General features: G+C 43.9%; 1 long non-coding RNA gene across 1 annotated transcript; it reads right to left on the bottom strand.

The window, feature by feature from the left end:
• Positions 1–39,329: 39,329 nt before the first annotated feature.
• Positions 39,330–64,505, bottom strand: LOC116984397. The gene is made up of 3 exons (XR_004415007.1): positions 64,387–64,505; positions 56,855–56,858; positions 39,330–39,364 (listed from the first exon to the last, which is right to left on the bottom strand). It is a non-coding gene; the product is annotated as an uncharacterized LOC116984397 (long non-coding RNA).
• Positions 64,506–72,089: the final 7,584 nt, after the last annotated feature.

The following is a 72,089-nucleotide window of genomic DNA, read 5'->3' as shown; positions in this document are numbered from 1 at the left end:
CATCTGCAACTTTAGTTTCATTTAGAGATTCAGCGCGGAAACACCCTATGATCCACCGAGTCCACATCGATCAGCGATCCCTGCACACTAACACTATCCTGCACACACTAGGGACAATTTACAATTATACAAGGCCAGTTAACCTACAAACGTGTATGTCTTTGGAAAGAGGATGGAAACCAGAGACCCCGGAGAAAACCAATGCAGATCACTGGTAGAATGTACAAACTCTGTTCAGACAAGCATCCATAGTCAGAATCGAAACCAGGTCTGTGGCGCTGTAAGGCAGCAACTCTAGTGCTGAGCCACCATTTATTCTTTATTGGCTTATTTTGTGGGGGGGGGGGGGGAGTGGCGAGGTTAGAATTGGAACATTAGAGACATCTTTGAGGGTTAAAAGGTATGTGGCTGTCACATTGAGGGAGAGGGTTAAACCACGGAGTGATTTGAAAATACAGATGAGAATTTAACTTCAATCATTGTGTAATTAGAGGTCAACCCCAACTTCTCCATTCTCTGCGTTTCCACTTTTCTGGTACTGTTCTGAATTGCTATTAGCTTCAATATACTGAGGCTGTGAGAATCTTATGCAATTAGGCCTATATTGATTCTGCTCATTCTTCCAACTATGATATCTCACTTATCCATTGTCTGCCTTATCTTTTAACACAAGTAGAGAGAGTAGAAAATAAGGCTTATGGGATGCTAGTATTCATTGGTCAGGGCATTAGGTATTATGTACCAGAAAAGTGAAAATGCAGAGCTTGCAATTGACCTATAATTACACAACGACTGAATTTAAGTTCTCGTTTGTATTTTAAGAACACTCTGTGGTTTAACCCTCTCTCTCAATGTGACATCCACAAACCTTTTAACCCTTTATCTCTTTCCTCGCTGGGGAGATACTTTTTCAGTGTCTCTGTCTCTGAACTGCAACAACCAGGAGTTGGTCTCTTTGTTAACTACACCAGGGATCAACTGCTGGAGCTCCAACCATCCCAACCGGCTGGCTTCGCCAGGGTTACATCAGAAATCCCCAAGGAACTGAGGAGTAAATACAGGGGATGTCGGTCAGGAGTAAAACGACGTGCGGAGAAAAGGAGGTACAAGCCATACTTGTCTTCCATCACAATGGGGAATGTGAGATCGCTGTCTAACAAGATGGGCGAGCCAGCTGCACTAGTGAGGACCCAGAGGGAGTACCGCGAGAGCAGTGTGATGCGTTTCATGGAGACATGGATCCACGAGGACATCCCTGAGTTCCACGCGAGTGTGGATGGCTTTCAGACTGTTTTGGCGGACAAGGACTGCAAATGGCAAGTGTAAAGGTGGGGTACTTGCTATTCTTGTTAACAACAAATGGTGCAACCCTGGTCACATCGCGATTAAGGAGCATGTGTGTAGCCCGGACATTGAACCTATGGCTGTGGGTCTCCATCTATACTATATGCCCAGGGAATTCTCACACACCATTGTGATGGCTGTTTACATTCCTCCGTTCACCAACCCTCTACGCGCCTGTGACGTCATCCACACAGTCACCGCGAGACTCCAGACAAAGCACCCGAGTGCTTTCATTGTAATTTCGGGGGATTTCAACCACGTGACTTTGGACACTATTCTAACCACTTTCACTCAGTTTGTTGACTGTCCCACCAGGGATAGGAAAACATTGGACCTACTGTATGCCAATGTTAAAGAGGCGTGCAGCTCCATAGGGCGTCCACCACTGCGAAGATCCGACCACAACCTGCTTCACCTCCTACCCAGGTATTAGCCAATGATCCAGAGGCTGCCTGTGACCACAAGGTCAGTGAGGAAGTGGTCGCATGAGGCCTATGGCGCTCTACAGAGCTGTTTTGAGGTTATAAACTGGTCTGCACTCTGTAGTGTCCATGAAGAGGACATTGATGGACGTACGGACGTACGGACTGTGTTAGCACACTGCACACTGTTTCCCCAACAACAAGCCCTGGGTCACCAGTGACATGAAGGCCCTTCTCAACCAGAAGAAGAGGGCCTTCAAGAATGGCGACTGGGAGGAGGTGAAATGGGTTCAGAAAGAACTGAAGGCGAGACTGAGCCAGGGCAAAGACGACTACAGGAGGAAGCTGGAGCTGAAACTTTAGCAGAACAACATGAGGGATGTGTGAAGCAGTATGATGAGCATTACAGGCTACAAGAAGACCAGTGGCCTGGGAAGGGAAAGCAATCAGGACTGGGCCAACGAGCTAAACCTGTTTTCTAATAGATTTAATGGTGGGGCCTCCGCCCACCCTCTCCCCTGCTCCCCGAGAGACTCTCCCCCTCAACCCCCCTGGTCCACTTCCTCTGCTCTTTCTTTATCGTGCATGATCATCAAGGCTGAGCAGGTGAGGAAGGAGCCGAGCAGACTCCACCCAGGCAAAGCCATGGGTCCCAATGGTGTCAGCCCTAGGGTACTCAAGGTGTGTGCCAGCCAGTTGTGCGGAGTACTCCAGCATATCTTCAACCTGATCCTGAGCCTGGAGAGGGTTCCTGTGATGTGGAAGACATCCTGCCTGGTTCCTGTACCAAAGAGGACGTGCCCCAGCTTCCCCCAATGATTACAGACCGGTGGCACTGCCTTCACACATCATGAAGTCTCTGGAGAGGCTGGTGCTCACTCACCTGCGATCCCTGGTTAAACCCTACAGTTCGCATACCAAACAAAGATGGGGGTTGAGGACGCCATCAACCACCTGCGCCGTCGTTCCTATGCTCACCTGGATAAGCCGGGAAGCATTATGAGAGCCATGTTTTTTTACTTCTCCAGTGCATTTAATACGATCCGGCCTGCACTGCTAGGGAGCAAACTGACGAAGATGTGGGTGGATGCTCTATTGGAGTCCTGGATCAAGAACTACGTGACTGAACGATCACAATATGTCAGTCTACAGAACTGTGTCTCGGACATGGTGGTGAGCAACACAGAGTCCCCTCAGGGGATGGTTCTCTCTCCCTTCCTGTTTACCATCTACATCTTGGACCAGATATATCTCTGCCTCCTGCAGCTTTGAAATGACTCTGCAATTAGGGGCTGCATCAGAGGGGAGGGAAGCTGAATACAGAGGTGAAGTCAACGACTTTTTTGAGTGGTGTGGGCTGAATCACCTGCAGCTCAACACCGACAAAACTAAGGAGTTGATGGTGGGCTTTAGGAGGGGAGGAACACCCCTGTCCCCTGACTCCATCAATGGCGTGGTTGTGCAGTTTACTAGGGAGTACAAATACCATGGAGTGTACCTGGACAGTAAACTGGACTGGTCCAGGAACGCTGAGGCCCTGTACAAGAAGGGTCAGAGCCGACTGTACTTATTGTGAAGGCTCTGCTCCTTCAACATCTGCAGTAAGATGCTGCAGATGTTCTACCAATCAGTGGTACCCAGTGCCATCTTATAACCATATAACCATATAACAATTACAGCACGGAAACAGGCCATCTCGGCCCTACAAGTCCGTGCCGAACAATTTTTTTCCCTTAGTCCCACCTGCCTGCACTCATACCATAACCCTCCATTCCCTTATCATCCATATGCCTATCCAATTTATTCTTAAATTATACCAACGAACCTGCCGCCACCACTTCCACTGGAAGCTCATTCCACACCGCTACCACTCTCTGAGTAAAGAAGTTCCCCCTCATGTTACCCCTAAACTTCTGTCCCTTAATTCTGAAGTCATGTCCTCTTGTTTGAATCTTCCCTATTCTCAAAGGGAAAAGCTTGATCACATCAACTCTGTCTATCCCTCTCATCATTTTAAAGACCTCTATCAAGTAAGTCCCCCCTTAACCTTCTGCGCTCCAGAGAATAAAGACCTAACTTATTCAACCTATCTCTGTAACTTAGTTGTTGAAACCCAGGCAACATTCTAGTAAATCTCCTCTGTACTCTCTCTATTTTGTTGACATCCTTCCTATAATTGGGCGACCAAAATTGTACACCATACTCCAGACCCGACAAACAGCCATCCACCATTACCCTCTGGCTTCTCCCATTCAGCCACTGCTGAATCCATCTTGCTATTCCTGCATTTATACCCAACAGTTTAACCTTCTTAACCAACCTTCCATGAGGAACCTTGTCAAAGGCCTTACTAAAGTCCATAAAGACAACATCCACTGCTTTACCCTCGTCAATTTCCCTAGTAACCTCTTCAAAAAATTCAAGAAGATTAGTCAAACATGACCTTCCAGGCACAAATCCATGTTGACTGTTCCTAATCAGTCCCTGTTTATCCAGATGCTTATATATATTATCTCTAAGTATCTTTTCCATTAATTTGCCCACCACGGAAGTCGAACTAACAGGTCTATAATTGCTAGGTTTACTCTTAGAACCCTTTTTAAACAATGGAACAACATGCGCAGTACGCCAATCCTCGGGGACTATTCCCGTTTCTAATGACATTTGAAATATTTCTGTCATAGCCCCGGCTATTTCTACACTAACTTCCCTCAATGTCCTAGGGAATATCCTGTCAGGACCTGGAGACTTATCCACTTTTATATTTTTCAAAAGCGTCAGTACTTCTTTTACTTTGAAACTCATAGTATCCATAACTACTCTACTCGTTTCCCTTACCTCACATAATTCAATATCCTTCTTCGTTGCCATGTGCTGGGGCAGCAGGGCGAAGGCTGTGGACACCAAAAGGATCAACAAACTCATCAAGAAGGCTGGCTCCGTCCTGGGGGCGGAGTTAGATTCATGGGAGGTGGTCTTGGAGGAGAGGATACACCTCAAACTGCAGAGCATCCTGGATAATACAGCTCACCCCCTCCATGACACACTGGTCAACCTGGGGAGTACCTTCAGCAACAGACTGGTTCCACTAAGATGCAGGACAGAACACCACAGGGGATCCTTCTTCCCTGTGGCTATCAAACTTTACAACTCCACTCCCTTCTGTCGTGGCCTAGATTAAGACCACCCTCCCCCCCCCCCCCCACCCCCTCAATCTTTGTATATCCCCCAAGCCTTTTCACCCGTCACTTTAATTTCATGTTTCATGTATTTTGTGATTTTTATGACTGTTGGCAGATCAATTTCCCTCCTGGGATAAATAAAGTTCTATCGTATCGGATAAGAGTCAGGAAGTCATGATGCAGAACTTTTTAAGGTCGCATTTGAAGTATTGTGTGCAGTTCTGGTTGCCACAGGAACAGGAAGGATGTGAATGCTTTGGAGAGGTTTACCAGGATGCTGCCTGGACAGGTGGGTATTACCTACAGGGTGAGATTGGGCAGACTTGGATTGTTTTCTCTGGATTGCCGGAGGTTGAGGTGAGATCTCGTAGAAGTATATATAATTATGAGAGGCATAAATAGGGTAGTTAGTCAGAATGTTTTTCCCATGTTTAAATATTAAAGACTATTGTGTCGGCATGGACAGGTTTGTTTGATGTGTAGATGATATAATAATAATAATAATACATTTTATTTATGGGCGCCTTTCAAGAGTCTCAAGGACACCTTACAAAATTGAGCATGTATAGGAAAAACATGTAAGGGGAATGAAATAAATAGTAGAGACATGACTAGTACACAAAGTAAAGACAGAATTCAATACAAAACACAGCATGAGGCAATTAATGCACAGATGAAAAGGGACGGGGACGTGGGGCTAAGGATAGGCAGAGGTGAAGAGATGGGTCTTGAGGCGGGACTGGAAGATGGGGAGGGACACGGAATTGCGGATCAGTTGGGGGAGGGAGTTCCAGAGCCTGGGAGCTGCCCTGGAGAAGGCTCTGTCCCCAAAACTGCGGAGGTTGGACTTGTGGATGGAGAGGAGACCGGCTGATGTGGATCTGAGGGACCGTGAGGGTTGGTAGGGGGAGAGGAGGTCAATGAGATATGTGGGGGCCAGATGGTGGAGGGCTTTGTAGGTGAGGACCAGGATTTTGTAGGTGATCCGGTGGGAGATGGGAAGCCAGTGAAGTTTTTTGAGGACTGGAGTGATGTGATGCCAGGATTTGGTGTGGGTGATGAGTCGGGCGGCTGCGTTCTGGACCAGTTGGAGTCGGTTGATGTAGGTGGAGCTGATGCCAAGGAGAAGTGAGTTGCAATAGTCCAGTCGGGAGGAGATGAAGGCATGGATGAGTCTTTCAGCAGCAGGCGGAGTGAGAGAGGGTCTGAGTTTGGCGATGTTGCGGAGATGAAAGAAGGAGGTTTTAATGACATGGCGGATGTGAGGCTCAAGGGAGAGGGTGGAATCAAAGATCACGCCAAGGTTGCGGGCCTGGGGAGATGGGGAGACAGTGGTGCCGTCGATGGTGAGAGTGGGGTTATTGATTTTGCTGAGTGTGGCTTTGGAGCCTATGAGGAGGAATTCTGTCTTATCGCTGTTGAGTTTGAGGAAATTATGTTGCATCCAGGTTTTTATAGCTGACAAACAGGAGTTGATATGGGAGAGGGGGGGGTTGTGGGGGGATTTGGTGCCAAGGTAAATCTGGGTGTCATCAGCGTAACAGTGGAAGTCCAGATTGAAGTGGCGGAGTATCTGACCAAGGGGGAGGATGTAGATGATGAAGAGGAGGGGGCCGAGTACGGAGCCTTGGGGAACGCCTTGAGTGACTGCGGCTGTAGCAGAGGTGTGGTTGTGGAGAGAGATGATATGTGCATGTACCTTTAACATAGTGACCTCACCACTACTAACCACTCCCCATATCACAAGTATAATTACAACCTCCCCACCCACTGATCTCTCTCTAGTTCCCGTGACAGACCACGTACAGCTTGTGCAGTAATGTATGTTACAGTATGAATAAAGTGAAGTAAAGACACAGTGTGTTGATGACGGCTCTTTACATGGTGTCATAAATCTTACGCTTGCGCCTCCTGTTTATCGGTTGTTTATTTACTTTTGACCCAGTTCCCCTTTCTCTATTTCCTCGTTATGGCCACTTCTTGCCGCAAACCCGATGTGCTTGTCTTCGATTCAGACATTGCCCATCGGTGGGATGTCTTTAGACGTGACTTCGACCACTACGTCACAATCGCTCATCCTGCCGCCACCCCTGAGGTCACAGCTTCCCCGCTTCTCAACCTGGAACGGTCGGACTCATTCGTCTACGCTGCGGGTGAAACTGCTCGGGACCCGGTATGTTTAATAGCTAAGTTTACCGCGATGTGCGACATCCCCTCTAACTGCATCTTAGAGCGTTTTAAAATGTTCGGGCGGCGTCAGAACCCAGGTGAATCCATTGATAATTATGTCGCTGCGCTGCGACACCTGGCCAGGCGGTGCCGCCTTGACACGCTGACCCCCGATGAACTGACCAGGGACATTCTGGTTTATGGTCTGCGCGATGAAAAGCTGAGGGCTGAACTTCTGCGCAAGCCCGACCTGTCTTTTAACGAGGCTATGCACGCCTGCCGTATGGCCGAAGCTGTCACCTCGGCGGTGTCACCGGCTGATCATGATATTAACTTTGCCAGTGTTGTTGACCGTCGGCGGAACACGGGCCCGCCACGACAACGGGGGCCCACTGCTCCCAGGGGATGCAACCCGCAGCGGTGCCCCAATTGTAACTTTGCCTCTCATCAATTCAATGTGTGCCCTGCCTTGGGTAAAACGTGTAACTTCTGCAGGAAATTGAACCATTTCTCTGCTGCCTGTCGTTCCCGTGGGAACCCGGTTGCTGCTCCACAACGTATGTTAAACAATTTGGAGCAAGCTGATAGCGCGCTTGGTTACCAGTACCAGCCTGATGAACTCCCTATGTCTGACTCGAGTTCCTCCCAGGGGGAGACCAGCATATTTTCACTGTTGGATGCACCTGCTCTGATAACGGACCCTTCAGTTCGTGTAACTGTGAACAACTCGACCTTCACTGCGAAAATCGACACGGGGGCGGTCGCAAATGTAATGTCAACAGGCCTTTTCAGGAAGATAAGAACTAATGAGCAAGTCACTTCTGATCGCTCCCTTTTGCATGCCTATGGGGGAGGAGTGCTTGTTCCTGTGGGGAAGGCAACTCTGCACTGCAAGATACTGGAGACCTCTCGGCCCCTCACTTTTTATCTGCTCGATTCAAACTGCATCACCCTGTTGGGCATCCGAGCTTGCCAAGACTGGGGCTGGTCTCCTTCCACCATGACATCCACCAGGTGCAGACCCTTATGAACCCCCTGATCGAATATCCGGACCGCTTTGACAACGAGCTGGGCAAGCTGCCCTGCAACTACAAGATTGTTGTCGACCGCGATGTCGAGCCTGCGATCCGTCCGCCACACCGCGTTTCCTTCGCCATGAAGGATAAAGTTGAGTCGACGCTACACAACATGGTTACCATGGGCATCCTGAAAGAGGTGAGCGAACCCACCAGGTGGGTCTCCACTATGGTTGTTGCCGCGAAAAAGGACAAAAGCGAAATACGCATTTGCATCAACCCCAAGGACCTGAACCTTGCCATCAAACGCCCGCACTACCCCATGCGAACAGTAGAGGACGTCGCTGCACAGGTTGGCCCGGCCACAATCTTTTCCGTTCTCGATGCCAAGAGTTCCTTCTGGCAGATACCGCTTGACGAGCAGTCCTCCTACCTGACAACTTTCAGCACCCCTTTTGGCAGGTTCCGGTTCCTCCGAATGCCATTCGGGATCAACTCTGCCAGCGAGGTGTTCCAGCGGACAATGGAGCAACTGTTTGCCGGTCTACCGTGTGCCATCATCGTTGACAACATCCTGGTCTACGGTAAGGATGTTGCTGAGCACGACTTCAACCTCCGCCAAGTCCTGGACCGGGCCCGGAAGATTAACCTCAAATTAAACCCCAAGAAGTGCCGATTCCGCGTCCCGGAGGTCACTTATGTGGGCCATGTTTTTACAGCCTCGGGGCTGAAGCCCGACCCGCATAAAACGTCTGCCATCTCCGGAATGTCTTCACCTACTGACGTGCCCAGCCTGCAGCGTTTCCTGGGCATGGTTAATTACCTGGGGAAGTTCATCCCCGACCTCAGCGAGCTGAGCGCGCCCCTGAGGGAGTTGATTAAGAAGGACACTGCCTGGGCCTGGTTCCCTCAACACCAGAGAGCTTTTGACGTCCTGAAGTCCAGGCTGGTCAGCACCCCCACGCTCAAATTTTCCGACCTACAGCGTCCCATTGTCATCACCTGCGACGCCTCCCAGTTCGGTCTTGGTGCCGCTTGTCTACAGCTCCACAATGGCCTGCAGCTGCCTGTTTCCTACGCATCCCGCACCATGACCCCTGCCGAGCAGCGCTATGCTCAAATAGAGAAGGAGTTGCTGGCTGTGGTATTTGCCTGCTCCAAGTTCAAGGACTACATCCTGTGCAACACTTTCACCATCGAGACCGACCACCAGCCGCTTGTCACCATCCTCAACAAGCCGATCCATGTTGCCTCATCCTGGTTGCAGCGCATGATGCTGCAGCTCCAGCGTTTTATGTTCAAAATTGTCTATCGCAAAGGCAAGGACATGTTCGTGGCCGACACGCTGTCCCGCGCACCGCTAACGTCCACCGATCGCCACCCATATGAAATGTCTGACTTGATGGTGCTCAATGTCAATATTGTACCTTCACAGCAAATGCAATCCCTGGTCCAGCACACTGCCAAGGATCCTGCCCTGCAACAGCTTGCAGCCGTCATCCAGCAGGGCTGGCCAGACCGTCGCTCCGCTTTGCCGGCAGGTGCCGTGCCCTACTTCCTGGTCCGTGATGAGCTCGTGCTGCATGACGGCGTGGTTGTGAAGGGACACAAGGTAGTTGTGCCTGTTGCGCTGCATGACCACTATTTCAGGCCGCCCACCGCGGTCATCCTGGGGCCGAGGCCACTTTGTCTCACGCTCAGAGCCAGTTCTACTGGCCCGGTATGGCTCAGTACATCCGGGAGAGGGTCTCCGCCTGTTCTACCTGTAACAGTCTCGCTCCCCACCAGCAACGACAGCCGCTTCTGCAGCAGCCTGCTCCCGAACTGCCCTGGATGGCGGTTGCCACTGACATTTTCGAGTGGCGTGGCAAGTACTTCCTGGTCCTTGTCGACTCTTACTCCAGCTGGTTCGAAGTTGACCAGCTGCGCTCCCTCACGTCTTTGGCCGTTATCGGGAAGCTGCGCCGCCACTTCGCTACCTTCGGCTCCCCGGCTAGCCTGCAGTCGGACACTGGCTGCCAGTTCACGAGCGCCGAGTTTTGGGATTTCGCGGCGAGCTGGAATTTCCGCCACTACACCAGCAGCCCGGAGTACCCGCAGAGCAACGGCCTGGAAGAGCGCGCAGTCCACAGTGCTAAAGACTTGCTGGAACATTGTCGATTGTCTCACTCTGACTTTTGCCTTGCCCTCCTTAACCTTCGCAACATCTCCCGCGATCCTGCCATGGGCTCCCCTGCGCAGTGACTCATGTCTCGCACCACAAGGCCCCCGATCCCGGTGGCCCAGCGCTCCCTCGTGCCCTCCGTCCTCAAGCCCGCTGCTGTCCAGGAGCGCATTGCCCTTAAGCATGGGATCCAGCAGCGCTCCCACGATAAATCCTGCCGTCCCCTACCGAGCCTCTTCCCCGGTCAAGTTGTCGAATGCAGTCCCCCTCCGGTCACTCCAGGCTCACCACCGTCGTCGGCTCCGCAGGTTCGCCTCGGTCCTATCTGGTCGACCATGACGGCACCGTTTACCGCCGGTCCCGCCAGCACCTGCGGCTTGTCAACGAGCCTCCACCACCGCCTGCGGACCCTTTTGCTCCGCCGCTGCAGTCTCCCACTCCGCCCGCCGCTCCTCGCATGCCTCGGTCCCTGCCTTCTCAGCTCTATCAGCCGACTTCTCCCCCAGCTCATCCTCCTTCGCCTGCCCGTCTGCCCGCTGCTGCGCCTGCGTCCCCTCCTTCTTCTCCGTCTTCTCCATCCCATCCCGGATCCCCCGTTCCGGTTCGGTCACCTGCACCTGCACCTGCTCCTCTTCTTCCTGCAGGGAGGGGAGATGGTGAGATGCGAACCCGGTCGGGACGTGTTGTCAAGCCGCCTGTCCGTTATGGCGACTTTGTGTAACTGTTCATAGCGCATGAGACGTGGTCGCCCCGTCACTACCTTGTTGCCTTCTGTTTCTAAGGGGAAGGATGTAGATGATATGTGCATGCACCTTTAACATAGTGACCTCACCACTACTAACCACTCCCCATATCACAAGTATAATTACAACCTCCCCACCCACTGATCTCTCTCTAGTTCCCGTGACAGACCACGTACAGCTAGTGCAGTAATGTATGTTACAGTATGAATAAAGTGAAGTAAAGACATAGTGTGTTGATGACGCTTCTTTACAGATGGGCCTATTTCTGTGCTGTATTACTCTATGACTAGAGGGCATAGTTTTAAGATGACAGGAGCAAAGTTTAAAGGAGATGTGTGTGGCAAGTTATTTTACACATATGGTGGTGGGTTGAACACATCATGGCCCAAAGGACCTATTCCTGTGCTGTATTTTGCTATGTTCTATGTTATATCTGCCACAAATCTACAAATTTCATTAGTCTAAGTCTACTTGAAGCCCTATTAATCTCCTTAATGTTCTATACGTTTTACATTTTTGTGTCTGAAGTATATGTTGGTTATTTTTTTAAATCATTTTTTGGCAAGGCAATAGACAAAGACAGATCATCCAATCAAAAGTCTGTGAAAGAGAATAACTCAACCAAAAGCAGTGAATGAAACAATACTGTATCAAAAGTCATACCATGTGACACACAGAGTTCTAAAAAGGTACACATTCAATATATGGTACATTATTTTCACTTTAAAAAGTAACAAATCCATAACAACTGTAACTATTCTACATAGAACATATGCTTTACTGTAAAATACAAAAATAGGACCTTCAGCCATAACGTCTGTGGTGAACATGATGCCAAGACCAAATCTAATCTGTCTGTAAATAAAATTGATGACAGGCATAGATAGGGTAAGAGAGCCAAATGTAACGGAGATGTATGAGGCAAGTTTTTTTTACACAGAAGCTGCTGAATGCCTAGAATGTGCTGCCAGTGGCGGTAGTTGAGGCAGATACGATCGTTACGTTTAAGACACTTTTGGATAGGCACATGGATATCCATTCCATCTTCCATTGATTTATATCTCGCTGTATACGTTGACAGTGGTCTTCACAGTCTGCAACCCCAACAATCTTGGAGTAATCTGCAAACTTACTAACTAACCCGTCCATCTTTACGTCCAAGTCATTAATAGATATCACAAACAGCAGAGGTCCCAATACAGATTTTCACACAGAGAGTGGTGAATCTCTGGAACTCTGCCACAGAAGGTAGTTGAGGCCAGTGGCTAAAGGGATGTGGCCCTTGTGGCTAAAGGGATCAGCGGGTATGGAGAGAAGGCAGGTACAGGATACTGAGTTGGATGATCAGCCATGATCATATTGAATGGCAGTGCAGGCTCGTAGGGCCGAATGGCCTACTCCTGCACCTATTTTTTATGTTTCTATGTTTCTAGATCCCTATGGAACTCCACTGGTCACAGACCTCCAGACTGAATAGTGTCCTTGTACCACAACTCTGCCTTCCATCAGTAAGCCATATGTTGAATTATTTACAAAAACACATATGCAGTCAACAACTATAAATTTAATTAACCATTTTCTGGTCCTCTCAACTGCAGTGCTATGTTATACACTAAATAGTATCACAGTATGTATTTTCAAAGCTGATTAATCCAATGAATGACCACGTATAGTTAGGTGGATTGTTAATTTGACTATGTGACTATGTATATTATACACTTCTAAATATCAATTCTAATCCTAAATCTAACAAAGACTGATGAACCCATCAACAACTACAATGATTACAACTGTACTTTGGTTCCAAAATATTGCTAACTCAGAAATAAAACAGCAATAATTTCCAACTATCTACAAATTAAAACTGCATCTTATCTTCTTGCCATTGTGCACACTTTATTTCACAACTCTCACCTCAGCTTTCTGTGTAATACCGGACCTTTCCTTTTCTCTGAAGATAGACACAAAAAGCTGGAGTAACACAGCGGGCAGGCAGCATTTTTGGTGAGAAGGAATGGGAGAGATGCTGCCGGGCCCGCTGAGTTACTCTAGCTTTTTGTGTTTTATCTTCAGAGAAAAGTAAATGTCCAGTATCCACAGAAAGCATCTGCAGTTCCTTCTTACACTTTACTTTTCTCTGATGACTTGTTCAAAGGAAGGATATGGTGACAGCCAATCATCTATATCTGTAAGTTTTCCGTTTCCGCATCTCTGCTTCATGCTTCTCAGCCTCGCTTGCTGCACTTTGTACTGAATCAGCACGTTCAACATCACATGTGGGATCTTCAGACTTTTAAAAATAGTCTTCACATTGTAACAGCTCTCCCTCCAGACTTTAATCAGGCCTTTAGATTACTCTAGAGACAACAGGAGCCCCATGCACGGTGCCCCTTTCCATTGACTCTTCTGCCATCAGCACATGTCACACTTCTTCCATCTTTTAAGTATGTTCCTGAGAAGATATAGCTATTGTCTGAATATTTTGATCAACTGACTGTCTCATATCATTTAAGCAAATAACAGTCCTCTTCCATAGAGCTCATTATTGAAAACACTTTACAGTGTATAAAGAAAACACAACTAGCTCGGGGGAAGTGTGTAGATGGACATTTTCAGACATTGGTCAAGTGTGTTTTATTGTCATATGTCTTGAAAATATATAGTGAATATATGTACAGTGCCCTCCATAATGTTTAGTACAAAGACCTATCATTTATTTATTTGTCTCTGTACTCCACAATTTGAGATTTGTAATAGAAAAAATCACATGTGGTTAAAGTGCACATTGTCAGATTATCATAAAGGCCATTTTTATACATTTTGGTTTAACCATGTAGAAATTACAGCAGTGTTTATACATAGTCCCCCCATTTCAGGGCACCTTTGGTGATGTTTCGGGTCGAGACCCTTCTTCAGACACTCCAGAGTTGCTCCAGCTTTTTGTATCTTTCTTCGGTTTAAACCAGCATCTGCAGTTCCTTCCAGATATATATATATATATACATAAAGCTTTGCATATATACTGGATATAGGTGTTGTAGTTTTCATGCTCCTATCTATATCTTCTTCTCGATGGTAGGAGTGAAATGAGAGTATGGCCAGGGTGATGTGGATCTCTGATGATGCTAGCTGCCTTTTTGAAGCAGTGACTCCTGTAGACCACTTCGATGGTGGGGTGGTCAGTACCTGTGATCGGCCAGGCAGTGTTCACCACTTTCTACAATTTTCTCAATTCCTGGGTATTCAATTTGCCGAACCAGGCTGCGCTGCAACCAATCAATCTCCTTGCCAACACCCAGAAACCTGGAGCTGGAGGTGATTCCATGTACCGCTACCCGTATCTTCTTGGTGGCTGAGGTTGTGGATATGGGAGCTGCTGTCAGGTGTAGCCTGGTCTAGGATATGCAATGCATTTTGGATAAGATGGACATTGTATGCTGATAGACAATAGACAATAGGTGCAGGAGTAGGCCATTCGGCACCGCCATTCACTGTAATCATGGCTGATCATCCACAATCAGTACCCCGTTCCTGCCTTTTCCCCATATCCCTTGACTCCCTTGATCGTGGAGGGAATGAACATTTAGTGTGATCGGTGGCCAATCAAAGGATGTTTGTCCTGGATAAAGCTGAGCTTCTGAAGAGTTCTTAGCGCTGCACTCATTAAGGTAGCAGAGGAGTATTCCAAGACACTGCTCTCCTGTGTCTTGTAGATGGAGGAAAGACTTTAGGTTAGGTATCATGCAATGAGGCACCTGGTGCAGGACACTCAGCCTCTGACTTGCTCTTTCAGCCAATTAATTTATATGGCTGGTAATTAGACAAGTGTTGGTTTCCATTATCTGGCTGTGGTGGCTATTGTGGCATGAGAGATACATATTATTATCAGTCCATGAATTAATGTTTTGTGGTTCTTGCTGGATGCAGGAGGTACAAAAGCTTGATAGCGCTTTATCACCAGACTCAGGAGCAGCTTCTTCCCCTCTGTTATCAGGCTTCTGAATGTTTCTTCCATAACCTAGGGTCCTGTTCATATCTATACCATTGTGGACATTGGACTTCGCCTCTGGAATTGGCGCACTACAATGCTGAGAACCATGTTCTGCAATTTGTATTTTCCCCTTTGATCTTACCTATTGTACTAGATTTTGACAATTGTATTTACGTACTAGACCAAGTGCAGACCCGTTGGGTCTGTACCCCCAACGTGCTGTTGTGGGGGGGGGGGAGGCGGCATGCAGCGTCACACACACTAACTATCCCCCCCCCCCCGCACTCACGCTAATTACCCCCCTTGATATTATATTAATATTATTAATTTGCTCCTTTTACCCCATAGCCACCCTATCTACTGACGCATAGCCCCCAACTTGCAGTCACATCTAGAGAGGGGGGGGGGTAAGAGAGTGAGGGCAGAGAGAGAAGGGGCAGAGACAGAGACACAGAGAGAGGGGCAAGAGGGAGAGGGGGGTGGAGAGGAGGAGAAGAGGGAGGGGGGGTGAGGGGGAAAAGGTGGGGGAGGAGAGAGAGAGGGTGAGAGTGAGGGGGAGAGAGAGGGGGTGCTGAGGGGGGTGAGGGGGAGAGGTGGGGAGCAGGGAAGAGGGTAGGGGTGTGGAGGGGAGGGGGTTTAGGGGAGGGAGGGTGGGGGAGGGGATGGGATGGAGGGGAGGAGAGAGGGGGAGGGGGGGAGAGAAGGGGGAGGGGGGAGAGAGGGGGCAGGGGCAGAGAGAGGGGAGAGGGGTGAAAGAGGGGGAGAGAGGGTGTGCTGAGAGGGGAGGGTGAGAGGTGGGGAGCAGGGAGGGGGAGGGAGGGTGGAGGGAAGGGGGTAGGGGTGTGTGGAGGGGAGGGGGGTTTAGGGGAAGAACGGTGGGGGAGGGGAGGAGGGGGAGAAAAAGAGGGGAGAGAGGGGGGGAGGAGAGGGGGGAGATGAGAGGAGAGGGGGGAGAGGAGGGGAGGGGAGAGGAGAGGAGAGGGGGGGAGAGGAGAGGGGGGGAGAGGAGGGGGGGGAGAGGAGAGGGGAGAGGAGAGGGGGGAGAGGAGAGGGGGGAGAGGAGAGAGGGGGGGAGAGGAGAGGGGAGGGGGGAGAGGAGAGGGGGGTGGGGGAGAGGGGGGAGAGGAGAGGGGGGTGGGGAGAGAGGAGAGGGAGGGGGGGGAGAGAGGAGAGGGGAGAGGAGAGAGGGGGGAGAGAGGAGAGGGGGGAGAGGGGAGAGAGGAGAGGGGGGGGGGGAGAGGAGACGGGGGGGGGGATGGAGGGGGGAGAGGTGGGGAGAGTGAGGAGGGGAGAGAGAGAGAGAAAGGGAGAGAGACGGGGAGAGAGAGAGAGAAAGAGAGGGATAGGGAGAGAGAGAGGAGGGGAGAGACGAGGGGAGAGAGAGAGAGTGCCTTTTTACTTCAACCCAAACCCCCCAAACAACCATTTGCAGGCTGTGCTTTTTTACTTCAAACTAACCAAACCATATTTTCATTTTCAAACCAAATTAAGGGTACTTACTCACAGCTGTGTAGACATTTGTTCAGTCATTCAGAGCTCAAACCTCCATCTTGTAGAGACTGATTGGGGCACACCACTTCCTGGTTTTATAGTCCCTCCCCCTCCCTCCAACAGGGGCAGCAGAGAGAATGGTGAATTTAAAAAATATATTAATTTCTCTCTGATTTTTCATCGATGGGAAAAATACTCTGGTCCAGGATGGCAGACATGGGCTCTGATCAAGGTGGCCAAAAATGACGGCCGTAGGTGGCGCCGTTCTCTTGGAACTCGCAGCACAGTAAGCCAAAAGCGGTCAAGATCAGACTTTTAGTAATATAGATAGCATTATCTGATCTGATTGGATAGCATGAAAAGCAAAGCTTTTTGCTGAATCTTGGTACACTTGACAATTAGGGTGGCATGGTGGCACAGTGGTAGAGTTGCTGCCTTACAGCGCTTACATGGCCGGAGACCCAGGTTCGATCCCGACCACGGGTGCTGTCTGTATGGAGTTTGTACGTTGCGTGGGTTTTCTCTCACACTCCAAAGACATACAGGTTTGTAGGTTAATTTGCTTGGTTAAAGTGTAAGTTGTTCCACTCTTCCTTTCAGGCTAAAGCCAGAGGAGTTTCAATCCTTATCAGCCAGAATATTTCTTTTTAGTCACATAATCTGATCTCTGACAAGTTTGGTCGGTATGTAATTGTGACTGGAAAATTATATAATACACTGGTAGTATTTGTCAACGTGTATGCCCTTAATGTAGACGATGTAGGTTTTTTCGAGCGGCTATTTTCATTGCTTCCAGACCTGAACACATACTCTCTTATATTCGGTGGTGATTTCAATTGTTGTTTAGATAGAAACATGGAAACATAGAAATTAGGTGCAGGAGTAGGCCATTCGGCCCTTCGAGCCTCTTTTAGACCGATCCTCTACTAACCCCAGTACAGTAAGTAAATCAGCTCGTTTCATCCAAGCTTTTCTCTCCCAGTACGGTGTCTGCGAGGTGTGGTGCTCTTTACATCCACAAGATAAGGAATACTCATTTTTCTCACATGTCCATCATACGTATTCTAGAATTGACTATTTCCTTCTTGATAACCAACTTGTACCCCTGGTTCATTCCTGTGACTGAGAGTATTGTCATTTCTGACCATGCCCCTATTGCTCTGGCCTTGTCCCTTCCAGATGTCCCTCAAAAGAGTAGGCAGTGGCGATTCAATTCAACTTTACTCTCGGATGATAAGTTTGTAGAGTTTATGGAAAGAGAGATAACTTTTTTTTCCCACTAATATATCCCCTGAAATCTCTAGCCTGATCGTATGGGATGCCCTTAAGGCTTATCTTAGGAGGCAGATCATATCTTACACTGCTCAAATGAAGCGGAAATCCAATAAAGAGCATTTAGATCTTGCTCATCAAATTGGAGAAATTGACAAGCAATATGCGCAAACTCAAAATCCAACTCTTTATAAAAGACGAATGGAACTCAAAACCAAATTTGACCTACTCACTACTCACTCAATTGAACACATACTTTAAAAAAATAAAGCCATGTTTTATACATATGGAGATAAAACTGACAAATTACTTGCAAATCAACTTAAAGGTGCTAAAGCGAGAGAATATTTCTAAAATTCGCATGCCTAATGGCCAGTCCACTTCGGATCACTAGCAAATTAATGACGCTTTCAGAGACTTTTATTCCCAGCTTTATACTTTAGAATCTCAACCGGATCATAAGGTAATGCATGACTTCCTGAGCAGTCTAAATATTCCCACACTGCCATTAGATTTTAGGGAAAGATTGGATTAACCTATATCACAGGCAGAAATAGCTTCAGCCATTTCCTCAATGCAATCAGGTAAATGTCCGGGCCCTGACGGCTTCCCGGCAGAGTTTAAAAAAAAAGTTCTCTCTACTCTTTTCCCCACAGTTGTGTTCCGTTCTATCTGAATCCTACAGACAAGGTTCTTTTCCTCCATCCTTTGCCGAAGCCTGTATTACTCTTATCGCCGAAAAAGGTAAAGATCCAACTGAATGCACCTCCTACAGACCTGTCTCCCTTCTAAACACGGATGCTAAAATTTTATCTAAGGTTCTAGCTCATAGACTAGAGAATGTCCTCCCTACTGTTATATCTGAGGACCAAACCGGCTTTATTAAGAGCAGACATTCCTCCTTTAACATACGTTGATTATTAGATATTGTCTACTCTGCTTCTGAGGATGTCCCTGAGTGTGTCGTATCTATTGATGCAGAAAAAGCATTTGATCGCGTTGAGTGGGTCTATCTATGGGCTGTTCTGGACAAATTTGGTTTTGGAACAAACTTTATTTCATGGATCAGGTTACTATACTCTCATCCCACAGCCTCGGTTCGGACTAATTCCCAGTTGTCCAAGTCGTTCGACTTGCATCGTGGAACCCGCCAGGGGTGTCCTCTGAGCCCCATGCTTTTTGATGGCCATCGAACCACTTGCCATGGCCTTTCGCAGCTGTGAGGACATAGCCGGTATTTGGAGGGGCAGTACACGGCATAAGGTCTCACTATATGCTGACGACCTTTTGCTTTTTGTCTCAAACCCAGGCACCTCTCTGCATTCTGCTATGTCACTGCTCAATAATTTTGGTCAATTTTCAGGTTATAAGATAAATCTTGGAAAAAGCGAACTGTTTCCCATTAACTATGAAGTACAACCCTCGGATTTTACCAACTTGCCATTCAAAATTGAAAAATACAAGCTCTCATACTTGGGCATTTCAGTTACGAGGAAATACAAGGATCTTTTCAAAGAGAATTTTATCATTCTGTTAAACCAAATCAAACAGACACTAACACAGTGGTCACCCTTGTCAATGTCACTTGTCGGCCGGATAAATTCAATCAAAATGACCATTTTACCAAGATGTTTGTACCTTTTTCAGGCTTTACCGGTTTTTATCCCCAGGTCCTTCTTTGACCATCCTGACTCAGTTATTTCCTCCTATATATGGAGAGGTAAGCGGCCTCGTCTTAATAAGACCCACCTTCAAAAAACCAAGGCTGCTGGTGGCCTGGTTCTCCCAAATTTTCGCTTTTATTATTGGGCCTGCTAACCTGCGCTGCCTTGCATTTTGGTCTTTCTTTCACAGCCAGCCCGATTGCCCTGACTGGGTAGCCATGGAATTACACACAGATGATAATATGTCCATACCTGCACTACTTGGTTCCTCACTTCCACTCCCCTCAATTAAATCTGTAAAAAATCCAGTGGTTAAACACTCTTTGAGGATATGGGTTCAATTCAGGAAATGTTTTGGGTTGCATAACTTTTCTCTACTGAGCCCTATTGCATCAAACCACCTTTTTAAACCATCAACTCAGGACCCTGGCTTTAAAGAATGGCATAGGAAGGGTATTGTGCACTTCAAGGACCTGCTTATGGATAACACTGTAGCATCATTTGAACAATTAAGCAACAAATTCAATCTTCCAAAGTCAGATTTTTTCCGATACCTGCAAACAAGACATTATGTGTTCTATAAACTGCCCAGCTCTTCTATACCAACAGACATAACCCTTGTTGATACAGTTCTTTCTTTAAACTCATCTCAGAATAGACTTGTCTCAGCTTTATATGGCAGGATGTTGGATCTAAGGCGCGGCTCATGGACAAGCTCAAGGCAGCATGGGAGGAAGACTTGGGCTCCTCTCTCTCAGAAGATACATGGAGTTCCATTCTTAAACTAGTTAATTCCACCTCTCTATGTGCTCGTCACTGCCTGATTCAATTCAAAGTGGTACATAGGGCTCATATCTCAAAAGCCAAAGTATCTACTTTTTACCCTGAGGTTAGTCCATTCTGTGTTAAATATAAAATTTCTGAAGCCTCTCTTATCCATATGTATTGGTCATGCCCCAGCCTTAACAAGTTCTGGCTAGAGGTCTTTCATACATTATCCCAGGTGTTGAACATCAAATTGGAACCAAAGCCTCTAATTGCTCTTTTTGGGGTCACTGGTGAGGAGGTTAGATTAACTGCAGATAAACGCTGCACTATATCTTTTGCTTCTCTTCTGGCCCGGCGAACAATCCTGCCTAGGTGGACGGAACCTACCCCGCCCACTCATACACAATGGCTGACAGATATTATGTCCTGCCTAAAGCTCGAGAAAATCAGGTACTCACTTCAACATTCAAATGGAAAGTTTCAGAAAGCATGGGGACCTTTTTTAAATGCATTCCAGACTTTATAAATGCTTGATCATCAAGCACAGTTTAACAGCTTCACAGTCTACCCATTCATTTATCGTGGATTATTGTTGTGACAGGCTGATATTTGCATATGCTCACTGGCAGTGACTGGGGAGGGGTTATTTTTGGTATCTTATTTTTCTTTTATTGTTGTTGTCTTGTTATATGTTAGCATGTTGTTTTTTTATTCATTCTTTTTGTACACTCTGTGTAACAAATAGACAACTTTGCACTTTGTTATGTCCTGAAAACAAAATAAAATAGATTTTGATTTTTAAAAAAAGTGTGATTTGTCCCTAGTACTTGTAGTGTTATTGTGTGGGTATCACTGGTCGGCGCGGACTCGGTGGGCCGAAGGGCCTGTTTCTGTGCTGTTTCTCTAAACTAAACTAAACCTAAACCTAAAACTTAATTTATTGATGAGTTCAAACTGAATTGAACATTATATATTCTTCAATGAACTTTGCCACATCTGACCATAGGTTGGGAAGAAGGGCCATCAATGAAGCAGCTGAAGATGGTGGGTTTGGTACTCTGATGATGATGTCATTGGGCTGAGATGATTGATCTCTGATAATCACACCTTTCTCTGTGTGAGGTATGACTTCAGTTGCTCGAGTGCTTTTCTTTTGATACCCTTTTGAAACGGTTGATTCAAAGTGAAATTGACAATTGACAAAGGAACAATTAATAGAGAAATTATGTTCCAGAACATTTTGATAGATTCCTCCCCTTTACCTTCTTTGAGGACTTTGAAGGCAAAGAAGGTAATGGGAAGGACACTGTCAAGGTGTTTTAAATGTTAACATTGGGCAACTGCAATGATGTTGATATTTTGTCTTTCCAAGTATAGATTAAAAATGTCACAAATCAGCTTGCATTTACAATTAGATGAAACTTGTTCAATTGGAAGTCATCCATTATTATGTCACTATTCAAGACAGACACAGTAAAAGTAAAGGCAATTAACATAAATAGCCATGTCTACATGAAATCTAGCATGACAACTAAATAAGAATAATTGATAGATTTAAGGCAGAAACACACCATTGCATTAAGAAAAAAGTGACATTTTTAGAAAAGGGAACAAGATTCTTATGAAAATAAAATAAGCACACAAAAGATTTCAATGGTGTACAGTGTGTACAACTAAGAATTATGATAATATTTATCTTCACAATTTGTGACAAAGTAAACTGAAAATTAATAGATGGCAATAAAACCTATTTGATTTCTAGTACACTTACTGTATGTTCAAATAATCTATTTTTCTTCTATCCTTGTCAAAATGGATTGTTTTTACTTGAACAATAAATTAAAAAAATCAACATCACTGCAGTTGCCCAACTGCCTGGAGTTAATTTTAAAAATTTACGATTTAAGGTTTATCAGTGAAAGGGTTACAAATTCAATGTTCATCAAAAATTGCACTTTTAAAGGTAATCTTTCAGTTCACAGACAGAAGGCTTACACTTTTCTTTGCCCCACAGGCATGTAACACTGTACCTAATTATTTGAACACAAAAAACATAGCAACAGAGTCGTGAAATTATGCATCCAGCGAATGGCTACATGTTTCTGATTAAATTCTATTTCTTATGTTTTCTGCAATCATGTTACTGATATGTTCTTTGTAATTGCACATGTCAAAATGAATGCCTCTTGTAAGTTGTGCTAAGCAACAATTTTAATTTAGAGTGAAAAACACTTGTCAAATTGCCCTCCTGGCACATTGTGTTGGGTCATGACATTTGCATCCATTGAGGACTCAAGGTTAATAAGTGAAAAGTCTGCAAATGTTAGCTTGTATTTGGAGTGCTGTGGTAAAATTAAAAGAGAAAATGCAATTTAAAAACATGAAGTAAACAATTACCCAACACTTGTATGAAGTATATATACAATTTCCAGGGTTCTGTCCAATTACATTATAACCTCGGGCAATGAATTTTAAGAACTAATCCTGTTGATGATTAAAATTGAAATGTTCTAAAAAAAATCAATTCTTGTGACATTTTTAGTGGAAAAATAGGTCTTATTACTCACCTACCTTATGATTGTTGTTTGAAGTAACACTGGCAGCACTTTTGCACTAGGGAGATTTCATTGTTGAGTTTACTGTAATAAAATATGCATTTCTTCAAAGAATTTGAGCAGATGCCATGAGGAGCATTTGGTTGGTAATTTACATTACATTCAAGAATACTGGTTGCTTCCCCCTGGTTATAAATATTCATCATGATTAATTTACAACATACACATTTAAGGCCAATAAGTAAATGTTTCAGTTCTGCTTTGATGCATATATCTAATGGCTAACCAGCAATAAAAGGAGGACAAGCAAGTTAACCTATGGAATAGTTGGAACCACTGAAATCCAAGCTAGAAAGAAGAGGTTATAAAATTCTTATTTACTGGTGATTTTCTAACCTTAGCCTTTTCTTTGCCAAAATCCATGAATATCTTACTACCGTAGAGATCAATGCCCCAATTCTCCTGAAGATCCTAATTCCTTCAGTCAACCATTGATCTCTTCAGAACACCAAACAGTCCAGCCTGAAGAAGGGTCTTGACCCGAAACGTCACCCATTCCTTCTTTCCGGAGATTCTGCCTGTGAGTTACTCCAGCATTTTGTGTCTACCTTCAGTCCAATTTAATGTTACCAAAGGCACCCTCTGCTTGCTATTTTCATAAGTGATGCAGACCTATAAAGAGAAGTGCACGAGATTTAAAAATAATGGGCCTGTCCCACTTAGGCGACTTTTCAGGCGACTGCTGGCGAATGTCAGAGTGGAACACACACATCGCTTCCTTCACCAGCCAGTCATGCAGGCAGGGGACAGGGCAAGTGGGGGGAGCGCTGTCTGAGTGAAATTCACACGGTGCAAAGCCAATGTAATACAGACACACACCACAATGAACAGGAAGGTTGGCGCTATAATTAAGACGGTGAAAGCACAGTGTACGGGAAGGGTCACTTAAGTCCTTTAAAGTCCTTTAAAAGATGGGAGGAGAAGGGGGAGACGGGGTGGGGAGAAGGAGTGGAGACAACTTTTAAGAAGCCAAAGATACACAGCTGTGAAGCTCGGCAGACATTAACATGACCGGTCGGTTATCCTTGGTTCTGAAAAGTACTGTTTATGTTTTTTGTCCCAATGAGCCAATGAAATTCACCGTTCAGCACCAGCAACAACCTACGACCTCATGGCGACCCACTACCACTGCACCTATGGCACGAGAATTCTCCATGGCAGCTTCATTCTGGCAGCTTCATGTTGAAAAATGAGCGGGAACCAGAATGAAGCCGTGACTAGTTCCGAGAATGCGGGAACTACTCACGACCATGAAGGCAATTCCCCGGCAACCACCCGCGAACATGTGGCGACCATGTGGCGACCGCATAGTCTCCTGTAGTCGCCTAAAAAGTCGCCTTGGTGGGACAGGCCCATAAGCCTTTTTCTAGCCAAATAAATGGGAGACAGGCTTTAGCTGTATGGTAATTTTAAAGTGACTATTGTGAGACTGATTGTGTTTGAGTTCCAAGTGCAGTATTTGAGTCGTAAATGCTAAGGTTTTATGTTGAGAAGTTTGGCAAGAAGGATGAGCAATGCAAAGATAAGGCAAGGTCTTTCTAACTTTCCTCTTCAGCGTTAGAACAGCAGTTAAGGCAATTGTATGCCCCTCCTGCATAATAAGGTACATCATAGAGTCTTTACATCAATGGTGCAGAAGGTAGGTTGTTGGGAGACTACTAGGAAGAGCAGAGGGATTAGGCACAGACAGCTAGATACCCCTGTATCAGTCTCCTCAAAACTGACAATACCATTTTGGATGCTGTTGGGGTGATGACATGTCAGTGGAAAGCATTGATTTGGGACCAATGACCATAATTGTATTCATTTTTAAATACCTATGAAAAAGGATAGGACCGATCCAAAAGTAGTGTTCCATGTCTATAGCTCCCTGAAATGAGCAACACAAATGGATAGAGTGGTAAAGAAAATATATGGTTGCTTGCCTTCAATGTTCAGGGCATTGGATATAAAAGTAAGGATGTCATGTTGCAGCTTTTTAAAACTTTGAATTTGGACACCCCATTACAGGAAGGATGTGGAGGTTTTAGAGAGCGTGCAGAAGAGATTCACCAGGATGCTGCCTGGACGATAGGGTACTAGTATAAGGTGAGGCTGAACAAACTTTGATTGTTTTGCTGGAGTGCAGAGGCTAAGCGGTGACCTGATTGAAGCATATAATTAAAAAAAATTTTAATTACATTTTTTTTTATTAGAAGCAGTGTACAAAAGTATAAACTGCGGCATATGACATATATATTTATTGTACAGCTTCCATTTTAATTTTAACAAAGATGAAATAGAAAATAAGAGAAAGAGCAAGAAAGAAAGAAAGTGAAAGAGAAAGTGAATGTGTAAGAATAGAACCCCTAAACTACCAAATGAGTGTAATCAAAGAGTGAGTAAGTAAAAACTTAAAAAAAAATAAAAAGACAAAAACGAAAAGAAGGAAAAAAAAGTGTTGATATACCTGCTTCATTTCTCACCTCACCCATCACCCAGTCCGTAAATCGGTTTAATTCCAAAGTTGTGTTGCACTATACTATCCTTGTAATGAATCAATGAAAGGAATCCATATCTTTGAAAATTGCTCTGATTTTCCTGCCAAGACAAGTCTCATATCTTCAAGATGTAGCGTCTCAGACATGTTTGTAATCCACATTTTAAGAGTTGGGGGAGATGTATTTTTCCCAAATTTAAGTATAAGTTTTTTCGCCATTATCAGGCCATAATAAAGGAAACGTCTTTGAAATATTGACAGCTCAGAACAGGCTTCTGCTGTTCCGAAAATAATCAGTTCTGTATGGGGGTCCAGTTATGTTTTTAATAATTTTGAGAAAATTTCAAAGATTCCTTTCCAAAAGTTATGGAGTTTTATGCAAGAGGCAAAGGAGTGTGTTATAGTTGCTTCTTGAGAGAGACATTTGTCGCAAATACTGTAGGAGATACATTTGAAAAAATCTTATTCAGTTTAGTCTTTGAGTAGTAGAGTCTGTGGGGTATTTTGAATTGGATTAAAATGTGTCTAACATTAATCGAACAATTATGTATATATCTATATTACTAAAAGTCTGTTCTTGACCGGTTTTCGCCATCTGTGCTGCAATTTCCGAGAGAACGCCGCCACCTACGGCCGTCATTTTTGGCCACCTTGCTCAGAGCCCCCCTCCGCCGCATGTGTGCCGAGGATTCTTCCCGTCGATTAAAAATGACAGAGATATTAATGTTTTTACAAAATTCGCCAATCTCACTGCTGCCCCCGCTGGCGGCAGGGGGGAGGGACTATAAAACCAGGAAGTGGTGTGCCATAAAGTCTCTTCAAGATGGAGGAAGGCAGAGGGTCACGTTTCTCTGAGCTGTGAATAACACTGAACACATGTCAACTCAAATGTAAGTGCCCTTAGTGGTTCTAAAATGCTTGCAGAATGTGTCTATTGGTTCTAAAGCTTGCAAAAGAGTGTCTATTGGTTCTAAAGCTTGAAAAAAATGTCTATTGGTTCTAAAGCTTGCAAAAAATGTCTATTGGTTCTAAAGCTTGCAAAAAAATGTCTATTGGTTCTAAAGCGTGCAAAAAATGTCTATTGGTTTTAAAGCTAGCAAAACGTGGCTCTATTGGTTCTAAACCTTGCAAAAAGTGTCTCTATTGGTTCTAAACCTTGCAAAAAGTGTCTCTATTGGTTCTAAAGCTTGCAAAAAATTATTGGTTCTAAAGCTTGCAAAAAATGTCTATTGGTTCTAAAGCTTGCAAAAAATGTCTATTGGTTCTAAAGCTTGCAAAAATATGTCTATTGGTTCTAAAGCTTGCAAAAATATGTCTATTGGTTCTAAAGCTTGCAAAAAAATATCTATTGGTTCTAAAGCTTGCAAAGAAATGTCTATTGGTTCTAAAGCTTACAAAAAATGTCTATTGGTTTTAAAGCTTACAAAAAAATGTCTCTTGGTTCTAATGCTTGCAAAAAATGTCTCTTGGTTCTAAAGCTTGCAAAAAAATGTCTCTCTTGGTTCTAAAGCTTGCAAAAAATGTCTATTGGTTCTAAAGCTAGCAAAAAGTGGCTCTATTGGTTCTAAAGCTTGCAAAAAGTGTCTCTATTGGTTCTAAAGCTTGCAAAAAATGTCTCTTGGTTCTAAAGCTTGCAAAAAAAGTGTCTATTGGTTCTACACCTTGCAAAAAATGTCTATTGGTTCTAAAGCTTGCAAAAAAATGTCTCTTGGTTCTAAAGCTTGCAAAAATATGTCTATTGGTTCTAAAGCTTGCAAAAATATGTCTATTGGTTCTAAAGCTTGCAAAAATATTTCTATTGGTTCTAAAGCTGGCAAAAATATGTCTATTGGTTCTAAAGCTGGCAAAAATATGTCTATTGGTTCTAAAGCTGGCAAAAGAATGTCTATTGGTTCTAAAGCCGGCAAAAAAAATGTCTATTGTTTCTAAAGCTTGCAAAAAAAATGTCTATTGGTTCTAAAGCTTGCTTACTGCAAATGGTGGCTTGGGAGCTTTGATTGATGTTGAAAGGCACTACTTACTGCAAATGATGGCTTGGGTGTGGATTGAAGTTGAAAGGCACTACTTACTGCAAATGATGGCTTGGGTGTGGATTGAAGTTGAAAGGCACTACTTACTACAAATGGTGGCGGGTGTGGCTTGAAGTTGAAAGGCACTACTTACTGCAAATGGTGGCTTGGGTGTGGCTTTGGTGTGACTTGAAGTTGAAAGGCACTACTTACTGCAGATGGTGGCTTGGGTGCAATGGCTTGAAGTTAAAATGCATTACTTACTGCAAATGGGGGCGTGAGTGCATTGGCTTGAAGTTGAAAGGCACTACTTACTGCAAATTGTGGCGAAGTTTAAAGCCACTACTTACTGCAAATGGTGGCTTTGGTGCTTTGGCTTTAAGTTGAAAGGCACTACTTACTGGAAATTGTAGCTTGGGTGCTTTGGCATTAAGTTGAAAGGCACTACTTACTGCAAATTGTGGCGAAGTTTAAAGCCACTACTTACTGCAAATGGTGGCTTTGGTGCTTTGGCTTTAAGTTGAAAGGCACTACTTACTGGAAATTGTAGCTTGGGTGCTTTGGCATTAAGTTGAAAGGCACTGCAAATGGTGGCATGAAGTTGAAAGGCACTACTTACTGCAAGTGGTGGCTTGGGAGCTTTGGTTTGAAGTTGAAAGCCACTACTTACTGCAAATGGTGGCTTGGGAGCATTGGCTTGAAGTTGAAAGGCACTGCTTACTGCAAATGGTGGCTTGGTTGCTTTGGCTTGAAGTTGAAAGGCACTACCTACAGCAAATGGTGGCTTGGTTGCTTTGGCTTGAAGTTGAAAGGCACTACCTACTGCGAATGGTGGCTTGGGAGCTTTGGCTTGAAGTAGAAAAGGCACTACTTACTGCAAATGGTGGCTTGGATGCTTTGGCTTGAAGTTGAAAGGCACTACTTAATGCAAATGGTGGCTTGAAGTTGAAAGGCACTACTTACTGCAAATGGTGGCTTGAAGTTGAAAGGCACTACCTACTGCGAATGGTGGCTTGGGAGCTTTGGCTTGAAGTAGAAAAGGCACTACTTACTGCAAATGGTGGCTTGGGTGCTTTGGCTTGAAGTTGAAAGGCACTACTTAATGCAAATGGTGGCTTGAAGTTGAAAGGCACTACTTACTGCAAATGGTGGCATGAAGTTGAAAGGCACTACTTACTGCAAATGGTGGCTTGGGTGCTTTGGCTTGCAGTTGAAAGGCAGTACTTACTGCAAATGGTGGCTTGGGTGCAATGGCTTGAAGTTGAAAGGCATTACTTACTGCAAATGATGGCTTGGGTGTTGATTGAAGTTGAAAGGCACTACTTACTGCAAATGGTGCCTTGGGTGTGGCTTGAAGTTGAAAGGCACTACTTACTGCAAATGGTGGCTTGGGTGTGGCTTGGGTGTGACTTGAAGTTGAAAGGCACTACTTACTGCAGATGGTGGCTTGGGTGCAATGGCTTGAAGTTAAAATGCATTACTTACTGCAAATGGGGGCGTGAGGACATTGGCTTGAAGTTGAAAGGCACTACTTATTGCAAATTGTGGCGAAGTTTAAAGGCACTACTTACTGCAAATGGTGGCTTTGGTGCTTTGGCTTTAAGTTGAAAGGCACTACTTACTGGAAATTGTAGCTTGGGTGCTTTGGCATTAAGTTGAAAGGCACTGCAAATGGTGGCATGAAGTTGAAAGGCACTACTTACTGCAAGTGGTGGCTTGGGAGCTTTGGTTTGAAGTTGAAAGCCACTACTTACTGCAAATGGTGGCTTGGGAGCATTGGCTTGAAGTTGAAAGGCACTGCTTACTGCAAATGGTGGCTTGGTTGCTTTGGCTTGAAGTTGAAAGGCACTACTTACTGCAAATGGTGGCTTGGTTGCTTTGGCTTGAAGTTGAAAGGCACTACCTACTGCAAATGGTGGCTTGGGAGCTTTGGCTTGAAGTAGAAAAGGCACTACTTACTGCAAATGGTGGCTTGGGTGCTTTGGCTTGAAGTTGAAAGGCACTACTTAATGCAAATGGTGGCTTGAAGTTGAAAGGCACTACTTACTACAAATGGTGGCATGAAGTTGAAAGGCACTACTTACTGCAAATGGTGGCTTGGGTGCTTTGGCTTGCAGTTGAAAGGCAGTACTTACTGCAAATGGTGGCTTGGGTGCAATGGCTTGAAGTTGAAAGGCATTACTTACTGCAAATGGTGGCTTGGGAGCTTTGACTTGATGTTGAAAGGCACTACTTACTGCAAATGATGGCTTGGGTGTTGATTGAAGTTGAAAGGCACTACTTACTGCAAATGGTGGCTTGGGTGTGGCTTGAAGTTGAAAGGCACTACTTACTGCAAATGGTGGATTGGGTGTGGCTTGAAGTTGAAAGGCACTACTTACTGCAGATGGTGGCTTGAGTGCAATGGCTTGAAGTTAAAATGCATTACTTACTGCAAATGGGGGCGTGAGTGCATTGGCTTGAAGATGAAAGGCACTACTTACTGCAAATTGTGGCGAAGTTGAAAGGCACTACTTACTGCAAATGGTGGCTTTGGTGCTTTGGTTTTAAGTTGAAAGGCACTAACTGGAAATTGTAGCTTGGGTGCTTTGGCATTAAGTTGAAAGGCACTGCAAATGGTGGCATGAAGTTGAAAGGCACTACTTACTGCAAGTGGTGGGTTGGGAGCTTTGGTTTGAAGTTGAAAGCCACTACTTACTGCAAAAGGTGGCTTGGGAGCATTGGCTTGAAGTTGAAAGGCACTGCTTACTGCAAATGGTGGCTTGGTTGCTTTGGCTTGAAGTTGAAAGGCACTACTTACTGCAAATGGTGGCTTGGGAGCTTTGGCTTGAAGTAGAAAAGGCACTACTTACTGCAAATGGTGGCTTGGGTGCTTTGGCTTGAAGTTGAAAGGCACTACTTAATGCAAATGGTGGCTTTAAGTTGAAAGGCACTACTTACTGCAAATGGTGGCATGAAGTTGAAAGGCACTACTTACTGCAAATGGTGGCTTGGGTGCTTTGGCTTGCAGTTGAAAGGCAGTACTTACTGCGAATGGTGGCTTGGGTGCAATGGCTTGAAGTTGAAAGGCATTACTTACTGCAAATGGTGGCTTGGGAGCTTTGACTTGATGTTGAAAGGCACTACTTACTGCAAATGATGGCTTGGGTGTTGATTGAAGTTGAAAGGCACTACTTACTGCAAATGGTGACTTGGGTGTGGCTTGAAGTTGAAAGGCACTACTTACTGCAAATGGTGGATTGGGTGTGGCTTGGGTGTGGCTTGAAGTTGAAAGGCACTACTTACTGCAGATGGTGGCTTGGGTGCAATGGCTTGAAGTTAAAATGCATTACTTACTGCAAATGGGGGCGTGAGTGCATTGGTTTGAAGATGAAAGGCACTACTTACTGCAAATTGTGGCGAAGTTGAAAGGCACTACTTACTGCAAATTGTGGCGAAGTTGAAAGGCACTACTTACTGCAAATGGTGGCTTTGGTGCTTTGGTTTTAAGTTGAAAGGCACTACTTACTGGAAATTGTAGCTTGGGTGCTTTGGCATTAAGTTGAAAGGCACTGCAAATGGTGGCATGAAGTTGAAAGGCACTACTTACTGCAAGTGGTGGCTTGGGAGCTTTGGTTTGAAGTTGAAAGCCACTACTTACTGCAAAAGGTGGCTTGGGAGCATTGGCTTGAAGTTGAAAGGCACTGCTTACTGCAAATGGTGGCTTGGTTGCTTTGGCTTGAAGTTGAAAGGCACTACTTACTGCAAATGGTGGCTTGGTTGCTTTGGCTTGAAGTTGAAAGGCACTACCTACTGCAAATGGTGGCTTGGGAGCTTTGGCTTGAAGTAGAAAAGGCACTACTTACTGCAAATGGTGGCTTGGGTGCTTTGGCTTGAAGTTGAAAGGCACTACTTAATGCAAACGGTGGCATGAGGTTGACAGGCACTACTTACTGCAAATGGTGGCTTGGGAGATTTGACTTGAAGTTGAAAGGCACTACTTACTGCAAATGGAAGGCTTGGGAGCTTTGGCTTGAAGTTGAAAGGCACTATTACTGCGAATGGTGGCTTGGTTGATTTGGCTTGAAGTTGAAAGGCACTACTTACTGCAAATGGTGGCTTGGGTGTGGCTTGAAGTTGAAAGGCACTACTTACTGCAAATGGTGGCTTGGGTGTGGCTTGAAGTTGAAAGGCACTACTTACTGCAAATGGTGGCTTGGGTGTGGCTTGAAGTTGAAAGGCACTACTTACTGCAGATGGTGGCTTGGGTGCAATGGCTTGAAGTTAAAATGCATTACTTACTGCAAATGGGGGCGTGGGTGCATTGGCTTGAAGTTGAAGGGCACTACTTACTGCAAATTGTGGCTTGAAGTTGAAAGGCACTACTTACTGCAAATGGTGGCTTTGGTGCTTTGGCTTTAAGTTGAAAGGCACTACTTACTGGAAATTGTAGCTTGGGTGCTTTGGCATTAAGTTGAAAGGCACTGCAAATGGTGGCATGAATTTGAAAGGCACTACTTACTGCAAGTGGTGGCTTGGGAGTTTTGGTTTGAAGTTGAAAGCCACTACTTACTGCAAATGGTGGCTTGGGAGCATTGGCTTGAAGTTGAAAGGCACTACTTACTGCAAATGGTGGCTTGGTTGCTTTGGCTTGAAGTTGAAAGGCACTACTTACTGCAAATGGTGGCTTGGGAGCTTTGGCTTGAAGTAGAAAAGGCACTACTTACTGCAAATGGTGGCTTGGGAGCTTTGGCTTGAAGTAGAAAAGGCACTACTTACTGCAAATGGTGGCATGGGTGCTTTGGCTTGAAGTTAAAAGGCACTACTGCAAATGCACTTACTTCCTGTTTGCACTGTATATTGATTTTAGATAAAACGCTACCACTTACGGCTGTGATTTTTGGCCATCTTACTCAGTCCCCCCTCCGCTGAGCAGGTGCAGAGAATTCTTCCCATCAATGAAAAATAAAAGTGTTATTAGTGTCTAAAAAATGTTGAGAATCTCTCTCCTGTCAATCACGCCCTGATAGCCACCCCTTTTCTGGTGGGAGGGGGAGGGGTTATAAAACCCAGAAGTGTGGGTGTGGCTCAGTCTCTGCATGATGGGGGAGGGAGAGGTCAGGACTCTGTCTGAGCTGTGAATCAACTGAACACACAGAATGTCTACTGAACTGTGAGTTTGGTGTTTTGTGTGGTTTTATGGTGGTTTCACCCTGCATGAAATGGTATGAAGCTGCATTTGAATTTGGTGGCCTTGCATCCTGCTTGAAATGGAATGAAACTGCACTTGAATTTGACGGCCTTGCATCCTGCTTGAAGTGGTATGAAACTGCACTGAATTTGGTGGCCTTGCACCCTGCTGAAAGTGGTATGAAACTGCACTTGAATTTGGTGGCCTTGGATCCAGCTTGAAGTGGTATGAAACTGCACTGGAATTCGGTAGCCTTGCACCCTGCTCATAGTGGTAAGAAACTGCACTTGAATTTGGTGGCCTTGCACCCTGCTTGAAATCAGATTCAGATTCAACTTTAATTGTCATTGTCAGTGTACAGTACAGAGACAACGAAATGCAGTTAGCATCTCCCTGGATGAGCGACATAGAATATGATTTCAATAAATAAATGGTATTGAAATGGTAGGAACATGGATTTGAATTTGGTGGCCTTGCACCCTGCTTGAAATGGAATTTCAAGGAATAGTCATGAGTCAACTGCCAGCCCACCAGTCGTGAGTGTGCTGCCAGCAGATCTGGCTTGAGGGACTGAGCTGCCACCCCAAGAACCCATACCAGCACTCCAGAAAGCCCCCCCACTGGCCACCAATATTGGAATTGGTGGAGAGGTGGAATATTGCATCGGGGGACCAGCCCTCCCGTGTGAACATGGGACCCAACGGGTCCCACTTAGTCTAGTAAGAGATATTTTTCCCATCTGTCTTTGGAGATTTTTAGGCCTAATTCCTCTTCCCATTCTCTTCTAATTACGTCTGACGGTGGAATTTCTATATTTAGAAGGATATTATACAAGTATGATATTAGATTGTTTGATTGAGTTTCTATTCATACCTTCGTCTAATATATCTGGCAGCAGAGTTTGATAATCGTGGGTATAAGTTTTCAAATAATCTCGAATTTGAAGATATCTAAAATATTGATTACCTTTCAGACTGTATTTCGACTGTAATTTCTGGAATGATAGGTTTCCCATCTCGTCCAAATCTCCAAACTTTTTAATTCCTAGTCTTTCCCAATTCATAAACGTTATATCTGTAATAGATGGCTTGAACGACGGGTTATTAGCTATTGGTGAAAGAAGAGATAGATTTCTTAGTTTAAAAGTAGATTTTACTTGTCTCCAAATTCGTAAAGTGCTGTCAATAATTGGATTTTTCTCATATATTGTGTTCTTCAACTTTATTGGGGAGAGAAGGATCGCGCCTGTATTAAAAGGCGAGCAATCCTCTCTCTCCATTACTAACCAGTCTACCTGTTGGCATGCGTTATCCAGCCAGTAAATTGCATTTTTAATATTCGCTGCCCAATAGTAGTATAAGAAATTGGGGAGCGCCAATCCGCCCTTTTCTTTGGGTTTACATAGATGTTGTTTATGAATTCTATGTGATTTACTAGACTAAGTGGGACCCGTTGGGTCCCATGTTCACACATGGGACCTCCGACGCAATATTCCACCACTCCACCAATTCCAATATTGGTGGCCAGTGGGGGGGCTTTCTGGAGTGCCGGTATGGGTTCTTGGGGTGGCAGCTCAGTCCCTCAAGCCTGATCTGCTGGCAGCTCACTCACGGCTGGTGGGCTGGCAGTTGACTCATGACTATTCTTGAAATTCCATTTCAAGCAGGGTGCAAGGCCACCAAATTCAAATCCATGTTCCTACCATTTCAAGCAGGGTGCAAGGCCATCAAATTCAAATCCATGTTCCTACCATTTCAAGCAGGGTACAAGGCCACCAAATTCAAGTGCAGTTTCTTACCACTTGATGGGAAGTGTTCTCTGCACCTGCTCAGCGGAGGGGGAACTGAGTAAGATGGCCAAAAATCACACCCGTAAGTGGTAGCGTTTTAACATAAATCAATATACAGTGCAAACAGGAAGTAAGTGCATTTGCAGTAGTGCCTTTTAACTTCAAGCCAAAGCACCCAAGCCACCATTTGCAGTAAGTAGTGCCTTTCAACTTCAAGCCAAAACACCCAAGCCACCATTTGCAGTAAGTAGTGCCTTTCAACTTCAAGCCAAAGCACCCAAGCCACCATTTGCAGTAAGTAGTGCCTTTCAACTTCAAGCCAAAGCACCCAAACAACCATTTCAGGCAGTGCCTTTTTACTTCAAACAAACCGTATTTGCATTTTCAAACCACATTAAGGGTACTCACAGTTGTGTAGACATTTGTTCAGTGTTATTCAGAGCTCAGAGAGACATGACCCTTGGCTTCATCCATCTTCCAGAGACTGGGTGAGGCACACCACTTCCTGGTTTTATAGTCCCTCCCCCTCCCTCCAGCAGGGGCAGCAGAGAGAATGGTGATTTCTTTAAACTTCAAGCCAAAGCACCCAAGCCACCATTTGCAGTAAGTAGTGTCTTTCAACTTCATGCCACCATTTGCAGTAAGTAGTGCCTTTCAACTTCAAGCCAAAGCACCCAAGCCACCATTTGCAGTAAGAAGTGCCTTTCTGGAAAATTCTGGAAAAACGCTCCAATACCAACAATAAAAATGTGGATTTCAAACATGTTCGAAACATTACACCTGGAAGAGATGAGCCTCCTCCTAGCAGGCAAAGCAGACCACTTCCAAAAGACGTGGTCTGCATTTATGGAACTATTACAAGCACAAGGTGCAATAGTAATTTTAAAAAATAAATGGTACCAGGATCTTGTAATGGGTGGTAAAAAAAACACAGGATAGGTATATCCATTTTTGCGGAGTTTTGTGTTATAATAGAGCGATTGTTTCTCCTTTTTTTTCTTTTCTTTCTAGGGTCTATTTCCTTTCTTTACTTCCTTCTCTAACTTCTTCTCTAAGGGGCTTTCTTTTCCCAACACTTTCCTGCACCTTCACGACTCTTGCTCACTTTCCTTACTTCTTTTATTTCTACCTTTTTTAAAGCTCGAAAAATGAATAAGGTATATGTGATTTGTATTACTGTAATTTACTGTACTTCTAATAAAAATAAAAAAAATTAAAAAAATAGAAGTGCCTTTCAACTTCAAGACAAATCACCTGCCACCATTTGCAGTAAGTAGTGCCTTTCAACTTCAAGCCAAAGCACCCAAGCTACCATTTGCAGTAAGTAGTGCCTTTCAACTTCAAGCAAAGCACCCAAGCCACCATTTGCAGCAGAGAGAATGGTGATATTTTTAAACTTCAAGCCAAAGCTCCCAAGCCACCATTTGCAGTAAGCAGTGCCTTTCAACTTTAAACCAAAGCTCCCAAGCCACCATTTGCAGTTAGTGCCTTTCAATTTCAAGCAAAGCACCCAAGCCACTATTTGCAGTAAGTAGTGCCTTTCAACTTCAAACCAAAGCTACCAAGCCACCTTTTGCAGTAAGTAGTGCCTTTCAAGTCAAAGCACCCAAGCCCCATTTGCAGTAAGTAGTGCCTTTCAACTTCAAGCTAAAGCACCCAAACAACCATTTCAGGCAGTGCCTTTTTACTTCAAACAAACCATATTTTCATTTTCAAACCACATTAAGGGGACTCACAGTTGTGTAGACATTTGTTCAGTGTTATTCAGAGCTCAGAGAGACATGACCCTTGGCTTCATCCATCTTGCAGAGAATTAGTGAGGCACACCACTTCCTGGTTTTATAGTCCCTCCCCCTCCCTCCAGCAGGGGCAGCAGAGAGAATGGTGATTTTTTAAAACTTTAAACCAAAGCTCCTCAGCCACCGTTTGCAGTAAGAAGTGCCTTTCAACTTCAAGACAAAGCACCTGCCACCATTTGCAGTAAGTAGTGCCTTTCAACTTCAAGCCAAAGCGCCCAAGCCACCATTTGCAGTAAGTAGTGCCTTTCAATTTCAAGCAAAGCACCCAAGCCACCATTTGCAGTAAGTAGTGTATTTCAACTTCATGCCACCATTTGCAGTAAGTAGTGCCTTTCAACTTTAAACCAAAGCTCCCAAGCCACCATTTGCAGTCAGTAATGCATTACATCTTCAAGCCAAAGCACCCAAGCCACCATTTGCAGTAAGAAGTGCCTTTCAACTTCAAGCCAAATCACCTGCCACCATTTGCAGTAAGTAGTGCCTTTCAACTTCAAGCCAATGCACCCAAGCCACCATTTGCAGTAAGTAGTGCCTTTCAATTTCAAGCAAAGCACCCAAGCCACCATTTGCAGTAAGTAGTGCCTTTCAACTTCAAGCCAAACACCCAAGCTACCATTTGCAGTAAGTAGTGCCTTTCAACTTTAAACCAAAGCTCCCAAGCCACCATTTTCAGTAAGTAGTGCCGTACAATTTCAAGCCAAAGCACCCAAGCCACCATTTGCAGTAAGTAGTGCCTTTCAACTTCATGCCAACATTTGCAGTAAGTCGTGCCTTTCAACTTCAAGCCAAAGCACCCAAGCCACCATTTGCAGTAAGAAGTGCCTTTCAACTTCAAGCCAAATCACCCGCCACCATTTGCAGTAAGTAGTGCCTTTCAACTTCAAGCCAAAGCACCCAAGCCACCATTTGCAGTAAGTAGTGCCTTTCAATTTCAAGCAAAGCACCCAAGTCACCATTTGCAGTAAGTAGTGCATTTTAACTTCAAGCAAAACACCCAAGCCACCATTTGCAGTAAGTAGTGCCTTTCAACTTCAAACCAAAGCTACCAAGCCACCATTTGCAGTAAGTAGTGCCTTTCAAGTCAAAGCACCGATGCCACCATTTGCAGTAAGTAGTGCCTTTCAACTTCAAGCCAAAGCACCCAAACAACCATTTCAGGCAGTGCCTTTTTACTTCAAACAAACTATATTTTCATTTTCAAACCACATTAAGGGTACTCACAGTTGTGTAGACATTTGTTCAGTGTTATTCAGAGCTCAGAGAGACATGACCCTTGGCTTCATCCATCTTCCAGAGACTGGGTGAGGCACACCAGTTCCTGGTTTTATAATCCCTCCCCCTCCCTCCAGCAGGGGCAGCAGAGAGAATGGTGAACTTTTTAAACTTCAAGCCAAAGCTCCCAAGCCACCATTTGCAGTAAGTAGTGCCTTTCAACTTTAAACCAAAGCTCCCAAGCCACCATTTGCAGTAAGTAGTGCCTTACAACTTCAAGCCAAAGCATCCAAGCCACCATTTGCAGTAAGTAGTGCCTTTCAATTTCAAGCCAAAGCAACCAAGCCACCATGTGCAGTAAGTAGTGTATTTCAACTTCAAGCCAAACACCCAAGCTACCATTTGCAGTAAGTAGTGCCTTTCAACTTCAAGCAAAACACCCAAGCCACCATTTGCAGTAAGTAGTGCCTTTCAACTTCAAGCCAAAACACCCAAGCCACCATTTGCAGTAAGTAGTGCCTTTCAACTTCAAGCCAAAGCACCCAAGCCACCATTTGCAGCAAGTAGTGCCTTTCAACTTTAAACCAAAGCTCCCAAGCCACCATTTGCAGTAAGTAGTGCCTTTCAACTTCAAGCCAAAGCACCTAAGCCACTATTTGCAGTAAGTAGTGCCTTTCAACTTCAAGCCAAAGCACCCAAACAACCATTTCAGGTAGTGCCTTTTTACTTCAAACAAACCATATTTTCATTTTGAAACCACATTAAAGGTACTCACAGTTGTGTAGACATTTGTTCAGTGTTATTCAGAGCTCAGAGAGACGTGACCCTTGGCTTCATCCATCTTCCAGAGACTGGGTGAGGCACACCGCTTCCTGGTTTTATAGTCCCTCCCCCTACCTCCAGCAGGGGCAGCAGAGAGAATGGTGAATTTTTAAAAAACATTAATATCTCTCTGATTTGTCATCGATGGGAAAAATCCTCCGCCCCCGTAAGTCAGAGGGGGGCTCTGAGCGAGGTGGCCAAAAATGACGGCCATAGGTGGCGGCTTTCTGTCAGAAATCGCAGCACAGTGGGCCAAAAGCGGTCAAGATCAGAGATTTAGTAATATAGATAATCCCAGATAAAGTTTATAATACGGGAATCAAGATTTTAAAAAAAATGTTTAGGTACGTATATCGGTGTTGATTGAAATAAATAGAGAATTTGTGGGAGGAAAATCATTTTTATGGCATTTATTCTGCCTATTAGAGACATCGGAAGTGTTTTCCAGAATTGAATAAGAGCGTTTAATTTAGTAACTAAAGGCGGAAAGTTTGCATTGAATAAATAATTATATTTTCAGGTTACTTGGATACCCAGATATTTAAATTTTTCTGTAGTAATCTAAAAGCGAATTTTAAAAGGTGTGTCGGCTCTTGAGTTTTTATTGCCATAATTTCACTTTTGTTCCAGTTTATTCTATATCCTGAGAAGGAACCGAATTCCTCTATAAGATTTAATATATTTGGAATACTAACTTGAGAATTGGTGATATATAATAATACATCATCTGCATATAATGATATTTTGTTATTGGAATGTTTAGTATTAAAGCCGTGAATGTTCGGATGTACTCTTATACTTTCTGCTAAGGATTCAATCGCACGGGCAAATAACAGGGGTGATAATGCACAACCCTGTCTATTGCCCCTGGATAGTCGAAATTTCGGAGAAAGTATGGTCAGTATTCTGGCAGCACGGCCTATCATATAGTAATTTTATCCATGAAATAAAATTCTCTCCCATCTGAAATTTTTGCAGTACTGTGAAAAGGTATTTCCATTCTACTTGGTCAAATGCTCTTTCTGCATCTAATGAAATAATTGATAAGTCTTCTTCTTCAATTTTGTGTGAGTACATTATGTTAAAAAGACGTCTCAAATTATTAAATGAAGGGATATGGGGAGAAGGCAGGCACGGGTTATTGATAGGGGACGATCAGCCATGATCACAATGAATGGCGTTGCTGGCTCGAAGGGCCGAATGGCCTCCTCCTGCACCTATTTTCTATGTTTCTATGTTTTTTCTATATTTCTATGAATGTCTCTTGGGTATGAACCCTGTTTGATCCGAATGTATTAATTTATTAACGTATTTACTTAATCTTCTTGCCAAAGTTTTTGCTAATATTTTCTGATCTGTATTTAGCAGGGCTATTGCTCTATATGAACCAGGGTCTTCTAGATCTTTATCTTTTTTGGGTATATGTGTAATAGTTGATTCAGCTAGTGTTTGTGGTAATGTCTGTTCTTTAAATGCATATGTATAAAGCTTGTGTAAACGTGGTGAAATTACCTCGTGAAATCTTTTATAAAATTCGTTACTGAACCCGTCTGGTCCAGGTGTTTTACCGTTCTTCAGTGAATTTATTGTCTCTTCTATTTCTTTGATTGAAATCTGTGCTCCTAATTCCTCTTGTTCCAGCGTGTTAAGTGTTGGGAGATTACAGTTGTCCAGAAAGTTTGTAATTTTACTGCTTTCTGTTGATGTTTTGGATGTGTATAAATTTTGATAAAACGGGCAAATCTTTTGTTAATGTCTTTGGGAAGCATTAACAATTCACCTTTATCTGATTTAATTTTTAGAATAGTCTGATCCTTTTCAACTTTTTTCAGCTGACGTGCCAAAAGTTTGTGTGGCTTATCGCCAAATTCGAAATGTTCCTGTTTTGTAATTTGAAATAATCTAATAACTCTTGCAGATAAAATTTGGTTTAGTATTTCAATATTGCTATCTTGTTGTGTTTATCTATAGTTGGATCTTTCGCGTTTTCTAAATCAAGTTGTCTAATCTGTTCTTCTAGTTGCAATTGTTCCGTCCTATTCTTTTTATTTTGAAAAGCTTGGTATGAAATAATAGAACCTCTAATAAACGCTTTAAAAGATTCCCATAATAGGGAGGGTGAGATGTCTGGGGTATCGTTAGTCTCAAAGAAAAGTTCCATCTGTTGTTTTAAATATTTACAACCATCCGGATTGTTTAATAATTGAGGATTAAATCTACAAAATTATTTTTTATTGAACATTCCTTCTAGTTTTAAGGAGAAGGTTAGCGGAGAATTACAGTACTATGGTATTTAGGGTTAGTTGTAAAGGGGAATCATTTCATGTCCACCAGGAAATAGTCAATACGGGTATAGGTTTTATGTACTGATGAATAGAAGGAGTATTCTCTTCCGGCAGGGTTTGCAATCCTCCATACATCTGTTATATTTGTATTTTATATGTATGTATTTAAAAGTTCACTGGATTTTGATTTTATATTGTCTCTTTTGTTGGGCAGATTTATCAAGGTATTGATCCAAAACGCAATTGAAATCTCCCCCGATTATCACGTTTTGCTGATTGGACAGAGATTATATTCAATATTTTGTTAAAGAATTGTGGGTTATCAAAATTAGGAGCATAAATATTTACCATGGTAAGTGAGGTGGATTTAGAGAGATAGGAGGAGTGATATGTTTGACCAATCCAATTGGCCTTCAGCCTGGTCTGAGCTTGAACTTTCAAGTTCAAATGCTAAATGCATTTTGTTGTCTCTGTACTGTACACGGACAATGACAATTAAAGTTGAATCTGATCTGAATCTGAATCTGAACTTTCAGATGTGTTTCCATATAACCATATAACCATATAACAATTACAGCACGGAAACAGGCCATCTCGGCCCTACAAGTCTGTGCCGAACAATTATTTTCCCTTAGTCCCACCTGCCTGCACTCATACCATAACCCTCCATTCCCTTCTCATCCATATGCCTATCCAATTTATTTTTAAATGATACCAACGAACCTGCCTCCACCACTTCCACTGGAAGCTCATTCCACACCGCTACCACTCTCTGAGTAAAGAAGTTCCCCCTCATGTTACCCCTAAACTTCTGTCCCTTAATTCTGAAGTCGTCCTCTTGTTTGAATCTTCCCTATTCTCAAAGGGAAAAGCTTGTCCACATCAACTCTGTCTATCCCTCTCATCATTTTAAAGACCTCTATCAAGTCCCCCCTTAACCTTCTGCGCTCCAGAGAATAAAGACCTAACTTATTCAACCTTTCTCTGTAACTTAGTTGTTGAAACCCAGGCAGGTTTCCTTTAGAAATATTATATCGGCATTGAGTGATTTTAATTGGGAAAGAATCTTACCCCTTTTAATTGGCTCATTAGTGCCCCTTATATTCCAGCTACAAAACATAATTTCTCCAATTTTCTTTTGAGGGTCGTCTTGCATTATGAGTTACATTGGTTCCTTTATTTCAGATGGTGCAACACAATACCTCAACCTTCTGGGTGTTGGGTGGGTGCTCCCAGTTGCTGAACTATGTAGGCATATCCCTTGAAAATGTGCCCTGAAAAGAAAAATCAAAAAAAGTGCTAAATAACATAAATTATATGAAAAGACAGTATTTGAACATACTGTGTGAAGAAACCACCAAATGGTAGAAGAGTTAGGGTAACCTTCCGTAGATGTAAAATTACATTTAGCTCCGTTCCCTATGAACGAGTATTATGGAAAAGAAAGGACAAAACCGGATAATATATTCAAAGAGAAAACAACCAAGCATGTTCTATAAGTAGTTCATCTAATAGCTTAAACTGAATAAGTATTTACTATTTAATTGTTGTATTTAACTTAAAAGACAAACCCCAATATATTTAGGTAAGAATCACCTGGCTGGAAGGGGTTAGTCTAAGAATTCAGTCTTGGCTCTTGCCATCTGTCTTTGTTTGCTCCTTTCCAGCTTGGATGATTCTTTGTCGGTTTGGCCTGGGCATTTCTGGGAATTTGTCCGCACAAATCGATTAAACATTTTAGTATACCGATCCAATAAATTTTAACTAGAGATCATAGATCTAAAGATTATTCAATATTGACTTTAAAGAGGAATGAATCATTATTCGGTTATGATATTACATTTTAGATTAAAATAAATGAGTTAGTCCAATTATTTATGTGTTAGTATATAATTAATTTTTATCGTTTGTTAGTGGATTATTACGTTCCGCTCCGTTTAATTTGTTTTCTGTGCTGCGTAATTCCATTTTATTAAATCATTCATTCGAAAATATGATGGCCTTGAGGCTGTTATGTTACATTCCAAACCTGATAAGATGTCTAGACATTAGCACATGCGAGTTAGTCGGCCACCTTATCTGCACCATTTGTACTTATTTTTATTTAAAAAGGCATATTCTCTCAGTTTACCCCCTATAAATATTTATAAAAGGTATACATCAACAAAGCCGTGGCATTTTAATTATCCTTTAATGTCCTTTTTTAAGTCTTGTGCGTATTTAAATGCTTCTTCTGGATCAATAATGAAACGTTCCAAGTCATTATATGTGACCCTCAGTTTGGCAGGATATATTATTCCATATCTCAGGTTTGGAATTCCTTTAAGAATCAGCCGGGTCTTTGTAAAAAGGGAACGTTTCTTTGTAATATAGGATGTCAGAGAGATTTAAGATGGTAATCAGAAAGGCAGAAAACTTTGGCAATTAAGGTATAGCAGAATCCAGAGATTCTACAAGTATAATAAGGGCAAAAGAATAACTAGGGAGAGAATAGAGCCCCTTTAAGAGCAACAAGGGGGATGTATAATCTCTTTCAGACCTATTTTATCATGAACCCTATACTCCACTGGCTCATCTCTCTCCCTTTGACCCACTGAAAGCTGCCCCTTCCATATGCCACTGAAGCGACTGATTTTATCAGTGTGCATACCAGAGTGCGCGCTGAAGAAGACAATCTGAGTGTTCACCAACCGGAAACCATGAATGAACCATGAGGTACATTCCCAGATGGAGGCCAGGTCCGCTGCGTACAAGTCAGATGATCCCAAGAGGTACAAGAAAGCTCGCTATATTCGTCATAAAGCCATCAAGAATGCAAAGAGACAATACTAGAACAAACTTGAATCCCAGTATAATCGTTCAACACCTGCAGAAGGTGGCAAGGTCTGAATACTATAAATGGCTGCACAGTAAGGTCAGGCAACATCACTAGTAATAGTGCGGCCCTACCTGGAACTTAGTGCATTCTAGGGTCACTTTGAGCTAAAGGCCAACAGGGTGATGACAGCCATCCCATCAGACAAGGGTGCTTCTTCCCAGGATCACTGTTGCAGAGGTTAGATCGGTCTGAGAGTGAACCCACAGAAAGCAACTGGCCCAGACAGAGAACCTGGTCTCGTTCTTAGGAACTATGCGGACCAACTAGGGGGAGTATTTACAGACATCTTTAATATCTCCCTTCTCTGTTCTGAGATACTTACCTGCTTCAAGAAGACCACTATCACAATGCAGAAGAAAAGCAAGATCTCATGCCTTAACAACTACCATCCAGTGGCCTTGACATCCACCATCACGGTGCATTGAGAGGCTGTTTATGGAACACAATAAATCCAGTCTACCGAGCAAACTTGATCCACTGCAGTTTGACTAATGCCAGAACAGTTCCATGGCTGATGCCATCATCATGGCCCTACACTCATTCCTGCAACACCAGGAAAAGAAGGGCACCTACATCAGACTCTTATTCAATACCTTTGCTTTCAAGACCATTACACCATTCAAGTTAATTTCCAATCTCGTGCAACTTGGTACCATATGGTACAATTAAGAGTGCAACAAGATTCAATTTTTACAATACGACTAAGAACAATATTTACAAAACAGCATATGTTTGGAAGAAATACAATAGCCTGGATCATCTGCTGATCAACAAGCCACTCAAGGTCACCATTCATTTAAAGAGTAAAATAGTTTATATACCTAAAACGTGAGTAAACAATTAAATTGAAGGTTACTGGTTATGTGACATTAAGTTTACAATATGATCAATCATGACATTAACTCGAGAGGTCATGTGGTTTCTCCTCCTCTTAATAATGTATCATTGTGATTAAATTACTGGAATAGTATCCACGGATAAGACTATGTAGAAAATCTGGCTATTGACTACCTGACCAGGACATAGAAATCTCCGTATATATTTCGTTATGATGTAGAAGGAAGCCATTCAACCTTTCGGTTTATACTAGCTCTTGGAACATTACCATCTTTTCACTAATTTTCCCTTTAACGCATTCTCCCTATGTAGATATAAATTCTATTCCATTCCAAATTCCACATCAACTATGAGCTATAGCCTGTCTTTGATTGCACTAAGGAATTTGGGATCTTTTTCATTAGTAATGGCATTATTGATTTCTTGATTTTTTGTTTATTATATATTATTTATCTACATTGTGTTTACAGGCCTGTTATGCTGCTACAAATAAAAATGTTGGTCCATTGTCGGTACGTCGAACAATTAGCCACTCTTAACTTCTCTTGAAATATTACCACCCAGGAACAGATTATAGTGGCCAAAGCTGGTTGGATATAGGATGTGGAAGGAAACTGGAAGACCCAAAGAAAATCCATGCGGTCTCGGGGAGAATGTGCAAACTCCACATGGACAGTAACGGAGATCAGGTTTGAACTCAGGTTACTGGCGTTGTGAGGCAGAGCTCTATTAGCTGTGCCAATGTGCCTCCGGTCTATTATCTTTCCTCATGTGGCAATTTTTTGTAGCACCTGTATATCTTTCAATTATGGGTTCCCCGTTGTATCTAAAACATAGATGCTTAATTTTGAAAAGCAAGTGCCTTGATATGTCTGATCCTCACTGCGAACAGCCTTCCAAATGTAGGAAGCAGAGACAGCAGTGGGCCATGTAGTGTCTTTGGACTGCTCCATCATTAGATAAAAGAACGATAAATAAATAAAATGATAAAGAACGTGGGTAGCACGGTGGTGCAGCGGTAGAGTTGCTGCCTTACAGCGCTTGCAGCGTCAGAGACCCGGGTTTGATCCCAACAATGGGTGCTGTTTGTACGGACTTTGTACATTCTCCCAGTGACTGCATCGGTTTCCTCCCACACTCCAAAGAAGTACAGGTATGGAGTAGCAATGTTACAAAACTTACCTTCAGTGGCGCTGCATTTCTGCCACTGGCCGTGTGCGCGACTTTGGTGCCTTTGAAGGGGGGGGGGGGATTAAATTGTCGTTTTCTCCTGCCTGTTGGAGGCGGACTTCCTCGGGCTGCTAGCTGCTGAAGAATAATCGATCCGACTCCCGTTCCCGATTTTTTTTTTTCATATCGCTAGACAATTTAATAATTAGATTCAAATAAAAAGCGACTTCTAACGCCCTCAACGCCTACAACGCGACGGATCGCATGAACGGGACAAAACAATGGGTAAGTCGTTTATTTTACATATAAACTTGCTACTTGGGATGGCTTTAATAAAATTTTACGTTGCGAAAATGTGATTTGGGCCCCTTACGAACCGATAGTGTTTTTCCTGCCGATATGGAGTTCAAATTCACCGCAAATGCAACGTTCCAATCGATCGTGTTCCAGAAAAACCCACTCGCAAGATGATTTAAATGCTCTTTTTTTTGGACAACATGTCATAAGAGCATCTAAATCATCTATATTTTGTGTTATTGCCTACCCATAGTCAATATTTTGATACTAAATATCAGTTTTAGTCCCACGTATTGTGCAAAAAAAAAATTTTGGGGATTATATTGAGTGGATGTTTCTAGATTAATTTATGGGAATTAAACATCAAATTCCTTCCATCTGGCATCTGAATTAATGACATGAGATTTTTAAATCATGTTATATCGTGAATTCTTGTGTGAATGGGATTAGTTTGTTATTTGGATACTTAGGCTATTTAAAAACATATTCATTTCTTACGTAATGGAATTTACAGGACATTCTTAATGGGAAAGTAGTGGGCAGAAAGGCATGTCATGCATGGTTTGAAGAGCAAAAACTTGTAGTTTACAATGCCAAAATTGAAAAGTTGAGGAAAAACAAGGTGTACAGAGTTGCTTATTGGTTACAATCTGAGGAGTATGATGATGCTACTGATTATGATATGCCAATGTACCAGCTAGCAACTGATCTTCTCCATAAAGACTTGGTCTATTGCTAGAAATTGTAATTTATTTACCTACCTGTTACGGACTTGCAGCATATAATACAATAATATTAAAGTTCTGATCTTGAGAATATCACATTTTTGAATTTTCAAGGCAGTCTGGATGTTTATTCCATTGCTACGCAGATGATACACAACTCTATCTCCCCCTGAAGCCCAAAAACCAATCAAATCTGGTTAACCTTACCCGCTGCCTCGAGGATATAAAGTGCTGGATGGCCCAGAACTTCCTCCAACTAAATGAGAGTAAGTCTGAGGTCATCCTTCTCGGCCCCTCGGACTCAATCAAAATGATAGCAGGCAGCCTTGGAAGCCTTACCCCACTACTCAAACCTCACATCAAAAACCTTGGCGTGATATTTGACTCAGCACTGAAATTTGACAAACAAGTCAATGCCGTGGTAAAAGCTAGCTTCTTTCAGCTTCGGACGATAGCTAAAATAAAACAATTCCTCCGCTTTGATGACCTCGAAAAGATCATCCACACATTTATCTCCTCCCACCTAGATTACTGCAACTCTCTTTACACTGGCATCAGCCAATCTTCCCTGTCCCGCCTGAAGCTGGTCCAAAACGCTGCAGCGAGACTCCTGGCGGGCACCCGAAAAAGGGACCACATCACCCCGATCCTGGCCTCTCTCCACTGGCTCCCGGTGCAGTTCTGTATACATTTCAAGACCCTCCTCTATGTCTACAAAGCCCTCAATGGGCTTGCCCCCTCCTACATTAAAAGTCTTCTTGGGGCCGCTGAATATCCCGCGGTCTAGGCGTAAGCTTAGGGGCGACCGCGCCTTTGCGGTTGCAGCTCCTAGACTGTGGAACAGCATCCCCCTTCCCATCAGAACTGCCCCCTCCATCGACTCCTTTAAGTCAAGACTAAAAACTTATCTATACTCCCAAGCCTTTCCTGACGTCCACTGAGCGAGGGCTATATGTATATATGTATGTAGCTTGTTTGTTTATACTATTCTTATAACAAATGTAAAGCACTTTGGCCAATGTGAGTTGTTTTTTAAATGTGCTATATAAATAAATGTGACTTGACTTGACTATTACGATTTCCGTCACAACGGTCAATTTTGTAATTGACTACAATTAGGTAATTAACTAATTATATGCTTTAATTTCAGGTCATCCAAGTGAGATGTTTTATATTTGTTTCAGAATGCTTCAATCTATAATAACTGAAAATTTCATTCCGTTCTCTTAATTTTTAAAGAAAGTTATGGGCTTTTGACTGTCCTCGATCACAGCTTTTATGATAAGTCAATGCAAAAGCAATAGGGAACAAGATGCAAATTTCCAAGTATGAAAATGGCCATAACATTTTTAATACTGAAGATGCAAAAGTGAATTAATTGTCAAATTAAACTTATTTTTATGCTTTATCTGATGGGATAAATTGCAGACTTGATTTTTAAAATCTCAAAATTTTGTAGGTTAATTGGCATGGTGTATGTAAATCGTTCCTAGTATGTGTACGATAGTGTTATGTCCCTGTCCCACTTAGGAAACCTGAACGGAAACCTCTGGAGACCTTGCGCCCCACCCAAGGTTTCCGTGAGGTTCCCAGAGGTTTCCGTGAGGTTCCCGGAGGTTTTGGTCACTCTCCCTAATAGTCGAAAATGGTTTCCGCGCAGTTGAGGCTTCTGCTATGTTCCTGCGATTATTTCAACAAAACCAAAACCGGACTCGACTAAAAATAGGTTGCCGTTTGATCGAAGCCAGTGGAGTGGGGTTGCTATTTACTTACAGGCAGTCGAAAGCAATCTCCTTCGCTGACCGGCCATTTTGAGTGGCTCATTGGAGTTTTCAGCAAAGATCCTATTGGATCTTTGGTTTTCAGGACCTAGAAGATCCGTCGGAAGGTAAAATGCCCGCTAACTTTATTAAACTTCTTAAAACTGTCTCCTTCTCCTCCCCCTTCTCCCCCTTCTCTCCCTTTCTCTCCCCTTCTCTCTCCCCTTCTCTCTCCCCTTCTTTCTCCCCTTCTCTGTCCTTCTCTCCCCTTCTTTCCCTCTTCTCTCCCTCCCTCCCGCGCTCTCTAAAGGACTTACCGTGCTCTGTGGCAGCCGTTTACGTTACTCTTCATCTCGCAGACAGCGCTCCTCCGCTGTTCCTGGCCCCCACCTTCGCGATGTGTTTGTGTGTGTGTGTGCGGTCGGTAGCAAAGATCCTGTAAGTTGCCGCTACGGTCGAGGCTTTCCAGGCAAGTGACCAAAACCCCTGGCAACTCATGGAAACCTTGGGTGGGGCGCAAGATCTCCAGAGGTGTCCGTTCAGGTTTCCTAAGTGGGACAGGGGCATTAGTGTGCAGGGATCGGTGGTTGGCACAGTCTCGGTGGGCCAAAGGGCATGTTTCCATGATGAATCTCTAAACTAAACTAAAATACCTCATCCACTTACCCACCTGATCCTCACACCCATTTATTCCTAGGCATCCAAAGCCTCAATAATCTCAGCCATAAATGTTCTCGGTGACCAAGCATCCACAGACCACTGAGGTAGAGATTTCTAAAGCTTTAAAATGCTCTGCATTAAAACAATTATCCTCGTCTCAGTCATACATAGTTGATCATTCTGTTAGACTGTGCTGTCCAGTTCTAGACTGTCCAGCCCAAACACTGTATCACCATTTATCCCAACAATCCCTCTCACATTATTGTATATTCTCATTCTTAAGCTCCAAGGATTTTCTGACAAAGCTTATTTGTTATTTACTCATTACCAAAGCCAATCTAGTAAATCGAAAAAAGAGGCTCCAAACCCCAGTAAATTCTCAGCACAACTTACTTTTCCATTCCAAACACCTTGAAAACTGCATGTTGTAACAATATGTTAAACGTCTGCATCTCATAAACCAGGGCACACAGATCACTCTCTGCACATAATCCAGTTTCTCACCTTTTAAAAATAAAATAGATTTTTTTATTTTTCCTCGCACAGCACATTACAACTCATTTTCCTCAATTGTACACCATCTGTCATCTGCTTGGTCATCTGCTTAACCGATTAACCGGAGCAAACTTTTGTTTTCTCCTCACAGCTCACTTTCCCTTCTTCCACCAGACCCGGGTAATTTTTTATGTGTTTCATCGATCATTGATATAAATGGGGTATTTGAGAGCCCAGTACCCATCCCTATTGTACTTCAATAGTAAGTCTGCCAATCCAAAAATGACCAATTTATTACTGCTCTCTGCTTTATGTCCTTTGGCCAATTCTGCTTCAGTAACTATAATCAGAATTAACCATATTGAAATATGCTTCCCAAAAGTCTCATTTCTATTTTCTCCTTTGATGTGGTTGAACTCTGTTGAGAACTGCACATACTTAACTAGCATTTGTTATTATGACTTTTTCGTTGTAGAAATCCACTACAATGTATTATTAAATAATGTAATAGAAATTTTAAAAGCACTACATCTCATCCTTATCATCAAGTCTTATTTAGTGAATATTGTTCACATCAGGTCCAATCTTGCTGTTCTGCTGTGCAGATCCCAGTGACGGGGACTGAATGTTTACAAATTACTGTTTGCACTGCAGAATACTGCAGAAAATGAAAAACGGGGTACCTATTAAAATATGGAATTCAAGAATTTGCTGCTGGATTCCTGCCAGCAAATCATCCATCCAGTTTAGTTTAGTTTAGAGATACAGCTCGGAAACAGGCCCGTCAGCTCACCGAGTCCACGCCGACCAGCGATCCCCGCACATTAACACTATCCTACACACACATGGGACAATTTACATTTATAGCGAGCCAATTAACCTACAAACCTGTACGTCTTTGGCGTGTGGGAGGAAACCTAAGATTTTGGAGAAAACCCACGCAGGTCACGGGGAGAATGTACAAACTCCACACAGGCAGCACCCGTAGTCAGGATCGAACCCGGGTCTCTGGCATTGCAAATACTGTAAGGCAGCAGCTATACCGCTGTGCCACCGTGCCGTCCAAAGTCTCTGCTGATGATCTCGGGTCTCTTCTGATCATCTCCGGTTATCTCCGGTTTGCTTCCAGTTCCTCGTGCTGGCGAGAGCAGGAACAGGGAGATACGGGACCTGAATGTGTGGCTGAGGAACTGGTGCACGGGGGCAGGGATTTAGATTCTTAGATCACTGGGATCTGTTTTGGAGTAAGGGGGAACTGTACAAAAGGGACAGATTGCATCTTAACAGGTGGGGGACCAGCATTCTGGCAGGCAGGTTTGCCACTGCTACACGGGTGGTTTTAAACTGAATAAGGGGGGTGGGGTGTCAAATGGGATAGTCGAGGATGGAGTTAAAGGGAAAGGGTTTCTTAAATGTGTGAGCGTAGAGACAGAGGGGTGTAAAATGAGGGTAGAAGCAATAGGTAGCAAGGTGAAAAGTAAAAGTGGCAGGCAGACAAATCCACGGCAAAAATCAAAAAGGGCCACTTTTCACCATAATTGTATAAGGGGTAAGAGTGTTGTAAAAACAAGCCTGAAGGCTTTGTGTCTCAATGCAAGGAGCATTCGTAATAAGGTGGATGAGTTGAATGTGCAGATAGCTATTAATGACTATGATATAGTTGGGATCACGGAGACATGGCTCCAGGGTGACGAAGGCTGGGAGCTGAACATCCAGGGATATTCAATATTCAGGAGGGATAGACAGAAAGGAAAAGGAGGTGGGGTAGCGTTGCTGGTTAGAGAGGAGATTAACGCAATAGAAAGGAAGGACATTTGCTTGGAGGATGTGGAATCGATATGGGTAGAGCTGCGAAATACTAAGGGGCAGAAAACGCTAGTGGGAGTTGTGTACAGGCCACCTAACAGTAGTAGTGGAGTTGGGGTTGGCATCAAACAGGAAATTAGAAATGCGTGCAACAAAGGTAAAACAGTTATAATGGGTGACTTCAATCTACATATAGATTGGGTGAATCAAATTGGCAAGGGTGCTGAGGAAGAGGATTTCTTGGAATGTATGCGGGATAGTTTTATAAACCAACATGTAGAGGAACCAACAAGAGAGCAGGCTATTCTAGACTGGGTATTGAGTAAAGAGGAAGGGTTAGTTAGCAGTCTTGTTGTGCGTGGCCCCTTGGGCAAGAGTGACCATAATATGGTTGAGTTCTTCATTAGTATGGAGAGTGACATTGTTAATTCAGAAACAAGGGTCCTGAACTTAAAGAAAGGTAACTTTGAGGGTATGAGACGTGAATTGGCCAAGATAGACTGGCAATTGATTCTTAAAGGGTTGACGGTGGATATGCAATGGAAGGCATTTAAAGACTGCATGGATGAGCTACAACAATTGTTCATCCCAGTTTGGCAAAAGAATAAATCAGGGAAGGTAGTGCATCCGTGGATAACAAGGGAAATCAGGGATAGTATCAAAACAAAAGATGAAGCGTACAAATTAGCCAGAAAAAGCAGCCTACCAGAGGACTGGAAGAAATTCAGTCCAGCAGAGGAGGACAAAGGGCTTAACAGGGCTCGAAATTGACGGTTGCCCGGGTGCCAATGACCACTCAAAGTGCCGCCGGGCAACCTAAACGGCGAGTCATTTTGCCCGGCTTGGCAACTTGGTTTACACCGAAGATAGACACAAAAAACTGGAGTAACTCCGCGGGTCCGGCAGCATCTCTGGAGAAAAGGAACGTGACGTTTTGTGTCGGCGACAGTTGTGGGAAAGATGCTAAGTGTGGCGTGACGGAGGGTTGGAGCGAATGTCGGGTATCTTCATTGCCACATACATCTAATCTGAATGTCTGGTAATGTGGCGTCTTGATACCTTTAAATATATTACCAAACATTTGCTGCATTTATGTCCTTTGGCCATCTCTTGTCAGTTAGTGTAATGTTTAACCTGTCAGATGGGTATAGTCAGTTTTGTCAGCTATTATTATAAAATGCCTTTAGAAAATTCCTTGCAACCTGTATATTTTGTTGTCGATAAATTATGTGGGAAGCGAGAGTGTTTCTGTACCAATAGCAATAACGACCCATGCTATGGCCATGTCATGATAATTTTCGGTCCTTCACAGAAAATATGCATCAATCTGTAGTGTGCATGGTTAAGCATATATGTTATCAAGGTCCAGGATTTATTGACACAGGTTGATCATACGCTGAATAATCCAACCACATTTTTGTTTGGAAGTGGAAAGAAATAATAAAAATTGCATTAATTGCAATGTGTAAAAAGAGTTGAGATACCGTATTATAATTTTGCTGCATGTCATTGTGGTATATATCATGTCTTGATTGGTGAATATGTTAGTTTGTGACTTTATTTGAAGCAGAAATAATATGTGAATGCTTCATTGAGCATAATTCCGACTGGTAACTACGCACTTCGTCCGAGCATGCGTCATGGAAGCCATCTTAAATGACTACCAAAAATGTCATTTGGCAACCTAAAAAGCTGCCAAGGTTGCCCGGCTGGCAACAGGGAAAAAAATTTAAGCGAGAGCCCTGCCTTATTACGAAAGAAAAAATAGATTATGAAAGAAAACTGGCAGGGAACATAAAAACTGACTGCAAAAGTTTTTATAGATATGTGAAGAAAAAAAGATTAGTTAAAACAAATGTAGGTCCCTTGCCGTCAGAAACAGGTGAATTGATCATGGGGAACAAGGACATGGCAGACCTATTGAATAATTACTTTGGTTCTGTCTTCACCAAGGAAGACATAAATAATCTGCTGGAAATAGCAGGGGACCGGGGGTCAAATGAGATGGAAGAACTGAGTGAAATCCAGGTTAGCCGGGAAGTGGTGTTAGGTAAATTGAATGGATTAAAGGCCGATAAATCCCCAGGGCCAGATAGGCTGCATCCCAGAGTACTTAAGGAAGTAGCCCCAGAAATAGTGGATGCATTAGTGATAATTTTTCAAAACTCTTTAGATTCTGGAGTAGTTTCTGAGGATTGGAGGGTAGCTAATGTAACCCCACTTTTTAAAAAGGGAGGGAGAGAGAAAACGGAGAATTACAGACCAGTTAGTCTAACATCGGTAGTGGGGAAACTGCTAGAATCAGTTATTAAAGATGGGATAGCAGCACATTTGGAAAGTGGTGAAATCATTGGACAAAGTCAGCATGGATTTATGAAAGGTAAATCATGTCTGACGAATCTTATAGAATTTTTCGAGGATGTAACTAGTAGAGTGGATAAGGGAGAACCAGTGGATGTGTTATATCTGGACTTTCAGAAGGCTTTCGACAAGGTCCCACATAAGAGATTAGTATACAAACTTAAAGCACACGGTATTGGGGGTTCAGTATTGATGTGGATAGAGAACTGGCTGGCAGACAGGAAGCAAAGAGTAGGAGTAAACGGGTCCTTTTCACAATGGCAGGCAGTGACTAGTGGGGTACCACAAGGCTCAGTGCTGGGACCCCAGCTATTTACAATATATATTAATGATTTGGACGAGGGAATTGAATGCAACATCTCCAAGTTTGCGGATGACACGAAGCTGGGGGGCCGTGTTAGCTGTGAGGAGGATGCTACGAGGCTGCAAGGTGACTTGGATAGGCTGGGTGAGTGGGCAAATGCATGGCATATGCAGTATAATGTGGATAAATGTGAGGTTATCCCCTTTGGTGGCAAAAACAGGAAAGCAGACTATTATCTGAATGTTGGCCAATTAGGAAAGGGGGAGATGCAACGAGACCTGGGTGTCATGGTACACCAGTCATTGAAAGTAGGCATGCAGGTGCAGCAGGCAGTGAAGAAAGCGAATGGTATGTAAGCATTCATAGCAAAAGGATTTGAGTACAGGAGCAGGGAGGTTCTACTGCAGTTGTACAGGGTCTCGTTGAGAGAGAGAGTCATCTTGCCTTGGAAACGTATTTCCTCGAAAACAGATGCAAAAACGCGGAGATTTTTTACATATTTCGGCAGGGATTTATCTTATGACTTCAGAAATCCACCACTTGGTCAATTATTTCCCCAGATTTTGAATAAAATTGTTCACAAAACTCACTTTAAAAAATATAATCGCCGCTTGCCAGCTGCTGATGTCACAATGCCCACATGCACACCAATCGAGGCCCAACTGCCTCCTGGCCCCGCCCAACCGCTGCCCACGCCCAGCCCAAGTATGCTCGCGCCACACCTCCCGCAGCTTGACTCCCACGCCCGCCCACTCCCACGCCTTGACTCCCATGCCCCCCTCTCCCCCCCTTCACCCCCTCCCTTTCCCCCGCCCTCTCCCCCTCCCTCTCCCCCTCCCACTCCCCCTCCCTCTCCCTCCCCTTCTCTCTCTGCCCTCACTCTCTACCCCCCCTCCTGGGAGCTGTGCGTCAGTAGATAGGGCGGTTATGGGATAAAAGGAGCAAATTAATAATATTAATATATTACCAAGGGCAGTAGTTAGCGTGTGTGCGGGGCGGGGGGAGGTTAGTTAGTGTTGTGTTGGGGTGGTTAATGTGTGTGACGCCGCATGCCGCCCCTCCCCACAGCCGCACCAACGGGTCTGCACTTGGTCTAGTGGACTATAAAGATACAAAATAAAGATATAAAATAAAAACTGCTGGAGAAACCCTTCAGCAGTTTGCTTTTTGTTCCAGATTACAGCGTCTGCAGTCTGTTGTACTTTTATGGAATGTAAAGGGAATGGGTGCAGATTGCTGCAGCAGTTTGGAAAAAAAAGCAAACGGGTTGAATGCAGTGCCACAAGATGTTCTAACCACTTGTGTGGTCAGGTTCAGTGGATGCTTTTCCCAAGGTTATATCCGAAGAGATGCATCGTTTCTCTCAGATTCTGCTCTAAGCAGCACAAACCAATCAGACACTATCCGCTATCATTCAAGCAACATGCAGATGTCTTGCTGAAACCACACAAAATAAATTATTCTGCAAAACATACACCAAGTTCTCGTAGCTACATACAGTGCATTCAGAAAGTATACAGACCCCTTCATTTTTCCACATTTTGTTACGTTATAGCCTTAATTTAAAATGGGTTAAATTCTTTTTTTTAATCTTCAATCAACACATTATACCCCAGAATTAAGAAGCGAAAACTGGTGTTTCGCAATTTTTGCAAATTAAAAATAAATAACTGAAATATCACATCTACATAAGTATTCAGACCCTTTACTCAGTACTTTGTCGAGGCACCTTTGGCAGCGATTACAGCATCAAGTCTTCTTAGGTATGACGCTACAAGCTTGGCACATCTGTATTTGGGTAATTTCTCCCATTCTTCTCTGCAGATCCTCTCAAGCTCTGTCAGGTTGGATGGGGAGCGTTGATGTACAGCTATTTTTCAGGTCCCTCCAGAGATGTTCGATTGGGTTCAAGTCCGGGCTCTGGCTGGGCCACTCAAGGACATTCACAGACTTGTCACGAAGACAGTCCTGCGTTGTCTTGGCTGCGTGCTCAGGGTCGTTCTGTTGGAAGATGAACCTCCGCCCCAGTTTGAGGTCCAGAAAGCTCTGGAGCAGATTTTCATCAAGGATCTCTCTGTACTTTACTCCATTCATCTTTCCCTCGATCCTGACTAGTCTCCCAATTCCTGCCACTGAAAAACATCCCCACAGCATGATGCTGCCAACACCATGCTTCACCGTAGATATGGTATTGGCCAGGTGATGAGCAGAGCCTGGTTTCCTCCAGATGTGATGCTTGGCATTCAGGCCAAAGAGTTCAATCGTGGTCTCCTCAAACCAGAGAATTTCACATGGTCTGAGAGTCTTTTGGCCTTTTGGCAAACTCCAAGTGGGCTGTCATGTGCCTTTTACTGAGGAGTGGCTTCCGTCTGGCCACTCTACCATAAAGGCCTGATTGGTGGAGTGCTGCAGATATAGTGGTCCTTCTGGAAGGTTCTCCCATCTCCACAGAGGAACTCTGGATCTCTGTCAGAGTGACCATCGGGTTCTTGGTCACCTCCCTGACCAAGACCCTTCTCCCCCGATTGCTCAGTTTGTCCGGGCGGCCAGCTCTATGAAGAGTCCTGGTGGTTCCAAAGTTCTTCCATTTAAGAATGACAGAGGCCACTGAGCTCTTCGGGAACTGCAATGCTGCAGAAATTGTTTTATACCCTTCCCCAGATCCGTGTCTCCACACAATCCTATCTCGGAGGGCTACGGACAATTCCTTTGTCTTCATAGCTTGGTTTTTGCTCTGACATGCACTGTCAATTGTGGGACCTTATATAGACAGGTGTGTGCCTTTCCAAAACATGTCCAATCAATTTAATTTACCACTGGTGGACTTCAATCAAGTTGTAGAAACATCCCAAGGGTAATCAATGGGAACATGATGAACCTAAGCTCAATTTTGAGTATGTAAATGTGATATTTCAGTTATTTCTTTATAATTACTTTGCAAAAATTTCTAAACACGTTTTTGCTTCTTCATTCTGAGGTATTGTGTGTAGATTGATGATTAAAAAATTGAATTTAATCAATTTTAAAATAAGGCTGTAACATAACAAAATGTGGAAAATGTGACGGGGTCTGAATACTTTCTGAATACACTGTATGTTGTCAGGTATTCAACCAAATCATATTACTCAGACATATTGCACAGCACACAGAGACACTTCCCTCTCTCTGGCAAGACAAGATATGCATAATTGTAAGCAACAGCAACTAACTGAATGGAGGAGTATGCAGCTGCAGGATTGTGGACGATTCAATGCTGACCACATCAGTGTGTACTGTCATGCTTATGCTCTACCTATTCTTACAGCATGTTACAAAGACTCTGGAATGATTTCCAGCATCTGTTCCATCCAGAAAGCAGATTTATTTCTAACTCAATACCAAGTAACAGTTATGGAAAAGCAAACAATAAATGTAATGTGAAAATCAGTCAGCTATTTACAGTTGCAGAATTGAAAATGGCATGTGAAGCCAAAGGAAACTTAACTCAACCAAAACTTATTTTTCATTTTATTCTCATCTGTTATGAATAACTTTTAAACAAACACCCAATCAGGAGGTGAATGCTGGCCTCAATCATCATAAGGTGGCTTGAACAGGTACTGGCCATTCATAAAATCTGGCTCCACATTGAAGCACTAAGGCATTGAGCAGCATAATGGCAAATGGCTGAAATCATAATAATGATAGGGCACATTTTTCATGTTATTCAGTTTATCTCCTTGCAGTAAATGTGCAAAACTATAATACATCCTTGTGATTGTGTCATATTGAAACCATGGTGGGAAGATCTTTTATGTTTGCTTTTTTTCAAATATTATAGATCCTCAGATTTCAATTTTGGTTGAAAATGTGATCACTAGAATTTCACTTACTAATTAGAGGAGTTCTTTTCATCGTATTGCCTAAATTGTTCATTCAAGTATCACAATTTTAAAGACTTCTTCTTGTTGCGTATGGCGTGCACAGCCTAAAGTTGCAGGACAACTTGTTCTATTTGATCTTATTTGATTGTGCACGCCAGGTTGATTGCATTCGTCGAAACAGGGCGGACCACGTGAAGGTTGCAATCTCCCACCCCTTTTAAAGGCTAATTAGCTTTAATGCTGCTTTCCATGATTGCAGATATTCTCAGCATTTTATTTCATAAACCAACCAATTCAATCAGACCTTAATTTTGAGGGATAATTAGAACAATTTGTGTTTTTATAACAATAAGATGAGGACAGGTAACTCAAGTTCTGGTTCTAGGTAAATATTTTTATTTGGCTCAGAAACCAAAGATCAAAATATTTTAAAAATGGTTCTAGGTTTAATAGTTATTCATAACGGTGGAGAATGAAATGAAAAATCTGTTTTGGTTGAGTGAAGTTTACTTTGTCTTCACAGGCCATTTTCAATTCTGCAACTGTAAATAGCTGACTGATTTTCACATTACATGCTACAACTCTGAGTTTAATGTTAGCTTTTCCATAACTGTTATTTGGCATTGAGTTAGAAATAAATCTACAGCAACAGATAACTCTGAAGGTGCCTGAACACCAGCCTTTCCATAAACAGAAAGTGCCAGATGTTCCTGACACATAGTGACAGGCGATACTTTGCCAGGTCTACAACCTGTCTCGTTTTCGCTCATCAGCTTTGTACATGAATTGCTTTCACTGAAACTGCCCTTCATGCCTTAATGTCAGTACAACTATTGAGGGCTTTTCAAAAACAGCCTTGCGTTGATAAGTCTCAGTATTGGTTACATGAGCTCTCTGTCATATAAGAAGACATGTCTGGCCTCTGCAGAAACTAAATAGAAGACAAGCAAGATCTTTCTGTCAGATATAAGTGCTGGACTGTATTTTTTATGCCAGTCTTTCGGCTGAAGAATTTGCAAGGCATCTACAGTATAAAGTGCAAAACTGCCTAAAAAGTATAATTGCACTGCTTGCTGATGTAGAGAAAATGTTTCTGCTTAGAATATGTGGAGGAAATGGACAGGAAATGGACGGTGACTTTTGCAATCTATTCTCCAAATGAAATTAATGATGCTTTCACAAATACACTGAAGCAAGAGAGGTGGGTGTCCGGATACCATATGGCACTTAATGAGTGTACTTGTCTTCGTTATTTGAATAAACATCTGGTTCATTGAGCATCCTTTTCATGAAGTCAAAGAGTTGTACAGGCCAAAAACGGGTCCTTTGGCACACCATGTCTATTCTGACCATTTCACCCAAGCATAAATGTGCTATTTATCCATATTAGGTCCTATTCTGGTATGCCTTGTCCTTACAAATGCTTGTCTAAAATAATCTGTGTAACCTTTTAGAAAATCTATCACAGTGGATCTGTAAACATTTTTTTTCAAGATTTCCTTCTTGGCTTTTGTTCCACTGATTGTTGATGGTGTCAACAATTTCCCGGCATGTAAACACATACACGCACACAGCGCACACACATTCATGCACGCGCGCGCACACACACACACACAATCTCATGCACGCGCACACACACACACACTCTTTTGCACCCTGACACAGTAGAAAATCAATGCTATCGTCTTTAAAACTGGAGAATTAAGAGCCTCATAAACACTCCAGTTGTGACATATATTGCCTGTTTTATAATTGTGTCCTAAAGACCAGAAATATCCAGAATTTAATTTTTGCTCTCCAGTGGTAAGGGCAGAACAATGATTAATTCCTTGGTGATGTAAGCAATTTTTTATTCTTGATCATTTTTCTTTTTTATTATTCTTGATCATTTTTCATTTTTATTCTTGTTCATTTTTCTTTGACTTCAAATTAAAGGAACATATGCTGATGTGAGGAAATTAGGAAGAAGTGAATTTGGCTTTGGCCTGTTGATTTTCTTTCCCAATAATATACCTGATTCATAAAATTTTCAAATATACAATTCAGGATGTTGTCTTTCACTGTACAATATATCTTATTCCTTAGCACACATGGTTTACATTGTCTCAACATAATATCAATTTCTCTTTCACATACATTCTATGAGTAGTACGTCTGCATGCTTCAAGAGAGTCAAGAGTAACAATAATGTTAAATTTAACAGTAATGTTAAAAGTAACATTAGCAAATTTGCAGATGACACAAAGCTGGGTGGCAGTGTGAACTGTACAGAGGATGCTATGAGAATGCAGGATGACTTGGACAAGTTGGGTGAGTGGGGAGATGCATGGCAGATGCAGTTTAATGTGGATAAATGTAAGGTTATCCACTTTGGTGGTAAAAACAGGAAGGCAGATTATTATCTAAATGGAGTCAAGTTGGGAAAGGGGAAGTACAACGGGATCTGGGGGTCCTTGTTCATCAGTCACTGAAAGTAAGCATGCAGGTACAGCAGGCAGTGAAGAAAGCAAGTGGCATGTTGGCTTTCATAACAAGAGGAGTTGAGTATAGGAGCAAAGAGGTCCTTCTGCAGTTGTACTGGGCCCTAGCGAGACCACACTTGGAGTATTGTGTGCAGTTTTGGTCTCCCAATTTGAGGAAGGACATTCTTGCTATTGAGGGAGTGCAGCGTAGGTTCACCAGGTTAATTCCCGGGATGGCAGGACTATCATATGTTCATAGAATGGAGTGGCTGAGCTTGTATACTCTGGAATTTAGAAGGATGAGAGGAGTCTTATTGAAACATATAAGATTATTAAGGGTTTGGACATGCTAGAGGCAGGAAACATGTTCCTGATGTTGGGGAAGTCCAGAACCAGGGGCCACAGTTTAAGAATAAGGGGTAAGCCATTTAGAACGGAGATGAGGAAAAACTTTTTCACACAGAGTGTTGTGAGTCTGTGGAATTCTCTGCCTCAGAGGGTGGATGAGGCTGGTTCTCTGGATGCTCCCAAGAGAGAGCTGGACAGAACTCTTAAAGATAGCGGAGTCAAGGGATATGGGGAGAAGGCAGGAACGGGGTACTGATTGTGGATGATCAGCCTTGATCACATTGAATGGCAGTGCTGGCCCAAGGGGCCGAATGGCCTACTCCTGCACCTATTGTCTATAAGAGTATTTTATTGTCATACTAGACTAAGTGGGACCCGTTGGGTCCCTGTCACACAGGAGGCCTGGTCCTCGAACGCAATATTGCACCACTCACCCATAGCCCCCACGGGAGGAGTGGTCCTCCAACGCAACACGTTCCCAAAGGCAATATTCTCTACCAGAATATGTAAAAATGTCATTGTTTTCGAGGTCAGCAGTTTGATTTTAAAAATATGTCAGATTGGTGAACAATTTTAGTAAAAAACTCGGGAAATAATGAATCAAATTTACAGATGAGGGGATTTTTGAAATCATGACGTAAATCTCTACTGGAATATGTATAAATTGCACCGTTACCGCGTCGGCTGCTGCTGCTCTTAATAGATAACGCAGCAAACAAAAAAAGTTCATAAATAAAGAAGAAAGCAATATAGTGCAAAAATAAAACAAAGCCGAAAGTCCCTGGTGCAACCCAGGTAGTTTGGAGTTTAGTTGGTTCATTAGTCTTCATCAGCCTGATGGTTGTTGGGAAGAAGCTGTTCCTGAACCTGGATGTTACAGTTTTCAAACTCATTTACCTTCTTCCCAATGGCAGGAGTGAAATGAGAACATTGACAGGGTAGTGTGGGCCCTTGATGATGTCGACTGCCTTTTTGCAACAGTGTCTCTCATTGACCGCTTCGATGGAGGGATCAGGCAGTGTTCACCACTTTTTATAATCTCCCTCGTTCCTGGGTGCTGAACCAGGCTGTGATGCAACCAGTGAATATGCTCTTTACCGTATACCTATAGAATTTACTGCTGGTCCAGCCGATTATCATGCAGAAGTAGGAGGGTTTTAAATGGTGGCTGTCCCTCATGGAACTTTTGCAGGTGCTGCATTAAGCTTCCATGTATCAGTCAGCATGTGGTCCTGGATCTTGGCATTTGCCAGGCTGCAGCATGTAATTATGACTCCTTGCATTGGTCAACCAGCAGGTTTTGAGCAAATTTCATAGTTAATAATCATCCAGCAGCAGCTGATGATTGACTCATTGGAGTAGTGAATACAGTGTCTTGTGTTTTGCAGTTACTTATGGGCCTGTCCCACTTAGGCATTTTAGGCGACTGCAGGAGACTATGCAGTCGCCTCATGGTCGCCACATGTTCGCGGGTGGTTGCCGGGGAGCTGCCTTCATGGTCGTGAGGAGTTCCCGATTTCTGGGAACTAGTCGCGGCCTCATTATAGTCGCCGCATATTTTTCAACACGGCGACTAGAATGAAGCCGCCATGGAGAGTAGGGAGAATTGGCGTGCCTTAGGTGGGTCGCAAGGAAGTCCTAATGGGTTGCCAGGAGGTCGAAGGTTCTCGTAGGTTGTAGCCGGTGCTGACCGGTGAATTTCATTGGCTCATTGGGAAAAAAACCGTAAGCAGTAGTTTTCAGAACCAAGGATAACCGACCAGGTAATATTAAATGTCCGCCGAGCTTCACAGCCGTGTATCTCTGGCTTCTTAAAATTTGTCTCCCCCTCCTCACCCCGCTCCCTCCTCTCCCCCTCTCCCCCTCTCCCACTCCCCCCTCTTTTAAAGAACTTACCGTACACTGTGCTTTCAGCCATCTTAATTACAGAGCCACCATTCCTGTTCATCGTGGTGTGTGTCTGTATCACCTTGGCTTTACACCGTGTGAATTTCACTCAGACAATGCTCCCCTGCTTGCCCTGTCCCCCGCCTGTATAACGGGCTGGTGAAGGAAGCGATGTGTGTGTGTGTGTGTGTGTGTGTGTGTGTGTGTGTGTGTGTGTGTGTGTGTGTGTGTGTGTGTGTGTGTGTGTGTGTGTGTGTGTGTGTGTTTGTGTTTGTGTGTTCCACTCTGACAGTCGCCGTTCCAGCTGCCGGTTTTTCAGGCGACTGCCGGCAACTTGAAAGTTGCTGGCAGTCGTCTGAAAAATCGCCAAAGTGAGACAGGCTCATTAGGCTGGTCATTGACAAAGATTATTGCATCCCTTGGTTGGCCTTCTTGGCAAATAGATTCTCCAGAAGCTTGATGATGGTCTCATCCTCAGTCATCTCAAGATGTTTCATATCATCTTTGTAAATCAATCCATTTTTAATCTCCATGTGAAATGGAAATTGGCTGGAGTTGATGTGGCAGTGCAAATGCACGATACAAACAACATTTGTGTTATGTACAACAACACTGAGAACATCTTGTACTTTATAACAAGGTTTTTTTCCCCATATTCAAAATGGGAATTTACTCCTAAAATTAAATTTTCTGTTTTAACTTGGCGATACAGTCAATCTATTTTTTAGTGCTTTCCCTGGCTCTTCTGAAACATAGTCCTCGTATTAAAAATCTAGCGCTAGCACAGCTGCACTCGGCCATCAGTAAGCAGCAGGATGCTCACCCCGACGGTACCTTCATTGTTGCAGGGGACTTTAATCAGGTCGACCTGTGAACTGTACTCCGCAAATTCCACCAGCATGTGCAGTGCCCTACCAGGGGCTCAAACACGCTGGATAAAGTGTACACCAACATCAAGGATGCATACAGAGCTCTCCCCTGCCCATCCCTGGGACAATTCGATCACCTCTCACTGTTTCTACTGCCTGCATACAGACCCCTCATCCGCAAGACCAAACCTGCAATAAAGACGGTCAAAATATGGCCTGAGGACGACACCCTACAACTCCAGGACTGCTTTGATCGCACCGACTGGGCCCTGTTTGCAAAACAGGCTACCAGTGATACAGAGCTAGACTTGGAGGAGTACACATCAACTGCTGTGTGGAGTCTGTCACAGTGGACAAGAAAATAAAGATGTTCCCAACACCGAGCCTTGCGGTACCCCACTAGTCACTGCTTGCCATTCCGAAAGGGACCTGTTAATCCCTACTCTTTGTTTCCTGTCTGCCAACCAGTTTTCTATCCATGTCAGTACCCCACCCCAATACTATGTGCCCTAATTTTACCCACTAATCTCCCGTGGGACCTTATCAAAGGCTCAAAAAATTCCAAAAGATTAGTCAAGCATGATTTCCCCTTTGTAAATCCATGCTGACTCAAGACCGATCCTGTTACTACTTTCCAAATGAGCCACTTTTTCATCTTTTATAATTGACTCCTGCATCTTCCCCACCACCTATGTCAGGTTAACTGGTCTATAATTCCCTGTTTTCTCTCTCTCGCCTTTCTTAAAAAGTGGGATAACATTAGCTACCCTCCAATCCACAGGAACTGATCCTGCATGCATAGAATATTGGAAAATGATCACCAATGCGTCCATGATTCCTAGAGCCACCTCCTTAAGTACCCTGGGATGCAGACCATCAGGCCCTGGGGATTTATCAGCCTTCAGTCCCATCAGTCTACGCAACACCATTTCCTGACAAATGTGAATTTCCTTCAGTTTCTCCGTCACCCTAGATTCTCTGGCCACTAGTATATCAGGGAAATTGTTTGTGTCTTCCTTAGTGAAGACGGATCCCAAGTATCTGTTCAACTCGTCTGCCAATTCCTTGTACCCCATAATAAATTCACCTGTTTCAGTCTTCAATGGTCCAACTTTGGTCTTAACTATTTTTTCCTCTTCACATATCTAAAGAAGCTTTTACAATCCTCCTTTATATTCTTGGCTATCTTACCTTCGTACCTCATCTTTTCTCCGTGTATTGCCTTTTTAGTTATCTTCTGTTGCTCTTTAAAAGTTACCCAATCCTCTGACTTCCCGTCTCATCTTTGCTTTGTTGTACTACTTCTCTTTTATTTTTATACTGTCCTTGACTTCCTTTGTCAGCCACAGTCATCCCTTATTCCCCTTGGAATCTTTCTTCCTCTTTGGAATGAACTGATCCTGCACCTTCTGTATTATTCCCAGAAATACCTGCCATTGTTGTTCCACTGTCATCCCTGCCAGGGTACCTTTCCAGTCAACTTTGGCCAGCTCCTCCCTCATGGCTCCATAGTCCCCTTTGTTCAACAGTAATACTGACACTTCCGATGTTTGCTTCTCTCTCTCAAATTGTAGATTAAAACATTATATTATGGTCACTACCTCCTAATGGCTCCTTTACCTCGAGTTCCATTATCAAATCCAGTTCATTACTTAACACTAAATACAGAATTGCCTTCTCCCTGGTTGGCTCCAGTACAAGCTGCTCTAAGAATCCATCACGGAGGCACTCCACAAACTCCCTTTCTTGGGGTCCAACACCAACCTGATTTTCCTAGTCAACCTGCATGTTGAAATCTGCCATAACAACCACAACATTACATTTACGACATGCCAATTTTAACTCTTGATCCACCTTGCATCCTATATCCAGGCTACTGTTTGGGGGCCAGTAGATAACTCCCATTAGGGCCTTTTTACCCTTACAACTTCTCAGTTCTATACATATTGACTCTACATCTCCTGATTCTATGTCACCCCTCGTAAGGGACTGAATTTCATTCCTCACCAACAGAGCTACCCCACTCCCTCAGCCCACCTATCTGCCTTTTCGAGAGGATGTATATCCTTGAATATTCAGTTCACAGCTCTGGTCCCCTTGCAGCCATATCTCTGTAATTCCCACAAATTCATACTTGCCAATTTTTAACCGAGGCTCAAGCTCATGCACTTTATTTCTTATACTTCGTGCATTCATATATAATACTTTTAATGCAGTACTCCCCTCACTCTTCACATCGATTCCTATTTCACTTGGCCTTACTCTCCTATCCCTTCCTGAACTTTCTGTCCTGTTAATTGTGGTCTTTCTTAACATTTCTTATATTCTCTTTCCCTTTAACTCCAACTTTATATCTCCAGTTAGTCTCTTCCCCCCCACTATTTAGTTTAAACAAACCTGCCTGCCAGAATGCTGATCCCCCTCCTGTTAAGGTGCAACCCGTCCTTTTTGTACAATATACCCTTCCTCCAAAATAGATCCCAGTGGTCTAAGAATCCAATTCCCTGCCTCCCGCACCAGCTCCTCAGCCACATATTCAGATCCTCTATCTCCCTCTCCCTGTTCGTTGGTGATGTAGTCTTTGTACTCACTGCTTTGCTGAACAGATGAAGGATGTCCACAGAGTCTGGTAAAAGGCTGGCTTGGAAGCACATTTAAGATTGAATAGATTGAAACAAAGCAGAATGTTTGGTATTGAGCTTTCTATTTACACAACTGTATAATTTTCCAGTTTATACTAAATAAGCTGAGGTAAATACAAGAGACACAGATTTATGTTAGGAATGGTATGGCACCAAATCTGATAAATAGTGTGGGATTATACTGTATGTCTTTCATGATCTGGCAAACATATTCAATGGGCTGAATGGCCAATTGCAATGTTTCTGTTACTGTATTCCTGTTTTCATTCCAACTAGCTCCAAACAAACTTTGCTATTTGATAATTTTGGTCAAATCTTATCTACTTGATTATGTAATTGTATTTAGCTTATTTTGATTTGGTGACAATGTTTAACTTTAACATTGAAGACTGCTTAAAATTCCATAAATAACTCTAATATTGAGTTATATTCCAAAATGAAGATACATGGCTGAGGCGAACTGTTTTAAATTCAGAAACCAGATATCAGTATGCAACACAGAAACAGCAAAACCATGTTGACTTCAAAACTGACATTTGCTATGACATTTTCATCTGAAATGTGAATTGTACTTTGTTGTAAATTTCTAATGCAATCCCCATTAGAACAATAGTTTTAAACAACCTAGAGTAATTGGCAAAATTTATAGCACAAATTAATTCACAAAGTCTTTACTTAAGAAAGCTATTAACTTTGCGATAGTAAATCCTGTGTCTCAATTAGTGCATGAGTTAATTAACTATAGTGTTTTTTTTATCTTCTACCATGAGAAAAAGCCCATGACTATAGACAATAGGTGCAGGAGTAGGCCATTCGGCCCTTCGAGCCAGCACCGCCATTCCATGTGATCATGGCTGATCATCCCCAATCAGTATCCCGTTCCTGCCTCCTCCCCATATCCCCTGACTCCGCTATCTTTAAGAGCCCTATCTAGCTCTCTCTTGAAAGTATCCAGAGAACCGGCCTCCACCGCCCTCTGAGGCAGAGAATTCCACAGACTCACAACTCTCTGTGAGAAAAAGTGTTTCCTCATCTCCGTTCTAAATGGTGTACCCCTTATTCTTAAACTGTGGCCCCTGGTTCTGGACTCCCCCAACATCAGGAACATGTTTCCTGCCTCTAGCATGTCCAAACCCATAATAATCTTATATGTTTCAATAAGATCCCCTCTTATCCTTCTAAACTCCAGAGTATACAAGCCCAGCCGCACCATTCTCTCAGCATATGACAGTCCCGCCATCCTGGGAATTAACCCTGTAAACCTACGCTGCACTCCCTCAATAGCAAGAATGTCCTTCCTCAAATTAGGGGACCAAAACTGCACACAATACTCCAGGTGTGGTCTCACTAGGGCCCAGTACAACTGCAGAAGGACCTCTTTGATCCTATACTCAACTCTTCTTGTTATGACATGCAATTTGCTTTCTTTACTGCCTGACTAGGTTAGTAAATACATTAAAAATACACAATTCAAGTATAATTTTCTTTTTTTTTTTAACTGTTTATACTCTTAGGTGAGAGATCACTGAAGGAAAACAGTTTTTATGTTTTGCATTCTGTGTGATCGTTACAAACTAAATCCCATGTTTACTCGGAAGTCGAGAGTCAAGAGTGTTTTATTGTCATACTAGACCATGTAAAAATTCCACCACTCACCCATAGCCCCCAACTGCGCAGGTGCGGCTGATGGGATCACGTTGTGATGCCAGAGATCCCCGTTGTGACATGACTCACGGTAACATAGAAACATAGAAAATAGGTGCAGGAGTAGGCCATTCGGCCCTTCGAGTCTGCACCGACATTCAATATGATCATGGCTGATCATCCAACTCAGTATCCTGTACCTGCCTTCTTTCCATACCCCCTGATCCCTTTAGCCACAAGGGCCACATCTAACTCCCTCTTAAATATAGCCAATGAACCGGCCTCAACTACCTTCTGTGGCAGAGAATTCCAGAGATTCACCACTCTCTGTGTGAAAAATGTTTTCCTCATCTCGGTCCTAAAAGATTTCCCCCTTATCCTTAAACTGTGACCCCTTTTTCTGGACTTCCCCAACATCGGGAACAATCTTTCTGCATCTAGCCTGTCCAACCGCTTAAGAATTTTGTAAGTTTCTATAAGATCCCCCCTCAATCTTCTAAATTCTAGCGAGTACAAGCCGAGTCTATCCAGTCTTTCTTCATATGTAATACTCCCCAACTGCGCCTCACCATACTTCTTCCTACCCCTATCCTCCTTCATTCCCCCTCATCCCCTAGCACTCCCTCCTCCTATGCTTTACACTACCTCTTCTTTGCCCTCTCTTCCTCCCCTTCCCCACTCCCTCCCTCACCTCTCCCTCCCTCTCCTTTCCCCTACCCTCGGTCACTCCCTTCCTCCCTCCATAACCCCTCTCCCCTCCCTACCCACCTCCTCTCCTCGCTCCCTGCTCCCCCACTCCTCACCTCCCCCCATCCCACTCCCCCACACTCCTTCCTCACCTCCCCCACTGCTCTCCACTCCCTCTATCTCCCATTCCCGACCTCCCCCACTCCCTCTATCTCCCATTCCCCCTCCTCCCCCACTCTCCCTCCTCACCTCCACCACTTTCCCCTCTTTCCACTCCCTAACTCCCTCTATCCCCCTGCTCCTAACCTCCCCCTATCCCACTCCCCCACTCTCATTCCTCACCTCCCCACTCCCTACCTCCCCCACCTCTCCCTCTATCCCCCCTCCTCACCCACTCTCCCTCCTCACCTCCCCCACTTTCTCCTCCCTCTCCCCTGCCTACTCCCACCTCTCCCTCTATCCCCTGCTCCCCCACTCCTCACCTCTCCCCTATCCCACCCCCCACAATGAAAATCACAATTGTTTTTGTAAATGAAACCTCTTTCCTATCCCCTCCCCACAATGAAAGTTTTTTTTTGGAGAATTTGACTAAAACGGATTTTTTTTTGGAAAATCGTGACATTTTATGTAAATGACGATCGGGATCCCATTGTGACGTCATTGTGAATGAAAACGGAAGAATTTGAATAAAACTGATTTTTTTTTAAAGCAATTTTTTATGTAAATGAGATCCAGGATCCCATTGTGACGTCATACGTTGCCAATGGGTAGTGCAAATGGAAGTGATTTTTGTCAAAGTGATTTTTATGTAAAGTTTAAAATGTGAATAACTTGTAAAATGTACCATCAATCTGAACGAAACTTGCCACAGCACACCACAGGACAATGGTGAGTAAGGTGGGCCAACAATTGCAGCGCTATCACGTACCGTTTTGAAGGCCCCTTGCCCTTCCCCCGTAATGCACTCACTCTATCCCCCCCCTCAACCCCCCCCATCCACTCTTCGTGGCTCTCCGGCGGCGCAGCCATTCCCACCCATTGGGTTCCCATTATGACGTAGAACACGCAGGCATTACTGCGCAGGCATTACTCCCGGGCACAGCAAGTGGAAAAGGCATTAATTAAAGTTTAAAATGTGAATAACTCTTAAACTATAACAACCTTAAACATTAAAGATGAGATTTATTCAGTCCATTCTTTCTTGTTGCGTCTCTTGTTGCGTTCTGCAGCCGGGGGAGGGGGACGGTTTCAGGCGTGGGCGGTTGGGGGTCAGTGAGGGGAGCGCTGGCAGCTGGGGAGGGGGGGTGGCTTCAGGCGGGGTCTGGTGGGGCAGGAGCGTGGGGCGGGGGACGGCTTCAGGAGGGGGCTGTCGGGGGCCGGGGAGCGTCCTACAGCCGGGGGATGGGGACAGCTTCAGGCGGGGCTGTTGGGGGGGAGCGTCTTGCAGCTGGGGACAGGACGGCTTCACTACATCCCCCCTTAACCCCCCTATCCACTCTTCGCGGCTCTCTGGTGGCGCAGCCAGTCGGGGGCCGGTGGGGGGGTGGGGGGAGCGCTGCCATGGCCTACCACTGCCGTAGCCTACCATTGCCGTGGCCTACCATTGCCTACCCCTGCTGCTGCCGCGGCCAACCGCTGCCTATCGCTGCGCTGCCTACCCCTACTGCTGCCTATCACTGTCATGGCCTGCTGCTGCTGCTGCTGCCATGGTCTATCGCTGTCCTGGCCTACCGCTGACATTCCCCACCGGCTTCAGTCGGGGACCGGTGGGGAGAATCCTGCAGCTGGGGACGGAACAGCCGGGGGGGGAGTGTCCTGCAGCTGGCAACGGGGACGTCTCGGGTGGTGCTATCGTGTACCGTTTTTCAGGACATCACAGACACAGAGCCTAGAGCTTACCTGGATATTGGACAAACAGAAACAAAGAAAAAGCAGGGACAAACGCTGATTGGGGGGAAGTGAGTCAGAGGTGGAAAACAGTTTAAAACTGAGGAATTTGGTTTGTAAATTGGTAAATTAGGCAATTTATCAGTCAATATTAGCAAGACTTCACTAAGGGAGCGGCCTTGTGTGGGAAGTGCCTTGTGAGTAAAGTGTGAGTCTTTGGCTCGAGAGTCTTCGGCGAAGAGGCTGAGGAGAGGAGACTACGCATAAAGCTGGAGAGGACAGGACGCGGTGAACACATGTCTGGGCAGATGAGCCAGTGTGATGCTTGCAGAATGTGGGAGCCCAAGGACACGGATGGAGCCTCTGGCTGCTACAACTGTGGCAAGTGCGTCCAGCTTCAGCTCCTGAAGGACCGTGTTGGGGCACTGGAGAAGCAGCTGGATGACCTCAGAGCCATCCGGGAAAACTAGAGTTTCCTGGACAGAACCTACAGTGAGGTTGTCACGCCGAGAATACGGGAAGAAGGAAGGTGTATGACTGAGAGAAAGGGTGGTAATTGTGAAGTGCAGGAGACCCAGGTAGCTGTGCCTAATGAAAATAGGCACATCCTCTTGGGAACTGTCGGGGGAGACGATGTTTCCAGTCCGAGCGGCGGACACGTCGGTGGCTCCAATCCTGGAGATGGGACTCGACCGGCGAGACCGACATCGGGCAGAACCATAGTGGTGGGTGACTCCATTGTCCGAGGAGCAGACAGGAGATTCTGTGGCGGCAGACGAGACGCGAGGATGGTCTGTTGCCTCCCTGGTGCCAGGGTTCAGGATGTCACGAGCTGAATTCAGATCATCCTCGAGAGAGAGAAGGTGAACAGCCAGCAGTAGTTGTGCATGTAGGCACAAACGACATCGGGAAGAAGAGGAAGGAGGTTCTCCAACATGAATTCAGAGAGTTGGGAAGAAGATTGAAATGCCGAACTTCCAGGGTGGTTATCTCTGGATTGCTTCCAGTACCTCGTGCTAGTGAGGACAGGAACAGGTAGATAGGGGATCTGAATGTGTGGTTGAGGGGCTGGAGCAAGGAGCAAGGATTTAGATTTATAGTCCACTGGGATCTCTTTTTGGGGTACGGGTGACCTGTACAAAAGGGACGGGTTACACCTGAACCGGAGGGGGACCGACATTCTGGCAGGCAGGTTTGCTGGGGCTACACGTGTGGGTTTAAACTAAATAGTGGGGGGGAGGGATTGATACATTGGGAGTATAAAGATGGAGTTGAAGGGGAAGTGGCTACAGGAGAAATTACAAAAGATTCTCGAATTAATGGGAAGGAAAGTTCGAGAAGGGATAAAAGAGTAAGGTCAGGGCCAATTGCGAGCGGTGTGAGGGGGGGCATGAATACGGAGGTCAAAGTGTTGTACATGACTGCGCGAAGTATCAGAAATAAAGTGGACGAGCTTGAGGCTCAGTTAGAAATTGACAAGTATGATGTTGTGGGAATTACTGAGACATGGCTGCAAGAGGGTCAGGGCTGGGAACTGAATATTCAAGGGTATACCTCTTATCGAAAAGACAGACAGGTGGGCAGAGGGGGTGGGGTTGCTCTGTTGGTGAGGAATGAAATTCAGTCCCTTGCAAGGGGTGACATTGAAACAGGAAATGTGGAGTCAGTATGGATAGAACTAAGGAATTGTAAGGGTAAAAAAAAAAACCTAATGGGACTAATCTACAGGCCCCCAAACAGTCGCCTGGACATAGGGCGCAAGTTGAGTCAGGAGTTAAAATTGGCATGTAGCGAAAGTAATGTTGTGGTTGTTATGGGAGATTTCAACATGCAGGTAGACTGGGAAAATCAGGTTGGTACTGGACCCCAAGAAAGGGACTTTGTAGAGTGCCTTTGTGATGGATTCTTAGAGCAGCTTGTACTGGAGCCTACCAGGGAGAAGGCAATTCTGAATTTAGTTTTATGTAATGAACCGGATTTGATAAAGGACATCGAGGTTAATGAACTATTAGGAAGTAGTGACCATAACATGGTCAGGTTTAATCTACAATTGGAGAGGGAGAAGAGTAGATCGGAGGTGTCAGTGTTACTGTTGAATAAA

This window comes from Amblyraja radiata, chromosome 2 (genome assembly GCF_010909765.2).
Source record: "Amblyraja radiata isolate CabotCenter1 chromosome 2, sAmbRad1.1.pri, whole genome shotgun sequence".
Lineage (NCBI taxonomy): Eukaryota > Metazoa > Chordata > Chondrichthyes > Rajiformes > Rajidae > Amblyraja > Amblyraja radiata.
The sequence above is the reverse complement of the archived record's forward strand: the minus strand, read 5'-3'. Positions and strand labels throughout refer to the sequence as shown.